At 45.9% G+C, this 72,089-nt stretch overlaps 1 protein-coding gene across 1 annotated transcript; it reads right to left on the reverse strand.

Annotated features, from left to right (window-relative positions):
* Positions 1–30,445: 30,445 nt before the first annotated feature.
* On the reverse strand, positions 30,446–54,812 carry LOC141235837 (uncharacterized). Its single transcript, XM_073668188.1, has 7 exons — positions 54,746–54,812; positions 43,788–43,937; positions 43,479–43,658; positions 43,273–43,396; positions 43,091–43,188; positions 42,807–42,897; positions 30,446–34,891 (listed from the first exon to the last, which is right to left on the reverse strand). The coding sequence occupies exons 2-7, from the start codon at positions 43,863–43,865 to the stop codon at positions 33,534–33,536; spliced, it is 1,929 nt and encodes a 642-aa protein (XP_073524289.1). The 5' UTR covers positions 43,866–43,937; positions 54,746–54,812; the 3' UTR covers positions 30,446–33,533.
* Positions 54,813–72,089: the final 17,277 nt, after the last annotated feature.

Consider the following 72,089-nt stretch of genomic DNA (forward strand, 5'->3'; position numbering starts at 1 on the left):
GTTTTAGACGAAATGTTTATAATCAATGATTCTTCAATACCTGAGACCTGGTGATCATTGAAGGTGTAGTTTCTTCTGTGGTGGCAGCCCCCTCTCCGCGTTTTCTTATGGGATAGCGTCCTCTCCCTGTTCGAAAAAAAGGAATGCGCTGTTGATTCCAGGAGCTGGAAGTGTCACTCCCAGAGTCTGAGGAATAATAGCCAGTCCGAGAAAAAGATTTAGATCCTCTTTCAAAGCCAGACCTCGGGTCACGCCACCTATAAACTCTGTTGGATAAATAATCCTCAGTGTCTCTGGTGAACTTTCGTCGCTTTTTATCTTGCAGTTCCTTACGAAAACTCTCCAGAATAATATTTGTAGAGTCCTTCAAAGCATTCAATTCATCCGGTTTCATACAGGAGATGAGCTGTATTTCAACATTTTGTATTTCACTCTTCAATTCAATAATAGCTTTCTGTAATCTCTCAATAGTTAAAAGAATCAAATCCAAAGAACATTTATTAATAAGATGCTCAAATTCGTCACAAAAGACTGGGTCATTACAAAAAAGTGTGGGGCGTAAATGTGCTCTCAATCCACGTGGGATCCGTTTTTCGCGATAATACTCTGTTAAAGTAGCAGCATGAAGTTCATATGAGATTAATCTCTTAGACTCCTTTTCAAAGTCTCGTTTTCTGAACCCACTTGCAGGTATCTTTAAAAAGTCTGTAGACATTGTAGATTGTGAAATAATCCTTGTAGCTTCCTCATCATTAAAGGCTTTACTCACTGCGGCCATATAGATCCAACGTGTGCACGTACTCCAAGCAATACAAATACAAAGAAATAGTCGGCACTCCGTAGTCCTCGTTAGTAATAGTGGTGCACGTGGAGAGATTACAAGTAAAATGAAGAAATCCCGGCACTCACGTGTATTCGATCAGTTCATTTATTCCACATGTAGGAAAACTACAAGACGTTTCAGCCCCTCACAGGCTTTTTTCAATTGTGGATAACAAAAAAACTTTCACACATATATAGAGGAATTCAAAGGAAATGACATCATAAAAAGTTTTTACAAAAAAATACAAAGAAATATACAAAAACCACAACAGAATATAACACAAAATACAACATGTACAAAATAATAATAAAGTATCATGAAAAACAAGTAATATCTCCATACTGATGCAAAAACAAAAATCCAAATATCCCATTTTAAATAATCCAATCCACCTAATTAAAATGTATGAGTGAACCATCCACAAATTACTACAAATGGTATAATTTTATAGAATATTTTTATACATCACTAATTATAGTTTTTATATATAAAAACTGTCTTTCCATTTTTTTATATTTTTTATTTTGCGATGTTGCAGTTGGGATATCACATTATATATGACATGATTTAAATATTGGTAGTATTTTAACGATTGGAGTCAATATGTTGGGGCTATTACAGTCATATGAAAAAGTTTGGGCACCCCTATTAATCTTAAGCTAAATGTTTTATAAAAATTGGTGTTTTTGCAACAGCTATTTCAGTTTGATATATGTAATAACTGTTGGACACAGTAATGTTTCTGCCTTGAAATGAGGTTTATTGTACTAACAGAAAATGTGCAATCTGCATTCAAACAAAATTTGAAAGGTGCATAAGTATGGGCACCCTTATCATTTTCTTGTTTTAAATACTCCTACCTACTTTTTACTGACTTACTAAAGCACTTTTTTTGGTTTTGTAACCTCATGGAGCTTTGAACTTTATAGCCAGGTGTATGCAATCATGAGAAAAGCTACTTAAAGTGGCCACTTGCAAGTTGATCTCCTGTTTGAATCTCCTCTGAAGAGTGGCATCATGTGCTCCTCAAAACAACTGTCAAATGATCTGAAAACAAAGATTATTCAACATAGTTGTTCAGGGGAAGCATACAAAAAGCTGTCTCAGAGATTTAACCTGTCAGTTTCCACTGTGAGGAACATAGTAAGGAAATGGAAGAACACAGGGACAGTTCTTGTTAAGGCCAGAAGTGGCAGGCCAAGAAAAACATCAGAAAGGCAGAGAAGAAGAATGGTGAGATCAGTCAAGGACAATCCTCAGACCACCTCCAGAGAGCTGCTGCATCAACTTGCTGCAGATGGTGTCACTGTGCATCGGTCAACTATACAAGGCACTTTGCACAAGGAGAAGCTGTATGGGAGAGTGATGCGAAAGAAGCCGTTTCTGCAAGCACGCCACAAACAGAGTTGGCTGAGGTATGCAAAAGCACATTTGGAGAAGCCAATTTATTTTTGGAAGAAGGTCCTGTGGACTGATGAAATCAAGATTGAGTTATTTGGTCATACAAAAAGGCGTTATGCATGGTGGCAAAAAAACACAGCATTCCAAGAAAAACACTTGCTACCCACAGTAAAATTTGTGGAGGTTCCATCATGCTTTGGGGCTGTGTGGTCAATGCTGGCACTGGGAATCTTGTTAAAGTTGAGGGACGCATGGATTCCACTCAGTATCAGCAGATTCTTGACAATAGTGTTCAAGAATCAGTGATAAATATGAAGTTACAAAGTGGATGGATCTTTCAGCAAGACAATGATCCAAAACACCGCTCCAAATCTACTCAGGCATTCATGCAGAGGAACAACTACAATGTTCTGGAATGGCCATCCCAGTCCCCAGACCTGAATATCATTGAACATCTGTGGGATCATTTGAAGAGGGCTGTCCATGCTCGGCGACCATCAAACTTAACTGAACTGGAATTGTTTTGTAAAGAGGAATGGTCAAAAATACCTTCATCCAGGATCCAGGAAATCATTAAAAGCTACAGGAAGCGACTAGAGGCTGTTATTTTTGCAAAAGGAGGATCTACTAACTATTAATGTCACTTTTCTGGTGAGGTGCCCATACTTATGCACCTGTCAAATTTTGTTTGAATGCAGATTGCACATTTTCTGTTAGTACAATGAACCTCATTTCAAGGCAGAAACATTACTGTGTCCAACAGTTATTACATATATCAAACTGAAATAGCTGTTGCAAAAACACCAATTTTTATAGAACATTAAGCTTAAGATTAATAGGGGTGCCCAAACTTTTTCATATGACTGTAATTATATAGAGTGAGTATTATAAAATTAATAATAAAAATTATAAAATTAATAAAAATAATAATAAAAAATATAAAAAAATGGAAAGACAGTTTTTATATATAAAAACTATAATTAGTGATGTATAAAAATATTCTATAAAATTATACCATTTGTAGTAATTTGTGGATGGTTCACTCATACATTTTAATTAGGTGGATTGGATTATTTAAAATGGGATATTTGGATTTTTGTTTTTGCATCAGTATGGAGATATTACTTGTTTTTCATGATACTTTATTATTATTTTGTACATGTTGTATTTTGTGCTATATTCTGTTGTGGTTTTTGTATATTTCTTTGTAAAAAAAAATTTTTATGATGTCATTTCCTTTGAATTCCTCTATATATGTGTGAAAGTTTTTTTATTATCCAAAATTGAAAAAAGCCTGTGAGGGGCTGAAACGTCCTGTTGTAGTTTTCCTACATGTGGAATAAATGAACTGATCGAATACACGTGAGTGCTGGGATTTCTTCATTTTATTTTGGTTGTGGCATTACAGTGATTGGCTGTCCGTACAGCGTCATCAGGTCTATATCAGACCTGGCGCTGCCATCTCCTCGCAATCACTCCGGAATCAGACAGTGTAGGGAGAGCTGCTGCTGAGCTAGGGAGAGATTTGCTTGTTTCTAGTTAGTGTAGGTGTACCAAACTATATTAGAGACACATATCCATCTCAACAAACAGTCCTTCTGAGGACTAATCCATCTGCAGAGATATCAGGCAGGCAGTGTATATAGGCAGGCAGTGTATATAGCAGACTGCAGTGCACATAGCACAATAGGCTCCAGTTCTGTCTGCTGCTGCTGTTAGATATTTCTAGAAATAGGCCCAGGTCTCAGGGGCCAGGAATAATTTTTTTTGGATCTTAATCCTTATTATTTGCTTAAAAAAAGCAATCCAGAGAACACCGTTGTTCTGCGCAATTTGCTTGTTGGCACTGCAGAATACAGCCAGGTCCTTTCCATACTACAGCGCTAAAAATACAGCTATTTAAAACTGTGGTTTGTCCGTCACACGGATCACATAGAAGTTTGCTCCAAATTCAGTCATTTGTAGTGAATGTGGAAGATATTGTCTTCCATTTAAAATGGACGTGATGGTGATGGTGCATGCAGAGGCCGAGGCCAATGGCAAGCTGAAATTGTGCCACAACAAACACCCACATCTTCTCGCTCAACCTTCCTGTCCCAATTAATAGGGGACAGCAGAACACCACTATTGAACACAGAGCAGTGTGAAAAGGTTATTGGTTGGATAGCAGATAATGCTTCCAGTCACTTAGCCACCACCACCACCACATCTTCCACACGGTCAAGTCTCAGTAGCCGTGAGTCTGGACCGCATATTCCTCACCCTAAACGTCCTTTCTCCCACCATGCAGAGTGCCCAGAGACAACTGATCCCACACTTGGACACTCCAAAGAGCTATAACTTTTCCATTTATAGATTTGGGCCTCTCGCCTGGTCCACTTGAAGTGGGACAAGAGGAGATCGCATGTAGCAATGCCCAAATATTTGAGCAGCCACGGTCACACGAAGGCGATGGGGGGAAAGTGTCACAAGAGGTGGACAATGATGAGACACAAATGCCAGAAAGTCAGGAGGAGGACCAGGGTGCGGAAGTGGAAGATGAGATGGTGGATGATATAGTAACTGACCCAACCTGGCAGGAGGACATGCAGAGCGAGGAGAGCAGCACACAGGGGGTGGGAGGCAGAGCACCCCAACAGGCAGGAAGAAGCAGTGTGGTGGCCGCAGACAGAATGTTGGCAACCGTTCCCCGTAACACCAACACAAAGGAAGTTGCCAGTACAGCTGTTAGGTCTTTCCGAGTCTGGTTGTTTTTTAAAGACTCTGCCGATAACCCCAAAAATGCCTTTTGCACCACCTGCCAGGCCAGAATCAGCAGAGGTGGCAAAATGACCAGCCTGATCAGGCACATGGCAGCAAAGCACCCGACTTTGTGTGCCGAACCACAGGGTCCAGGAACAGTGTCTGCGGGTGGTACCACTGCTTCTTCCACTGTTGTGCATGCAAGCCAATCCCCTGTCCATGGTGCATGCGAAGATGCCTCCTGCCCTGCACCTGTCATTGCACACTCAAGTAGCAGCATGAGGAAGCATGTCCATGTCCTTGTCCCAGCGCAGCGTTCAGTTGTCCATACCCCAGTCCTTGGAACGCAAGCGCAAATACGCAGCCAATGCCCTACTGGCCACACTACTAAATTCACACATTTCGCGACTGCTTGTGCTCGAAATGTTGCCTTGTAGGCTCATGGAGACGGAAGTATTCCGCAACCTGATGGCGGTGGCCGGTACTCGGTCCCCAGCCGCCACTATTTCTCCCGGTGTGCCGTCTTCACATTACACAAGCACGTGTCCCAAAACATTAGCTGTGCCCTCAACAATGCAGTTACCAGGAAAGTCCACCTAACCACGGACACGTGGACAAGTGCTTGTGGGCAGGGACGGTACATCTCGCTGACGGCACACTGGGTTAACATAGTGGAAGCCGGGACCCAGTCGGACCTTGGGACTGAACACGTCCTCCTGACGCCAAGGATCGCAGGCCCTAGGTCAATCAGGGTTGCCCCCACAATCTACAGCTCCTGCACCTCATCCTCCTCAGCCTCCTCTTCAGCCTCCATCTTCGAAATGATCACATCTGTCACAAGCTGGAAGCACTGCAGCACTGCCTCGGCCAAGCGGTAACAGGCTGTGTTGAAGCTAATATGCTTAGGTGACAAATCGCACAATGCTGAAGAGTTGTGGACAGCTCTGAAAGAGCAGGCAGATCTGTGGCTCACACCGCTGAACCTACAACCAGGCATGGTCGTGTCTGACAATGGTGGAAACCTGGTGGTGGCTCTGAGGTGAGGCGAGCTCACACACATACCATGCCTGGCCCATGTGTTTAACCTCGTGATTCAGCGATTTCGCAAATCCTACCCATGCTGCCGGATCTGCTTGTTAAAGTACGCCGCCTGTGTGCCCATTTTAGAAAGTCATCTACAGCTTCCGCCGCCCTTGCCGTTTTTCAGCAGCATTTGCAGATTCCGGCTCACAGACTGGTGTGTGATCTCCTCACGTGTTGGAACTCTACACTGCAGATGTTGGGAAGGATTTGTGAGCAGAAGAGGGTAGTTGTTGAGTACCAGCATCAACAAGGCCATCTGTATTCAGTTCAGACTCCACACATAAGACCTCAGGAGTGGACATGGATGTCAGACATATGTGCCATCCATAGGCGGATTATAATGAGGGCAATTTGGGCTACAGCCCGGGGCTCCAGGGGGCCCGGGGCTCCGGGGGGGTCCATGGCCAGATTGCCCTCATTATAATATGTGCGGCACCGCGGCACATACCGGCAGTCAGAGGCGGGGGGCCCCGGACCGCTCCCCCAGCAGCAGCGCACGGCCGCTACTTCTTCTTCGGCCGGGCCAGCACTGCACCTGTTAACTTCCCTGTGTGCTGGCCCGGCTGCGTCACTGCTAGGAGACACGGCCCTGTGTGTGGCCGTGTCTGCTAGTGTGACGTCACGCAGTGCGCGCTGCACTGCTTCACCGGAGAGGAGCTGGAGGACTGGAGCCGAGCCGGGGGATGGTGAGTGCGTGTGTGTGTGTGAGTGAGTGTGTGTGTGTGTGTGTGTGAGTGATTGTGTGTGTGTGAGTGATTGTGTGTGTGTGTGTGTGTGTGTGCAGGCAGATATCATTGTGTGATGTCTGTTTATATGTATTTTTGTGTTTCAAATGTGTTTATGCGTGTATGTATATGTCTGTATATGTTTGTGTGTGTGCGTGCGGCCTCCTGCTGTGTATAGATGGCGCCGTGCGGCCTCCCGCTGTGTATAGATGGAGCCGTGCGGCCTCCTGCTGTGTATAGATGGTGCCGTGCTGCCTCCTGCTGTATATAGATGGCTACGTGTGGCCTCCTCCTGTGTATAGATGGCTACGTGCGGCCTCCTGCTGTGTATAGATGGAGCCGTGTGGCCTCCTGCTGTGTATAGATGGCTATGTGTGGCCTCCTGCTGTGTATAGATGGCTACGTGTGGCCTCCTGCTGTGTATACATGGCTATGTGCGGCCTCCTGCTGTGTATAGATGGCGCCGTGCGGCCTCCTGCTGTGTATAGATGGCTACATGCAGCCTCCTGCTGTATATAGATGGCTACGTGCGGCCTCCTGCTGTGTATAGATGGCACCGTGCGGCCTCCTGCTGTGTATAGATGGCTACTTGTGCTCAATATTAAGCCATACAATTAATGTAAGGCTATGTGCCCACGATGCAGAAATGCTCCGGATTTTTTTTGAGCGTTTCTGCATCTCCCTGGCAGAAAAAACGCATGCGGATTGTACATGCGGATTGTACATGCGGATTGTACATGCGTTTTTCCTGCCAGGGACATGCAGAAGTGAAGCTTTCTTCACATGCATTTCCGCATGCGGGTTGACAAGCGCTTTCCAAGCGATTTTAGCATCACTTGGAAAAGTGCTTGACAACTTGGTCACACTATATAAATACATCCAAACGGCATGGATTTATATAGTGTGACAGTCAAAGAATGGTAAAAATAAAAAATAAATATATACTTACCTTCTGATGGCCTGCCGACGTCAGCAGTCAAGTGACCCGTCACATGACTAAATGACCCGTCACATGACTAAATGACGTCACCACAGGTCCTTTAGTATACCGCGAGCTGCCGGCAAGCCAGGACGCATCGGATAAAGACACCGGGGGCCATTAGAAGGTAAGTATAATATTTATTTTTTATTTTATTCTTTTTTTACAGGTTCTATGGTACCCGGGTCTGGAGGAGAGTCTCCTATCCTCCACACCCGGGTACCATCCGCACATAGAAACGCATGGATTCTGCATGTACAGATGCAGTGATGCGGATTCCATGCGTTCCAATGCAAGTCAATGGCGGCAAAAACGCAGCGCTTCCGCAAAATAATTGGTAATGCTGCGGATTTTTCTGCAATGATAATCCGCAGCCGAAATTTCTGCAGCATGTGCACAGCACATGCGGATTATCTTTGGGGAACATGGCAGACCTTCTACCAAGCGTTTTTTAAGTGTTTCTGCAACGGATTTGCCGCTGCGGAAACACTTAAAAAACGCATAGTGGGCACACAGCCTAAAAAAAAATTATTATAATTAATATTGTGCCAAATTAATTTCACTATCACATGATCTATCACAGGGGATCATGTGACATGTGATACATCAGGTGTGTGGTGGGGGGGGGCCCGCGCCTTCTAAACTGCCCGGGGCCCATGCTACTCTTCATCCACCCCTGCATACAGGTGATTACACACAGCCCATCCTCATCTCATCCCAACATGGATTGGGTGACAATGAGGAAGAGGAGGAGGAGGAGGAAGAACAGGATCTAGTTTCATGCGCTATAGACGGTACTACCTACACAACTGTCATACCATCACGGAAGTCTTGCCTGTTAGCAGTCTGGCACGCTTGGCTGAGTTTATGTTACGCTGCCTTTCCCAAGACCCTCGTGTTCTCAAAATTTTGGGTGACAGTCATTACTGGTTGGTGACACTTGTAGACCCCCGCTACAAGGAGAACATTATATCTCTTATTCCTGAGGCGTACAGGTCTACAAAAATGGGGCAGTACCAGAAGGCCCTTGTTGCGGAAATATTAAAAAAATTCCCATCTGAAAACGCTGGCGGCAGAGGTCACAGTTCGTTGGACAACCAAGGACTACAGGCGAGAGAGACACAACTCCAATCCAGCAGAGGCAGGGGAACACTGTCAAAGTTCTGGGAGAATTTTCTCAGACCCTCCCATCGCACAGGTCCTGAGACGCGGGGTACTCTCACAAGGAGTGCAAAGTTTGAGAAGATGCTGAGGGAGTACCTTGCTGACCATACCAACACCCTCCGTGATTCCTGTGTGCCTTATAATTATTGGGTATCTAAGCTGGATACGTGGAATGAACTGGCTCTCTATGCCTTGGAGGTCCTGGCCTGCCCTGCCGCCAGCGTTTTATCAGAGCGGGTTTTAGTGCCGCTGGGGGAATTATAACTGATAAGCGCATCCGCCTGTCAACTGAAAATGCTGACTGGCTGACTCTTATAAAATGAACAAGGGCTGGATTGGGCCAGACTTCTCAACACCACCGAATGATCGCAACATAACATAAACTCAAATCCAGTGTCTTTTTTTGGGAGGTGTATTCTCATGCACCTTTTCACACCCACACATGGGTATACGCTTCCTGATTTTGGCTATTTGCTCTTCTCCTCCTCCTTCTCCTCATCCTCCACCACCATATCACCAGGGTGACCGTGGTCCGTGATGCAGCACCCACATCATTTTTTTAAAGGGTGTTTATGATGGCCGTAAAAAAAATTTTTTATACAGTATGTTCATATATAACCCCCAGGGGTAAATATTTGTCAGCCCATACACTTAGTCCATGGGCATTACAAGTATAGGAGACTTTTTTTATGAGGCCATCTATGTCTCTTCCAAGGGGCATTGGAGTGCCTCCCAATTTTTTTTTTTAGTCATTGCATTCACTGCATAGGCCAAAACTATGGGAGACCCTCTTCATAATACTGGGAACATTTTTTCATGAGGCCCTCTACGTCTCTTCCAAGGGGCATTGGAGTGCCTCCGAATTTTTGGCAGCCCTTGCATTCAATGCATAGGCCAACACTATGGGAGACCCACTTCCTAATAATGGGAACATTTTTTCATGAGGCCCTCTACGTCTCTTCCAAGGGGCATTGGAGTTCCTCCAAATTTTTGGCAGCCGTTGCTTCACTGCATAGGCAAACAGTATGGGAGACCCTCTCTTTTCTAATGGGAATTTGTCGTTACTGTGGCCCTGTTCTATGGGTCTTTAAAATGTTAGTGGGGTTTTTTCCTAAATTTTGTCAGCCGTTGGACTCACTGCATACCCTATAACTGTATAGCAGACCCTCTCCTTTCTAATGGGAACATGTCGTACTCGTTACTGTGGCCCTGCTCTATGTGTCTTTAAATTGTTAGTGGGGTTTTTCCTAAATTCTGTCAGCCGTTGGACTCACTACATACCCTATAACTGTATAGCAGACCCTCTCCTTTCTAATGGGAACATGTTGTACTCGTTACTGTGGCCCTGCTATGTGTGTATTTAAATTGTTAGTGGAGTTTTTCCCAAATTTTGGCAGCCCTTTCATTCACAGCATGGGCATTACCACTATAGGAGACCCGCTCCTTTATAATGGGAACATTTTTTTTTACTGAGACCCTCCTCTATGTCTCTTCAAAGGGGTATTGGGTTGAGTCCGAATTTTTGGCAGCCCTTGCAGTCACTGCATACGCAATAACAATATAGGAGACTCACTCTTTAGTAATGGGAACAACAAAGCATAGCCGGCTGATGGCTTTCTAACAATAGCGAGGGCCGACTGCTGGCCTTTTAAGAACAGTAAGGGCCGCCTGATGGCCCTATAAAAATAGGCTTTGTGACTTTCAGAGTCCCCCCATCATAAATGAAACAGGATGTGTCTGATGATGTGTCACACACCACATTGCCAGATAAGGTTGTACTGTATAATGTTAAAATGACATTTCCCGTTGAATGTATTTGTCTTAAAAAATAACGTAAAAAAAAAAACAAAACAGTAGGATCTTTCTTTAGTATAAAAAACAGAGTCGGCAATGTAACCTCAATGTAATCACATTGTTCAGCTCCTGCACCTCTTCTTCCATCTCTGAAATGACCACATCAGTCACAAGCTGAAAGCACTGCAGCACTGCCTTGGCCAAGCAGCAACAGGCTGTGCTGAAGATAACATGCTTAATGCTTAGGTGACAAACCGCCCAGCGCTGTAGAGTTGTTGAAAGCTGCATCACAGCCGCCTGATCTGTGGCTTTCACCGCTGAACATACAGCCAAGCATGGTCGTATGTGACAATGGGCGGCACCTGGTGACGGAGAAATGACAGCCGGAGTAGATACGGTTTCCCTCTATGCCAGTCCTTTCACCGAGCTAAAGAATATGGCTGTGGTGAAATACAACTCCCACTGCGAAGCTGTTTCAGATTGAAAAACATTGGGCCCACCAGAGGATTTGATTCTGGGGGCTCACCTTTCTCCCCCGCTCAAGAGCCCCATAGCAGCTGCAAAGTTAGCGCTATCATGAACTCTCCTTATGTAGAAGCCAGGGCACACCAGAGGATTCTCCCTGCCGAGAAGTAGTCCTGGCTAAGAAAAGTGTGTGGGAAGGTTCCCAGACACTCTATGGCTGCTTTTTTACTGAGGTGGAAACCCATGCAAACATGGGGAAAACATACAAAATCCTTGCAGATGTTGCTCTTGATGGAATTTGAATCCAGGATCCCAGCGCGACAAGGCATCAGTGCTAACCACTGATCCAATGTGCTGCCGTTCACCCTCTGATATCCAACAGGCTGGAGAAACTTGCACCTACTGCCACTCTATCTTCAGCTCCTTTGTGAGAAACTAATGTATTTGGGCAGCCACTCAGTCTACCAAATAAAATTCCTGAGAAGGAAATTGGGGATGGCTTCGCTACTAGCACTGGGGACAGTGCTAATACCATGGCGTTGTACCATAGTTTACTGGAAATATTCCAGGCTAGTAGGAGGCAAGCAGATTCCCACAGAAAAGTACCAGCAGTAGTGTTCAGGGTCCCGCGCTTATAGAAGACGGAAACAATACCGGGAGAAATAGTGGCAGCTGGGGACCGAGTATGGACACCCGGCTGCCGCCATGAGGTTGTGGACAACTTACACCTCCACGAGCCTAAAAGGCCACATTTCAAGTGCAAGCAGCTGCCCAGAAATCTGGCAGTTTAGTTTTGCGGCCTGTGGGTGGGTGGCTGGCTGCATACTTGCGCTTGCATTCCAAGTAACAGAAAACTAAGCAGATGGTGGCCTCTATCATCATCATGGCCTCACCTCGGCACTAAGAACTCTCCTGAAGAAGCCAGGGCCCACCGGAGGAGTCTCCGGTTCTCTGGTGGGCCCGTCCAACCCTGCCGAGAAGCAGCCCTGGCTAAGAAAAGTGTGTGGGAAGGTTCCCGGACACTCTATGGCTGATTTTTTAATGTGGATTGGACGTGCTTATGCATTTTATTTCTCAAAACACATTACAGATCAGGCCATTGTCCAACTCTGTATTCAAGAAATTAAATGCGCAAAGAAAGATGTTTGTGTGTCGAAGCACCATCGACAAGTGCGAGCTGATGTTGGACGGATTGCTATTGCTTCTGCAACAAGCTGCATTAGAGGACTTCCTGGGAGAAATGACACCCAGACTAGATACGGTTTCCCTCTATGCCAGTCCTTTCACCAAGCTAAAGAATATGGCTGTGGTGAAATACAACTCTCACTGAGAAGCAGTGTCAGACTGAAAAACATTGGGCCCACCAGAGGATTTGATTCTGAGGGCCCACCTTTCTCCCCCGCTGAAGAGCCTCATAGCAGCTGCAAAGTTTGCGCCTATCATGAACTCTCCTGATGGAGAAGCCTGGGCCCACCCGAGGATTCTCCGGTGGGTCCGTCCAACCCTGCTGAGAAGTGGCCCTGGCTAAGGAAAGTGTGTGGGAAGGTTCCCGGACACTCTATGGCTGCATTTTTAATGTGGACTGGCTCCGTACCATCCCTGGCCACATTCACCTGTCCATGTGTTTGTGGTTAGGCGGTCCTTCCCAGTAAGTGCACTGGGGAGGGCACGGGTAATGTTGTGGGACCCGTGCTTGTGGAAGGCGGAGACGATACCGGGAGAAATCGTGGCGGCTGGGGATCAAGTATGGACACCCGGATGCCGCCGGCATGAGGTTGTGAAAAGCTTCCGCCTCCACGAGTCTAAAAGGCCACATTTCAAGTGAAAGCAGCTTTAGAGGACTTCCTGGGAGAAATGACAGCTGGAGTAGATATGGTTTCCCAAGTCCTTTCACCAAGCTAAAGAATATGGCGGTGGTGAAATACAACTCTCATCAAAAAAAGCTGTGGACTGGCTCCGTACTGTCCCTGGCCACATTTACTTGACCACGTGTTTGTGGTTAGGCGGTCCTTCCCAGTAAGTTCATTGGGGAGGGCACGGGTAATGTTGTAGGACCCGTGCTTGTGGAAGGCGGATACGACACCGGGACAAATAGTGGCAACTGGGGACCATGTATGAATACCCGGTCGCCGCCGCCATAAGATTGTGGACAGCTTCTGCCTCCACGAGTCTAAAAGGCCACATTTCAAGTGCAAGCAGCTGTCAAAAATTTGGCAGTATAGTATTGCAGCCTGTGGGTGGGTGGGTGGCTGGCTGCATATTTGCGCTTGCATTCCAAGGAGTGGGGTAGGGACAACTGAACGCTTCACTGGGACAACGGTGATTGTTGCAAGTCTGCAACGACAGGTGCATGGCGGGAGGCATCTTCGCATGCGTGAAGGATCACTTATGATGGGCACACTTTTAGGCAGTGACCTGGGAGTCAGAGATGCTTCCAGAGGTCTTCCTCATGCTGTTCCCATGTCTTTTCAGCACTGTATACATGTGTCTGATGATGTGTCACACACCACATGGCCAGATAAGGTTGTAAAATGTTAAAATGACATTTCCCGGTGAATGCATTTGTCTTGGTTTGAAGCAGTGCAAAAGTGGAAAAACGCATCAAAAACGCTACGTGTGAACATAGCCCTAGGTGTGGAGGAGTCTTTTTGGTTTTGGCTATTTATTTTGCCTTATATACAAGTCATTACCCTGGAAAGGATGTTCCCTAACATGTTGCCCAGGAAAATCCATTTTGGTTTTGTTTTTGTATGTTTTATTGTGAGTCCGTAAAAGTGGCGTAATACCTCTGACGACGTTGTTGACAGCAGTGACCTGGGAGTCAGAAATGGTTCCAGGGGTCTTCCCCATGCAGTTCTCATGTCATTTGAAAACTGTTCCCATCGATTTGGGCAATTTTTAGGCCCTCTGCAGACTGCCGGGGGTAGCTGCCTGAAAAATGCTTGAGTTTCCCATAAACTTACATTGGGCTCGTTGCTCAGGTCGAGCTCCCGAGTATTCCTATGTGCTCGACCCGAGCAACGAGCACCCGAGCATTTTAGTGCTCACCTATCACTAGTGATGATCATTACTAAATAATCCAGAGACACATGCATTTCCCGTCTTGTCTCTATGTGTCTCCTAGTTGGGTTTTGGATGTTTTTTTATACTCATTCCTATTTTTAAATTGCCTATTGTATATTTGTTTTTCACTTTTTGTATTTGCACTTTTTGTCTATGTGCCACTGTATAATTGTGTTTGCGTTTTCTTCTGGCAGCGATGTCGGTTCATTCTTTGATAATATGAGCTAATTATTTCACCGGTCTGCAATTTCTGAGAGTATTCAGGATGCGCCGACACACCGTCACGAAATCCATGCTGATTATGGTCTGTGGACACGTGTGATTAAATCAGCACACCGGTCTGTAATTATCAATGGAATTTAAGATGCACTAACACACTGTTCCAGAAGCTGTGACAAAGGACGACAGATCATTCGAAACGCGTAGCACTGTCCACCTACCCCCCACCCTTTCCTCATAGATGTCAGTTTCAACATGGACTAATTAAACGCATGTTTTTACTTGGAGCTGGATTACACGATTTCTTTAGCCATTCCTCATGTTTTGCTCAGAATGTTCTCCCGTTCTCCATTCATGAACCACACAGCTGATCGGCTTTACTTTTTTCTTGATTGTACATGTACGTCAGCACTACGTAATGACTTAATATTTGTACAGCCACACGCGCACTTTTCGAGTGTATTTTGTATATTAAAGGTTGTACTTATATTTATGGAGGCTTCATGTGTTCTCCTTATTGGAATGTCAAGATATTGGCTAATAATGGTAAAGGTATCATTTGTGTTCATTTCTGGTTCCTCTTATAACAGTGAATGATATCACCCGACGCTGGCACAGCTGTCAGGAAACGTATACAATGGAGCGTGCTAATAATGGGTCTGCAGCGTCCAGAAAGCATCCCTATATTTATATGGACTAGCTCAATGTCCTGGCCCCCATTATAGACCTATGTCCATACGTTATGGCTTGTCTAATCATTGTTAATGATTAGAAACATATTAAGTTATCTAATTTTACCCAACATCACATCCTTTTTGTCACTTGCAGAACTGAATCCAACTTACAGGACAGGGAGATGGCCTCGGAGTCAGATGACGCCCTGTTGGATCCCGTGGCCGATTCTGCTGAGGTGCAGGACCAGCAGCAGGGCAGTCATCGGATTCCGCAGCAACATCTGCGTCAGCACCATCAACTGCACCAGCCTCAGAGGAAGTGGAAGGACGCCGGAGGAGCAGCCCAACCCTTCGACTTGACAACTCCCCTGTTGCTGCTCCCATCCCACGAAGAGTTAGACGTAGGAGGGAGCTCCCCATTATCACCACTAGGCACGAGGTAGATAGTGGGGTATTAGATTATCTTGCCCGCACGGCGAATTATGATGGGGAGGAGGCGTTTACGTGGAGCCTAGGCATGGTATCTGAGCGATATCGACACATCTGTGCAGCTGCCTGCCAGGAATGCCTTCCACATTATTTTGGATGCTTGCATGTGACCTAATAATCTTCATGAGGTGTTTGACTGTCTGTAAAACTGCCATCGGTCAGACAGAAACCGTCTGCACTCGGCAGATGAGGACTATGAGGGTTCATCACAAAACCCATCACGCCTCAGCTCCCTACTTCCCAACCAACATCCCCTGTGGATCGACAACCACCCATTCAGTCAGAGCACATGAGTGGGCAAAGGAAAGAGGAGTGGGTTGATCCAGGAGCTCCAATGGCTGGATCCTTTGTTAGTGATAGGACACTACAATGGTCCAGGCATGGGCCTACTGGAGGAGAATATTATTATGCTCATGGAGGGCAATACCATCACCCCCAAGAGCCACACACACACAGACGTCCTTTCCCTTCAGGGTCATATAGCCCTCAATTCATGGCCCAAACGATTTCCACAGCACCAGCATCTTTGTCTGGAAACGTTTCTGCCTCCCAACAGAAGGCCTTCACCTATCATAATTTGTAATGTTAGGATTACGATGTTATAATTCTGAATGTTTTATTTCTTTATGCCAGATTGTTTGGATTCTAAAAATAAAAAAGGTGTACATATGACAAAATATGTATGCACTTATTTGTATATATATATTTTATTGAAGTTTTTGTTAACAAAAAAAGCCATGTTTTTCATTTTAAGAAAATAAAAAATACATGTTGCTAGTAAAGGGAGCAAAGAAACCCATATGTTGGATGTTTGACACATTATTGCACAAGGAAAGTTAAAAACAAAAAAACATAAACACATTATTAATTCAAGGAACAATAACTAGGGGATTCTGCCATGACGTCTCATCCTATTTAGTTAAGAAACAGGAGGCAAAAAGACCCCGAACCTTAATGACAGAAGACTGTCGTCATGTAGTCGGCACAAATGGATAAAGGAAGGGATTGGGCACATCCTGGACATCTTCAGGACCTGGACCATAACGACACTCATGCATGCGGGTAAAGTTGTGCAACAGCACACATGCCTTGATCCCGCCATTCACATTCTGTTCGCTAAGTTAGAGGACAGACTGGAGCACACGCCATTCAGCGCACAGGATGACAAAGGCACACTCAACCATTCTGCGAGCACGAGACAGCAAATAATTGACAACTTACCTCTGGTGATTGACAATTCCTGAAATTGTTGACTTGCCCAGGAGGAATTCCAAATGAAGGGCCACAAATGATACATCAGTAGATAGAAACCTATTGGATAGATGTAACAATGCATAATGAGATAGTGGAGGAGAATATTTTAACATAATCAATATCTAATAATAATGCTTAAAATATATCCATAATTAATTAATCGATAAAAAAAAACTCTTATTGATACTATATTAGACATTCTTAACCCCTTTACCCCCGAGGGTGGTTTGCACGTTAATGACCAGGCCAATTTTTACAATTCTGACCACTGTCACTTTATGAGGTAATTACTCTGGAACGCTTCAACGGATCCCCCTGATTCTGAGATTGTTTCTTCGTGACATATTGTACTTCATGATTGTGGTAAAATTTCTTCGATATCACTTGCGTTTATTTGTGAAAAAAAAAGGAAATTTGGCGAAAATGTAGAAAATTTTGCAATTTTCAAAATTTAAATTTTTATGCCCTTAAATCAGAGAGATATGTCACACAAAATAGTTAATAAATAACATTTCCCACATGTCTACTTTACATCAGTACAATTTTGGAACAAAAATTTTTTTTTTGGTAGGGAGCTATAAGGGTTAAAGGTTGACCAGCGATTTCTCATTTTTACAACAAAATTTACAAAACCATTTTTTTTAAGGGACCATATCACACTTGAAGTCACTTTGAGAGGTCTTTATGACAGAAAATGCCCAAAAGTGACACCATTATAAAAACTTCACCCCTCAAGGTGCTCAAAACCACATTCAAGAAGTTTATTAACCCTTCACGTACTTCACACCAGTTAATTGAACATGAAGGGAAAAAATGAGCATTTAACTTTTTTTCACTAAAATTTTATTTTAGACCCCAATTTTTTATTTTCACAAGGGTACTAGAAAAAATTGGACCCCAAAAGTTGTTGTGCAATTTCTCCTGAGTACGCTGATACCTCATATGTGGGGGAAAGCCATTGTTTGGGCGCACGGCAGGGCTCGGAAGGGAAGGAGCGCCATTTGATGTTATCAATGCAAAACTTGCTGGAATTCACAGCGGACCCCATGTCGCGTTTGGAGAGCCCCACCGGCTATCAGCGGTGGATACCGCGCATCCAAGGCATTTACACCACTCCTATCGGCGCCTAAGGATTCCCTGCCAGGGACACTGCGCCTCCCACTCCTTCCTCCTCTCTTCCATTCTTTAGCAAGTGGTACACTGATGAAGGTCCAACTTGTGGACCGAAACGTATGATGTGGACTGCTAAAATAAATCAGAAAAAATTTCTAATTATTGGTGTGCCGAGGTTTTACTGTTAATTCTACAGTTTTGGATCCTGCTCGTGCACCCTGGTCCAGTTGTGCTGCGTTTTTCACTTCAAACACTACACAACTGATGTATGACAACCTGAGGAACACTACGTCAGCTGTGTAGTGTTCGTCAGGTTGTCATACGTCAGAAATTAATTTAATAGTCCATGAAAGTATGGTACCTTTTGAAGCAGTCTTTCATACACAGGCCAGGTTTGTCGGGGCAGGAGTCACATTCGTAAATGGTGTCCTTGCGTATTCCCCTTCGGTAACACACTCGGCACCTCTTTTGTGACTTACCTTTTTTTCCGCTGTGAGGGATCTGCCCTGGGAAACGCTGGCTCGGTACAATTCGAGATCCTTCAGTTCCAGAAGTAGTGGGGCCCGCTCCGTCACCACTGCCAAATATCAGGGCCTTGATAACTGTCTCCTGAAAGTGAAGATACGACGCAGAAGTCTGGCCTGCACATTGTGACCGAAGGAAAGCGTTGTGCATTGCCATCTGTACAAGGTGCACTGCCAGCTTTTTATACCATACCTTGGCCTTTCTCAAAGAACTGTATGGCTGGAGGACTTGATCAGAGAGATCAACTCCCCCCATGTACTTGTTGTACCCCACTACACAGTCTGGTTTGGTGACCTGTGTAGTGGAACCTCGTACAGTGCTGAGGGTGCTGCCATCACCATGTATGGTGGTCAAGAGAAGGACATCCCTCTTGTCCTTGTACTTGACCACCAACAGGTGGTCGCTACATTGGGCTCTGCTCTCACCCCTTCTGAGCAGCTGCCCAATTAGCGTCTTTGGGAGGCCTCTCTGATTTTTGCGGACAGTACCGCAAGCTGCGGTACGTCGCACAGAGAGGGACTTGAAGAGCGGGATACTTGAATAAAAGTTATCCACGTACAGGTGATAACCTTTATCCAGCAGTGGGTGCACCAAGTCCCACACAATTTTCCCACTCACTCCCAGAACAGGGGGGCATTCAGAGGGTTCAATCCGGGAGTCCTTCCCTTCATAAACTCTAAACTTGTGAGTGTACCCTGAGGTACTCTCACAAAGTTTATACAGCTTGATCCCGTACCTGACCCTCTTACTGGGCAGGTAATGCCGGAATACAAGCCCTTAAAATGAACTAGGGACTCATCAACGCAGATGTCCCTTTGGGGCACATACACTTCAGCAAACTTGTTGTTGAAGTGCTCGATGACCGGCCGAACTTTGAAAAGACGATCAAAGTTCGGGTCATCGCGTACAGGACACCTTGCATTATCTTGGTAATGCAAGAATTTGTGGATGGCCTCAAAGCGTCTCTGGGTCATGGCCATTCGGAACACTGGAGTGTTATACAAAACGTCAATACTCCAGTATTGCCGAACCTCTGGTTTCTTCAGGATCCCCATATGAAGGACCAGGCCCCAAAACTTCATCATTTCTTCTGCGTCTACAGACCAGTTAGAAAATGATGAAGAGGGGTTTTGTTCCAAAAATTGATGAGCGTATAAATTAGTGTGGCCCACCATGACGTTTATAAAATCATCAGAGAAAAAGACTTTGAAAAAGTCTATTTCTGTGAGGCCGGTGGTGTCAAACTTGATTCCTGATAGCGCCACAAAATCAGGAATCAGCGGCTCATAATTATCGGGGGGCGAGGTCCACATGGGGTCAGCAGTGGGGGGCGCTGGATCATCTTCTCTCCTGCGACGACTGTGGGGCGGTCCAGCAGCACCTGAGGAGAAAGAGGAGGAGGAGGAAGAAGAGGAGGATGATGAGGCGTCGGAAAAGTAAAGAAGTGTGGGATCCTCGCCCTCGCTGTCAGTCTCAGTGTCGGAGGCAAGAATAGCGTATGCCTCCTCCGCTGAATAGCGAGTTTGGGATGAGCCGGCCATTTTTTTTTCTTGTGTATGTGGTGCGTGTGTGTCAGTACTTTATTTAGAGTGTATGTGTGTCAGTGTGCTTGTTGTGAACTTTTTTTTCTGAAAAAAAAGAGAAAAAAAGGAACTACTGTAGGTGGTGCAAACAGCGAGCACGAGTGCGGATCAGAGATCTGTGGTCACTGATCAGCGCTCGGCCGCTGCAGAAAGCAAAGAAAAAAAAATGGATAAAAGTCAAGCGATCAAGTACTGATCAAGTAATGATCAGCACTTGGTGGGAGAAAGGGGAATGGGAAGGGGGGAAGGAGGAGAGGGGAGAGAGGGGGATTGGGGTGGATGAGGACGGATCAAAAAATCCTACTTACAGTTGTCGTCTTTCAGATGTCTTCTGTAAGATGTCGTCTTTCAAATGTCTTCTGTACGATGTCTTCTGGAGCAGGAGTGTCGATTGTGGTGTCACAGGCTTCTGTGGTACCGCAAGGCCCAGCACGATGCACAATCAGACAACGCGACCGCCCTCTAGAGAAGAAAAAAGGTTAGTTGAAAAAAAAAGGGTAAAGTAGCGAGCACGATTGCTGATCGGTGTTTTGTGTCACCGATCAACTCTCGGCGGCTGCTTGATGCACGCACGGAGGTGGTCCAAAGTGGGGAGGGGGGAGAATTGACAGGGACAAAAAAAAGTCCTGGAAAGCAGCGAGCACGGACGTTGATCAGTGACGTCACTGGTCAGCGCTCGGCCGCTGCAGGACGCACGAAAAAAAACAAACTGGGGGGAGGAGGATTGGGGGTAAAAGGAGGGGGGGGGAGGAGGAGGGGGGAGAGGGGTGGATGAGGGGAGAACAGAGATGGACTTACCAAAGTCTTCTCTGTTCTTCTTTCAGCAGCAGGATCAGCAGCAGGTTCTGGAAGAGGCTCTGGAGCAGGATCCGCAGCAGCAGGATAAGGAGCTGGAGACCCAGGACCCTGGAGACAGCAGCAGGACGCCGGAGCAGGAGATCCAGGACCCTGGAGACCGCAGCAGGACGCCGGAGCAGCAGCAGCGACTGGAGCAGGTAGGAGAAAAGCCTTGTAGTGTCTCAGAAGATTCTGTGGCACTACAAGGCCCAGCACAGAGAGATCAGTAGTGTGACCGCTCTATAGAAATCCTCACCAAGTGTGAGGATCTGCAGGGCGGTCACAGGGGGGTGATAGGGTGGTGACAGGCAGGTCACAGGCCGGTCACCACCCGGTCACCTCCCGGTCACCTCCCGGTCAGGTACTCTGATTGGTGCGATCGATGATGACATCGATCGCACCAATCAAAGATGGCTGGGGCCTGGGCACGCACCACAGGGGGTCACAGGCAGGTGACAGACAGATCACAAGCCGGTCACCGCCCTGTGACCGCCCTGTCACCTGTGTTCAGGTACTCTGATTGGAGCGATCGATGTCATCATCGATCGCTCCAATCAGAGCTGGCTGGGGGCTTCTATGACATCACAGGGGGTCATGGGGCGGTGACAGGCAGGTCACAAGCCGGTCACCGCCCCGTGACCGCCCTGTTACCGCGCGGTCCCGCAATGATCGGTGCGATCGATGTGATCGGCGATCGCACCGATCATAGCAGTTTGGGGAGAGGGCTGGGGTTACTAGGCAACAGCCTAGAATCGGTGCTCTTAGGAGCACCGATCCTAGGCTGCACATCACTGTTTCCAGAAATCTGATTGCCGTAAACAGTGAGAAATGCTGTGATTGGCTGTTCAGAATTGAACAGCCAATCACAGCGATCGTGGGTGCGGGGGGGGGCGGCGACACCCCCCCGAGATGCGTATCAGGCCCATAAGGCCTAGGGCACAGATACGTACTAATACGCCCTGGGTCAGAAAGGAGTTAAACATTGACCATAATAAGGCAAACATTATATTTTTACAAAATAACACAAGCATACAATTAAGCTATAGTCGCTACACTTGGTAACACACACACAGACTTTTCCATCCACTATTGAAAAGCAAGGCCACATAGTGTCACGGGTGTATCAGATGTGACAGACAGTCGTCCTGCAGGTGGTTGCAGGAGATCCCTTCGTTTAGCATTACAGACACCTTCTTAACTGTTTCACTCTAGGACCCAGCTGCTACCTCCTTCCTGCTAATTGACACCCTGGTCTGGGTGTTTAAATAGTTTCACTTTCAGTAGGAAGTTGCCTGTGATATTCACATGACTCCTTGTGAATGCTTGGAGCTCTCAGACTGCTATCGTGTGCTGTGGTGCTAGGAGGACGCTTGGAGTTATTTCTCTGAAGTCAACTAACGCTAAGCTACTTTCCCCCGTGTTTGTCTACCTTGTTGTCTTTAGTCGCTAGTGGGGATTGACTAGTGGCCACCTCCCCCCTTCCCTATACAGGGTCAAGCGCTAGGTAAATACAGGGTTTAGGTTCACGTGTGGCAATTGGTGAGGAAGGAGGTCTCCACTCCCCCTTTCCCTAGTGTCAGGGCTCCCTTTCCCCATCCCTTCATGTTACACTAGTCTTTCCCACACCTTGCTTGACACAGATATTCGGACCTGTAATAATGTTAATTAATAGTGAAACCAACAGACTAATTCATTTTTAAACCTTAAAAAATTGGTAGTGAACATGTTATAGGCCTGGAGATCAAATTCTTATTTAAAAAAAATTACAACAAAAATACCTTAGTGTCATAAGAATAAGTACTTCTCCGCATTGAGGTATTCTGGTATGATATTCCTGACCTCAGCACCTCCAAAAGATGGTCAAATGTGGATACGCTCATCCGACAATAGTCATTAAAACTTTTGAGGATGCAAGCGTAGCTCATAATACAGTCTACTAAACTTACCTTTTGTGGCCCTTTTTGTCAGAAGTGGATGGATCCAGTATGGACGCCGCCTCCTCGGATCAGCTACAGTTGGGTAGGGCTCGCCATAGCGTCAAGATAAGACCCAGTGGAAAAGGATGCGCTCTCTATCAGGTTGAATTATTATTATTATTATTAATTATTATAGCGCCATTTATTCCATGGCGCTTTACATGTGATAGGGATATACATAGCAAAAACATTTACATAATCTTAACAAAACGAGTCAGCGACTGGTACAGGAGGAGCGAGGACCCTGCCCGCGAGGGCTCACAGTCTACAAGGGATGGGTGAGGATACAGTAGGTGGGGGTAGAGGAGGTCATGCAGTAATGTGGTGGAGCGGTGGTTACTGCAGGTTGTATTCTTGTCGGAAGAGGTAGGTCTTCAGGTTTCTTTTGAAGGCTTCCATGGTAGGCGAGAGTCTGATGTGTTGGGGTAGAGAGTTCCAGAGTAGGGGGGAAGAACGGGAGAAATCTTGTATGTGATTGTGGGAGGAGGAGATAAGAGGGGAGTAGAGAAGGAGATCTTATGAGGATCGGAGGTTGCGTGCAGGTAAGTACCGGGAGACTAGATCACAGATGTATGGAGGAGACAGGTTGTGGATGGCTTTGTATGCCTTGGTTAGCGTTTTGAACTGGAGTCTCTGGGCAATGGGGAGCCAGTGAAGGGATTGACAGAGGGGAGAGGCCGGGGAATAGCGGGGGGATGTTGTTGCCAAAAAATACTTCAAAACCAGGCTACAGCGGTATTATGGGGGAATATCCCAACATGATATATGTGCTCACAGTATGGGACATGGAAACGAGGCTTTTTATAGGGTTCTACACAAGGATTTCTTAGGTATCTTAGTGAAAATACATGATGAAAATTACAAGGCAGACGGATGCCATTCGCATCGCATACGCTCATATGTGACAAAGACCGCACAACACACTACACTCACAGAGCAATTGAAAGAAAAATAGCGTGACACTCATCCGACTCCTGCATTAAAATAAGACGCGAGTGTGACTGCGGCCTAAGAAGGGTTATGATAGGAATCGTTGGAGTCAGAGTCCTGGAAAGTATTGTCAGAGGAATCAAATTCAGAGGAGCTGGAACATGGGATTTGGAGGAAGATTTGTGGTATGAATGGGGTATTAATATTGATTTGGGGGGGTGTAGTGTTCCACTCCATCTACCCCATTCATACACCTGGTTAAGTGTATAGTCATTATTATCGTGCTGGAATTTATTTTTCTTCATAGACATAATGCTGTCTTCCAATTTGGTGATCGTTTGTTGTGTTTTACTTATAAATTCTCCATGTTCTGTGTTAGATTTATATGGCTCCAATGTTAGTTTAATATCATTAATTTATGATTGAACAGCAATTAATTTTTACTCCTCATTATTAACAATAAGACACATGAGATTTAGAGAACATGTAGTAAGTAAATGGTTCCATTGCTCCACAAATTGCTGGGAATAAATGGTTGTCAGAAGTTTTTTGATCCGCAGTCCTCTAGGGACCATATCTTGATCAATATACTTCCATAATGTTGTTTTGTCCCACCATGTTTTCATTTCATAAATCATGATTTTTTTTAAGTTTCCTTAAGTTGTCAAACATGGAATTAGGAGTCTGATCCGATTGTCTGCCATTATCGGCCATAACCGCCACACCATACGCCCTTATGAACCATGGCCTACACCATGGCTGTCTCCTCTCTAGTTTTCCCAATGACCTAAATAATCCTCCTATACTATAAGGCCTCCACACTGTCCGCCTTAATGAGCTATACCCACCACATTGTCGGCCATTATCAGCTATAACCGCTACACCATCCGCCCTTATCAACCATGGCCTATACCATGGCTGTCTCCTCTCTAGTTTTCCCTTACACTCTCTATATCTCCAGACTGCCCCCCACCATGCTAACCTCTCTCCATATTGTGCCATTTCACACTGCCCTCTCTCAATATCCATTCTGTGCCTCTTTTCACACTATGCCCTCATACTGCTCTCTCCAAACTGTATCCCACAGCACAGGTATAATGTCCCCCTACAGCTCCCAGTATAATGTCCCCCACAGCTCCCAGTATAATGTCCCCCACAGCTCCCAGTATAATGTCCTCCACAGTCCCTGATATAAAATGATGTCCTCTACAGCCAGCCATCCGTTATTATAGAGGAAAATGAGATCATTGGGTTTGAAACATAGAGCAACAGGTCATCTGAATATAGAGCTGGTTTATAGTGATGTGAGCCTATAGTAACTCCACTAATATCTGGATTTGTATGTAATGCTACCACTAAATGTTCCATCAGAGGAACATAAGGGACAACCTTGCCTCGTCCCATTTTTAATAGAAAATGTGTCCGATAGAAAGATTAAAGGCTGTTTACCCCAACTATCACTTTAGGGTCAGTGTATAAAAATAGAATTTTAGATAACAAGAAATAACCAAACCCAGTTTGTGGTAGGGCGCTCTTCAAGAAAGTCCAATGCACTGTGTCGAATGCTTTAATGGCGTCAACAGAAACATGGCACATTGGGATCCCCTGGCTTTTTGCATGGGAAATTAACAATGTTTTATTTGTATTATCATGAGCTTCTCTAGCCTTAACAAAGCCAACCTGATCGTTGCTAACAATTGAGGGTAGATAGTGGGAGAGCTGTGTTGCAATTATTTTAGAGAATATTTTGACGTGTACATTAATTTACATTAATTAATGATATTGGATAAATATAAGGGCAGGTATTTGGTTCTTTTCCAGGCTTTGATATAACCATTATATGAGCCTCAAGTGATTGGGGGGCAAAGGGGGAGTCTTCTGAGATATTATTGAACACTTTTGCTAAAAATGGTAATAACAGAGGTGCAAACATCTTATAAAATCTATTATTGAATCCACCTGGCCCAGGGCTCTTCCCAATAGGGAATGATTTAATGGCCTCTCATAGCTGTTGCTCAATGAAAGCTTTGTCTAGTACCTCCTGCTCGGGGGGCTGTAAGGAAAGTAGGGCAGTGTCCATAATATATTTGTCAATTTTTGCTTGCATGGTGCACCACCTCCCACCATGCAAGACTGCAATCTTACCCTTCAGTCCAGCCTGCAAGCCGTGTTCCAGTTCATGCTGTGTGCATTCCTCTTGACTGTCTGCTTAGGGCGGCGGCCCAGTTACTTCCTGATTCTTATAGCTGCTGTGGGCACACCCCTAATGCGTCTCCAGCCTATTGCTGTCAGTCACTGGATATTTAAACCCCCTCCACCCAGAAGGAGGTGCCTGTGCAACACCTTCACTCAGTTTGTTCTTGCAACTGTATTGCCAGGCCCTGTCCTCTTACCTGTGTCTTCTAGTCTGTGTCCGCCATCTCTGGGGGCTGCATTCCCAGACCTGTTACCTGTTACTTCTAGTCCATCTCCGCCATCTCTGGGGGCTGTATACCCAGACCCGTTCCTGTATCTCGTTGCAGTAGCAGTTCCTGTCTGAACTGTCTCTTAGCCTGTTACTTGTTTCATCTCTATGTTCGTACCCTCCCTTTTCCTGCAGTGTCTGAACCTGCACCTAACTCCTACTCGTTGTCTCTGTACTTCTGTTTTTGAGTTTAGAGTCCACTCGCTACTTCATTGCAAGTACCTTGTGTGCATCTGGTTTTGCTTGTCCCTTCCAGTCTGTTCAGTGTGAACAGAGCCCTGTCCTTCCTGCTCTGCCTTGCTCACTGCTCCGGTGGTTCCCTCCTGCTCTGCCTTGCTCACTGCTCCGGCGGTTCCTTCCTGCTCTGCCTTGCTCACTGCTCCGGCGGTTCCTTCCTGCTCTGCCTTGCTCACCGCTCCGGCGGTTCCTTCCTGCTCTGCCTTGCTCACCGCTCCGGCGGCTCCTTCCTGCTCTGCCTTGCTCACCGCTCCGGTGGTTCCTCTCTGCTCTGCCTTGCTCACTGCTCTGGCGGTTCCTCTCTGCTCTGCCTTGCTCACCGCTCCGGCGGTTCTTTCCTGCTCTGCCTTGCTCACAACTCCAGCGGTTCCGCTCTGCTCTGCCTAGCTCACCGCTCCGGCGGTTCCTCTCTACTCTACTTGTCTACCACATCTGCAGCTCTGTTCCTGTCTCCCAGTCTGTACTGGACCCTATCCAGCCTGCGCTCCTATCTGCTAGTAACCACCTGTCTGCATACCAGCTGTGCTTGCCAGCACCCACCTGTCTGCATACCAGCTGTGCTTGCCAGCACCCACCTGTCTGCATACCAGCCGTGCCTGCCAATAACGACCTGTCTGTACGCCAGTCTTACCTGCCTGTTCCTGCATTCCGTGGTGTGGGTCAACAGCTGTGACCGGGGTCTGACCTGGAGTAGCCCCTGGTCCCTCTGCTTGGTTCCTCCCTGGTTCATGGAGGCGTTAGCCGCCGTGCGACCTTGGTCGGATCGGGTTGATACTTAGTTACACCCCTCCAGGCACTCCTCGGTTCATGGTACAGTGGGATCACTAATCATGCTCACGCCAGTCTGTCCGGGCGTGAGCGTAACAGTGGCATGTTGTGGTATTGTGCATAAATATTATATAGTGAGCTATAATAGCAGTGAAATGCTTCCTCTATGTCAGTGGGGTTATGAATTTATAGCCGGGTGCCCCTTTTATTCTGGATACGTATGTCCTTTGCATGTCTGGATGTAACCTCCTTGTCAATGAGCGGCCACATTTATCTGTGAATTCATACGAGTATCTTCACATGCGATCTTGGTATTTTATACACGTTTCATCTATTAATGACCTTCGCTCCTTTCTTTTTCCAATCAGACCGTTTTTATTGAACAAAACAAAGAATTACCAACATTTTGTTTTTCTTATTCAAACATTGTGAGAAAAACAATAAAAAGAAAGAAAAACCAGTAACAATACAACAACCGGTTTACAATGATATAAATCCCAATATCGCTCTATAGTACAAGGTTTTGGAATAGTAATTTTACATTGTACATAAATGTCTGAAATATTCCTGACTGCTTATTTTTTTCCCTATTGGGACAACAAAAGAAAAAGAATATATGTAAGAAGGGACAATTATATGGACTGAGACAATTATTATTCGCTGACACCTTGGGTAAAATGATATAAATTCCTGGGTTACTGTAAGGAAATGGACAAACGGTCCAGTATAGTATTTCTGAGAAGGTTTTCTGAAGCCATACCGGGGGTAATTAACCATTGTTCCATATGTGTATGGATTTCTTGACAGCGTTTCTTCATATATAAGCTCCCTTTCCAAGCATAGTGCTATGTATCCTGGATTTTAGTTCTGTTATCGTTGGGGGAGAATTGTCTATCCAATGTAGTGCCAACAACTATCTGGCTTGGAATAATATTCTGGAGCTAGCTATTGCCATATGGGAGTCTGGTCTACGTCCTCTCCCAGGAGTCCTAGGATACAGATTTTAGGTTCCAACTGAAGTTGTATCCCAGATACAGATAGTACAAGAGCGATCACCACATTACAGTAGTCGCCAATATTCCCACATCATATGTATCAGGTGGGCATCATTTTGACCACATCTAGGGCATGTGTCATCCGTTTGTATTAAAATTTTAAATAAAATACTTGGGGATCTATATACCCTATGAATGAGAAGAATTTGGGACAATCTTTGTGACTCTGACAATGAAAGATTCGGTGTCAAATCCAAGTTTCCTCAGATAAAGGACCCACATCCTCTTCCCATTTTGTCTTAACGATCAAAGGATATTTACCCAAATGTAGGGCAAGTAACTGCCTATAAATAAGGGATATTAGACATTTTGTATCCACCGCTTTAGCAATGGTATCTATCGGGTGATGTCTATCAATCAGTATGGCGTTTATTCTAGTTGTGTGTTATATGCATGACGTATTTGCAGATACTGATAAAGCACCCTATGTGAAAGGCTAAAATCTGCCTTTATTTGTTCAAAGCTCTTGAATAATCCATTCCTTAAGAGTTGTGATACCGAACATATACCCCTATCCACACACTCACTAACATTATTTAGTTTCTGTAGCTAAGGTAAGTTATAGTTGTGCCATAAAGGAGTATAGTTTGTGTACCTTTCAATCCCCAGAATATTTTTACCCCTATCCCACACCTTATATATTAACTTTAGCTTAAGACCTTTTAGGTCATTTTCTCCAGGAGGCCCCATATCTAGTATGGAGAATGGAAGCTTCCGCTTGGTTTCTTCCATAAGTAGGTGCCCTGAAATTCCACAATATTTGCGAGTACCCATCCCTGAAACCACCTTAGCTGCTTTCTAGCGTTAAGCAGGTCTACGTATGTCTGGAGGGAAGCAGATCATTTATGTTGTTTGTCAAGGAGATCAATCCGCTCAAGCAAATGGTAGACTTTAGCGGCTTTCTCTTTTAAGCCTGGATCTGTTTTATTAGTATCCCTCTGAGGACGCATTTGAGAGCTTCCCATTGAAATGGTAAGGCAGTTTCATCATGCTCATATTTGTGAAGGAGTCTATAGTCTCGAGAAGGTCTGAGACACAGAGTGAGTCTTTCAGCAGATTAGCATTTAAATTCCCACAGTTGAAGCCTTGGTGGAGTCAGGTATAGTCAGATTACAATATACAGGAGCATGATCTGACCATATAGCAATCCCTATCTAGAGATGTAGGTTGCCATGTAAGCCAGTGATGGCAATTTAATGAAAAGTCTCTAGGGCTATGCATATTGAGTATAGGAGAATAATACGTATAATCCTTTACATCTGGATGTTGCATCTTCCATACATCGACCAGTTGGAAAGACCGGAGCACGTTTAGCAAAGCTTTTGGGTGATTTAGATTGGTGACTCCAGCCCAGGAACGCCTCTAAAGAAGGATCCAAGGCAAAATGAAAGTCACCTTCAATGATGATAACAAGGTCCTACAGAAAATGTTTTAGTTTGTTTAAGTTTTGGTCATCATGTCTTAATTAGGTCACAATTAGGGAGACAGAAGTTTGCCAAAGTCAAAATGTTGGAATAGATGGAGATCTTAAACACATACATCCTCTCCGTGTCAGACAGTGTTTCTACAATAGTATGCGAGAAACCAGACAATGTGAACTGAGGTCTAAGATGGCAGACATACAAGAAACAGAGGCATGTTCACACTAGCAAAAAAGAAGCAAGACAAAAATATATCTCATACCCTACCATAATTATATATAAATGTAAAGCAAAATTGCATAATAAATATAGGGTACTTAGTGAACTATTTTTGATCAAAAAGTTGAAGTAATGCATATAAAAGGGTAGACAAATAGGACCGGTCCTATTTGTCTACCCTTTTATATGCATTACTTCAACTTTGATATACAGTAAGGTTTTTAATATAGGCAGTATAGGTACCGTCCCAATTTAGGGTCACCTTGCCGCTGGTGGGACGGCTTGTATACTTTTTTTGATCAAAAATAGTTCACTAAGTACCCTATATTTATTATGCAATTTTGCTTTACATTTATATATAATTATGGTAGGGTATGAGATATATTTTTGTCTTGCTTCTTTTTTGCTAGTGTGAACATGCCTCTGTTTCTTGTATGTCTGCCATCTTAGACCTCAGTTCACATTGTCTGGTTTTTTGACTTGTTTGCATTCTGTGCAATTTAAGGGTGTGGCATGCCCTTTGTTGAGCTGATTGGTATATATGTAGCTTACCACGGGCCTAGGTGGTCTGGAGTTGGGACCCGGTCCTATTTGTCTACCCTTTTATATGCATTACTTCAACTTTGATATACAGTAAGGTTTTTAATATAGGCAGTATAGGTACCGTCCCAATTTAGGGTCACCTTGCCGCTGGTGGGACGGCTTGTATACTTTTTTTGATCAAAAATAGTTCACTAAGTACCCTATATTTATTATGCAATTTTGCTTTACATTTATATATAATTATGGTAGGGTATGAGATATATTTTTGTCTTGCTTCTTTTTTGCTACAATAGTATGCTGCAGTGATCTGTGTCGGCCTATACTCCGCACCTTAGACTTCAAAATAGCATTTGTACTGTGACGCCAAGATGAATAATATCTGTTAGTAATCTGAGGTACAGTATATGATCGCCTCTAAAGTGGGTCTCCTGAAGAAAGAGAAAATGAACGTGTTGTTTATTCATATGATAAAACACTTGAGCTCCTTTCTCTCGAACATTAAGTCCTCTGACATTCAATGAACGAGTTCTGCGTTGTGTCATATTATATGAAAAAAAAGGAGGAGGGGAGGAGAGAAAGACTAAGAGCAAAGAGGAGGTATAGATGGTAGATAGTAACGTCTACCTCTCAGTGGCCAAGAGGTATAGATTATGAATATATCGAACACTAGGAAATTACGAAACAAGCAGATCCCAATGCAAGTCCCTAACTGAGGGTTGTCTTTACAGGCGTAAGTCAAACCTTTAGTCCTAGGGTTCCTATTAGGGGGAACCATAGAATATATAGCGAGCAAAGTAATACAGCCTGATATTACAGTAATATAATGTGAACAAAAATTAAATCCCGTTCTAAGATATGAACTGAGACATTCTGTATAGTGGAAGAGTGGCACCTAAAACTCTATTTAGATATATCTTATTATAAGCTTAAAAAAATAAGTAAGCATCTGCAAACTGTCTCATCAGGGAAAACAAGATTCATTTCAGGAGCTGATATGATTGGCAGGTTCCTTTCCCGTCTGGATGCATCACCATCAAATTCCTGATCCATTGAAAGCCTTCTGTGAGGTGCCGAAACTCTGTGGCAATGGTGGAGAAGGTGGCCAGTCAGATATATGGATTCTGGGAATGTCCAGGACATCACAGAATGGTCTCATGTCGCTTTGATCTTTCAAAATATACAATATTCATTTTTTTCGGACTTGCAGCTGGAAAGGTACCACAGGAGCACATCAGACCATTTTCCCAGAGAGCATCAAGTACTGGTTTCAATACCCTTCTTTGAGCAAGTGCCATTCAGGATAGATCTGTGAGCAATTGTATGCGTTTTCCATTGAAATCACCAGGACCCAAATCCCCTGCTTTTCTCACAACGGCCTCTTTCACATTGGAAAAATGTATGTGACCAATAATGTCCCTTGGACGCTCAGGATCTGGGCCATGATTGCCTAATGTACGGTGCGCCCTGTCGATCTCCAGCTCTTTATCAATAGGGTCACCAAGGATATAATTGAACAATGTCCACAGTGTTGGCCTGATCGCTTGTGCATTGATGATTTCAGGATATTATTGTGATTTTCTTGGTCATAAGTGATATTAAAGAGACTGTTTATTTGCTGGCTGTGAAGATCCAGTGTTTGTTTCTCAGCATTTTGATGGCCACAACTTGTAGGACATCATCCTCTTATCTCTGTACCTTGTCAGTAAGCTGTGATAGGCTAGAAGTGAGGGGACGTATTTCAGTTTTGTACGTGGTCTTCAGCCTTTGTATATTTTGCTCTCTCTCTTGTTTATTAGGGATAGACGCAATATGAAATACAAGTCAATTATGGCTTTCCTCATATTAAAATCCCTGTGGCTGGGGGAGTATATTTTCCTGTGCAGCAAGCACTGCTCAGTATGTGGGCTTTGGTGAGAATACTGGGAGATTTGTGGAGATGTTTTCTTGTGAGGCCTACATTAAGAGAGAAGTTGGTGCAGGACTTACAGGCTTGAGCTGTCTGGCATCATGAGGGTTAATACTGCTTCTTTTTCCAAGCTGAGATGAGGCAGTAATGGCTCCAGAGCAGGATGATAAGACTTTCGATAAGAAACACTGCATATCAGACATGCTGACCGAGGTGGAGGACCTCAGATTAACCTCCAATCTCGTCTTTCTTTCCCATATCGGCCGTCATGTTTAAGGCCGGAAATTGCTTATAATTCCCCCAGGAACACGGTCTGAAGAGAGTGCTCTCATTGCTATGTCCAGGCCATGTCTTTCCTGTTGATTTTCAATACGTCCGAAGGCGGAGTTGATTGGGAGCAGGATTGTGTGATGTAATAACCTTATGTGAGCCCCAGAAACGCGAGTTGTGACACCAATGGAACGGCGCCACAACGGGAGGTGCGTATGAGTGTTTTTATTTTAACAAGGCCAAACATGAGGAATGAGAAGGAGTTGTTGTTAGAACCCTCCTGTTTGTTTTTGTTTCTATCTTGTGTTTTGCGGTCACGTGACCATCTTCCTATATACTCCAGCTCCGCCCTTCTGGCTTTGCTGGACTTCAGTGTTGTTTTGACTGTCTCTCTAGCCAGGTGCCTTTGTGCCTATCTATCTCTAGTTTGCTTGGTCCTCTGGGACCTCTAGTACTTTTGTCAGTCTATCCTTTGCTCTGCAACAACTTCTGTTAGGAGGTGTCCCATTTTTGTCCCAGTCCTTAGTTCTTTTAGGGACCCCTCCCTTTCTCCATAGGTCTCCGTTCAGACTAGCCGAGGACGAAGGCAGGTTGCCCGCTACAACGTAGGGACTCAGCTTAGTCTTACTGTAGGGATAGCTCTCCCCATCTTTCCCTAGTTTATGTTGCAGATCATAACAGTTGTACCAATAGAAGTGGAAAACCCCTTTAAGAAGATACAATTTTCGGTTAGCATTTAAATAGGCTTCTCCCCTGTGTGACTTCCCTGAAGTTTATTAAGAGTTGATTTCTGTGTAAAACATTTCCCACATTAAGAACATGAAAATGGCTTCTCACCTGTGTGAGTACTTTCGTGACTAAGAAGTGAGGATTTCTTCACAAAACATTTTCCACATTCTGAACAGGAAAAAGGCTTCTCCCCTGTGTGGGTTCTCTGGTGTATAACAACATCTGATTTCTGGTTAAAACATTTCCCACATTCTGAACAGGAAAAAGGCTTCTCCCCTGTGTGAATTCTCTGGTGATTAACCAGATTTGATTTCTGGTTAAAACATTTTCCACATTCTGAACAGGAAAAAGGTTTCTCCCCTGTGTGAGTTCTCTGGTGCTTACCCAAATCTGATTTCTGTTTAAAACATTTTCCACATTCTGAACAGGAAAAAGGCCTCTCCCCTGTGTGATTTCTCTGGTGATAGACCAAATCTGATTTCTGGTTAAAACATTTCCCACACTCTGAACATGAAAAAGGCTTCTCCCCCGTGTGAGTTCTCTGGTGGCTATGAAGAATCGCTTTGCGGTTAAAACATTTCCCACATTCATAACAGGAAAAAGGTTTCTCCCTTGTGTGAGTTCTCTGGTGGCTATCAAGAATCTCTTTACGGTTAAAACATTTCCCACATTCTGAACAGGAAAAGGGTTTCTCCCCTGTGTGAGTTCTCTGGTGCTTAACCAAACCTGATTTCTGGTTAAAACATTCTCCACATTCTAAACAGGAAAAAGGCTTCTCCCCTGTGTGGGTTCTCTGGTGGCTATCAAGAATTGCTTTACGGGTAAAACATTTCCCACATTCTGAACAGGAAAAAGGCTTCTCCCCTGTGTGAGTTCTCTGGTGCTTAAGCAAAGCTGATTTCTGGTTAAAACATTTTCCACATTCTAAACAGGAAAAGGGTTTCTCCCCTGTGTGAGTTCTCTGGTGCTTAACCAAACCTGATTTCTGGTTAAAACATTTTCCACATTCTAAACAGGAAAAAGGTTTCTCCCCTGTGTGGGTTCTCTGGTGGCTATCAAGAATTGATTTACGGTTAAAACATTTCCCACATTCTGAACAAGAAAAAGGCTTCTCCCCTGTGTGAGTTCTCTGGTGCTTAAGCAAAGCTGATTTCTGGTTAAAACATTTTCCACATTCTGAAAGTGAAAATGGCTTCTTTGAATTAGGAGCAATTCGTTTTTTAATGCTTATTTTGTGACTTTGATTTTCCTTAGTAGTCGGTAATGAATCAGAAGACAGAACCTGTTTCAAAGGATCAGGTGAAAGATCTTTCCTGTGAAGGGATGATGGTAGATCTGGAGTAATAGCATTCACTTCAATTGTATCCTCTGGGATCTCAAGATCGTCTGATTTAAAAATTGAAGATGTCAGCTGTCCGTCTGATCTCCTGGTACAGTCATCTGCCAAGAATAAAACCAATAATTATTTTTGAATAAAATATTCTTGAATTATATATTTTTTAACATTTCTACTTAAACTGTAAAATAGCAACTCATGTAAAAAATATTGAATTATTCACCAAGAAAATTACAGTTCACAGTGTAATAGAAAACTTCATAGCAAGACCAAGTAGAGCGTGATGTTCAACTGTTTGTTCATTCAGTCTCCCAAATATGGAATAAAAAGCCAAACAATGTTATATAGGTGTAACACCAGCTGTCTGCGGACTCCTCCCTTCTGGCGCTTTGCCTCTCGGTATAGTAATCCATTTCTTACTACTAGGAACTCTAGCTGCCGAGTCAGCAGGACAGATTCCTCTGTTCTTAATGCATTCTTTTCGGGCCTCCAGCCCCTCTTAACCCACCATTGGACTACCCCCACCGACCAATCCTCCTGCTGCGCCTTTCTGACTTGATTACGAGTCAGTTGAGGGAGAGAGTCTGGGGTTACATTTGTCACTCGGCAGTACAACAACGGCAGCGCTTCACTGGATACTCCTAAGAATTTAGCACAGCACTGCATAGGGAGGGCATTAGTTTGATGTCTATGGCACAGAGTCTTCACCTCAGGGGCAGGGACCTCTATCCATCCTCCTTCTTCTTCCTCATTTAAGGGTTCCCTAGGCAGCCGAGAGTGTGTCTGATCCCTGGTCGATATTTTAAGCTGAAATCGTACAAAGAGAGTGCGGCAAGCCACCAGTACCCCGTGGCATCCAGTTTTGCTGTGGTTCTCACGTAGGTTAATGGATTGTGTCGGTATGAACCATGAAGTGTACCCCATAGAGGTAGTCATGCAGCGTGTGCACTACAGCCCATTTCAAAGCCAGAAACTCCAGTTTGTGAGCTGGGTAGTTGCGTTCACTGGGAGTCAATCCTCGACTAATGTAGTAAACGGGACACAGACAGCCATCATGGTCCTGATAGAGAATCCTTCCTAGTCCGTCGAGAGAAACATCTACATGTAACACATATGGTTTACTGGGGTCTGCATAGGCCAACACTGTAGTTTGGGTCAAACATGACTTCAGTTTCTCGAATGCCTCATCGCATACAGGTGTCCATCTTTTCCCAAAAAGTTCATTAACTCGGAAGTAGACTCTCTTTCCTGACCTTGAGGAGTGGGCTGTCCTCCCAGAAGGGGGATACCCCTGGGTAAGGGCAGTTAACGGCTTCACAATCTGAGAGTACTGGGGTACAAATCTTCGGTAATATCCACAAAATCCTAAAAAGGACCTAAGCTCCCTCAGTTTGGTGGGCTTAGGCCAGTTTACAACAGCCTCCACTTTGGCAGGGTCGGTGGAAATTCCTTCTCTGCTGATTATGTGCCCCACATATTTCACAGTCGTCTGGCAAATCCGGCACTTGTCAAGGGACAACTTCAACCCAGCCTCCTTCAACTGATCCAGCACCTTGAACAACCGCTGGTTGTGTTCTTACAGAGTCTTCCCAAAAACAATAAGATCATCTAGATAAACCAGGACCTCACGTAAGTGCAGGTCCCCCACTACTTTGTCTATACATCTCTGAAAAGTGGCCGGAGCACCTGTCAGTCCTTGAGGCAGTCTCTGAAACTCGAAGAACCCAATGGGCCAGACAAAAAGCGGTCTTCTCTTGATCTTCTTTTGACATGGGTATCTGATAGTAGCCACTCCGAAGATCTAACACAGAAAACCATTGGCTCCCTTGCAGGAAATCCAAAGCTTCATCGATTCGGGGAACAGTGTACTGGTCAGGGACCGTACGTTTGTTCAAGGTACGATAATCCACACACATCCGAATAGCTCCATTTTTTTTTCGAGCTATCACGAAGGGGGAAGCATAGAGGCTACTAGACTCTATGATGACTCCTGTGTCTAACATACCGCGTAGATGCTGCCTGACATCCTCGATATCCAATCTTCGGGATCTTTCTCGGAAAGGATTTTGATCCTTCAACCGAATGCGATGCTCTACTCCTTGGGCGAGGTCCATGTCCCATTCGCCTAAAGAGAAAGCTGCCCCCCGCATCATCATGCCGTCGATGCACAGCCCCCTCTCTTCTCCTTTCAGCTCACTTCCTTCAAAACAAGGGTCAAAGCTTTCAGGCTGTAGTTCCCTCTTCTCCTCCTCCGTTCTCACATAGGCTTCCAGACAGACTGGGTGGATGGATAGGGTCTGCGAGTAATTTTCTCCCCCAACTTCCCAACACCACTGAGCTATCGTACGGAAGATGTTGGCATTTGTTCCCACTATGACAGGTGATGGTCTCTCATCTCATCTGCCTCCGGGCAGATTAGCGCTATGATGGGTATCTCTTTATCCACTTCAACAACAGTCTTTGGAAATTGCAGTGTCACGGACACGTACCCTCTGTAGGGGTAGCTGTGCTCACTCAGTCCCCCCACCACGAGTCCAGACAACGGTTTCAGAGGCACGTTGGATAAATATCTCTTATACCATCCTTCGAAGATGATGGACACTTGAGACCCGCTATCCAGCAATACTGTACAAGGTTGACCATTGATATATGCGGGGACATGTGGGGCAAGTCCCACTAAACCTTCAGGCAGTGTTTTCGATGAGGCACTATTGGATGGGGCGGTAGAGTAGGTCTTAGTTGCTGATGGGGGCTCAGTATGGGGTTCTACTGGCCCCCTTTTCCCGTTTCCAAACTGCCTCTGAGTGTGATGGGGAAAATGTGAAGAGTTCTTTGAGCTCCACGTCTTAGGACACTGACGAGCTATATGGCCTGGACTCCCACAGACAACGCACCCTTCTGGTTTCCTACTCTCTACTCTACAGAGGTCATCATTCTCACTTCCTGAAGCCAGTGTTTGCTTCTCAGCTACCTCCGCAGCACTTTGTAGCCACTGTATTGTCTTGGCCTGGGCACTTAACAATTGTGTAATCTGCTCCCCCTGTTTCTCGATGACTTTCAACAGTTCCATCTCTCGGCAGTCGGCTGCTGGCTTCAGGGCAACAGTAGTCACCCGAGAGGATGTCTTCTCTCTTGCGGCCAAAATAACCTCCTCCTTGCGAACTTCCTTAAGCAACTCATGAAAAGAACCAGGAATCTTCTGTCTATCACAAGACCTCATCTGCTGTGCAATTGGATCATTAGTGAGAGCTCCTCTGAGTACTTGTTCCAGACGACACTGATCATCTTCTTTAGGGCTGACTCCACCTTTAGATACTATTCTATGAACCAGCTTATCTAGTCGGTATAGATAGTCGGACATCTTCTCATCTGGCTGTTGGTAGGTGGTACGGAGTTTATAGAGTAGATCAGTAGCATCTTCAGGGGATCCAAAAGCATCTTCTAAAGCACTCATATAATCTTGATAAGTTGCTAGTGGCTTGCTCCGCCAAGCAGCCTGCACCACTTCCATAGCAATACCTTTCAAACGTTCTACTATTCTCTGCTTCTTTACGGCATCAGTGCCCTGCCACTCTTCTAAGCACAGTAAAGTGACATCCCTCTAAGTATCATATCCTTCTTCTCCAGCAGGGGTGGGGAGGGCACCCGAGAAAGTTCTTAGACAACGGTAGTTCCCTTCTGGCTGCATCTTTGCAAACTGACTAACTAACTTTTACATAGCTGTCATAAGCACATCAGCAGGGGCCGCTGTCTCTTCAGGACTGGCTCTAAGTGGAGTAGAGGGCGGACATATACTAGTCTTTCTAGGTTGAGTGGTTGATTCCTGTTGCTGGGTCTCAACTTTGGACTCAGTAGGCCAAGTGATCTTCCATTGTCGACCATACTCTGGGGACATGGCTACAATGGATGGGAAGTATTTTTTCCTCAAGATCTGCCCGGTTGAGATCAGGGCTCTGAGTAACTGTCCCCCCTTTTCCTTCCTGCGGTCGACCACTTTAGGGTGGGCAAGTTCAGTGAGTCGGTTAACTATTTTCAGTATCTCTTCATCAGACGCATTACAGAGCTCACCACTCACTGCAAAGCTTTGTTTAGCTGTAACATCCATCTCCTCACACCACAAATACACTTCTTGCTCTGTTAAAGTCTCCATAGTAAATACTCCTGTGTTAGTTCTGGATCTCAGCAGTGCCTCCACTGTAACACCCCTTTAGGGCTACCACGGTACACTGGGTGTTATGGGGGGTCTCACCTCTCTAGGGTGCAGTGCCTCCACCCGAATCTTGATTGGAGCTCTCTCTCTGGGACTGCAGAAGGACTGTTATCTTCTGCCAGGGGCTGATTCGGGAAGCCCCTGCCAAGGCTCACTACACACTCACCGGGAACAGGAGTAAAACCGTTTAACAGGTTTATTGCTATGCAGCAGAATTGAGGTGGGTTTAAAGGAATAACATACAATACAAGTAACAGTGCTCTATAAAAGTCATATACACATCACAATCTACTTCTACTCTGACCCTGCAAATATAACGTAGCAGGTTTTCCCTTTTTGTTTTAACTCAGTCCAAACGTTGGGGCCCAGTTGCCGCGGATGTTGGCGCGCAAATGAGAACCGTTGGTGCACTTAGATGAATATTCATGTCAATAGTCTGGGTTGTAGTGTACTCACTGTAAATAGCGCTGGTAGAACCACAAGTCTCAGAAGGGCACTCACTGTGTGTCTCAAACGGTCGGATGGTTCTCTGGACACCAGCTGAAACATGAATGGGGGTTAAGGCATCCTGACTAACACCAAATTTGCATGCACACTAGACCACCCATGATGCTGACCTATGATAGAATGGGACATACCACTGAGGTCCCCAGGCTGATACACCCTAATTCAAATTCTGTTTGGCCTTATTTCCTGGTATTTCCCATGTGTCCAGGTGGTGGTTTGTGTGCATGTAAATTTGGTGTTAGTCAGGATGCCTTAACCCCCATTCATGTTTCAGGTGGTGAGTCCTCATGTCGAGATGGGACACTTTCAATGACTCACCAGGGGAGAATGTAACACCCGCACAGGGAATTGTTAGGGCAGCTACTGGTATACTGGAACTTACAGACACTAAGAAGAGCTTTGCAGATGCTGTTAAACAGGGACCTACAGACATTAACCATTTTTCCCCTGAGCTGCAGTGGACTACAATTCCCAGGGACCCTTGTTTCAGTCAGATGACACAGCCTGGAAGGATAGAAGGAGAGAGAGTGGATTGGATGATGAGGGACTTGGAGGAGGGAGCTGGGAGGAGGTGAAAGTGAAAGTTCAGAGAAAAAAGAGCGTGGCAGCTTGCTGTGAGAGATGGAGCGGTGTGGATCTGCATTCCTCTATGCTGCCGAGTGTGGCGGCCCCCTCTGAGATACCCGCGCTGCTGGAGAGCATGGTCTTGTCACCCTCTGAAGCAAGTTACATCAAGGACTCGGAGAGCCTGCTACGTTATATTTGCAGGGTCGGAGTAGAAGTAGATTGTGATGTGTATATGACTTTTATAGAGCACTGTTACTTGTATTGTATGTTATTCCTTTAAACCCACCTCAATTCTGCTGCATAGTAATAAACCTGTTAAACAGTTTTACTCCTGTTCCCTGTGAGTGTGTACTGAGCTGTGGCAGGGGCTTCCCAAATCAGCCCCTGGCAGAAGATAACAGTCCTTCGGCAGTCCCAGAGAGAGAGCTCCAATCAAGATTCGGGTGGAGGCACTGCGCCCTAGAGAGGTGAGACCCCCCATAACACCCAGTGTACCGTGGTAGCCCTAAAGGGGTGTTACATAGGCAAAAAAAATACGAATAAAAACTTCTACTCATCTCACAAAAAACAAGTCCCCACTCAGGTCCATCATTTGTCAGTGGAAAAACAGAGATTTTTACATTATTAGTGGCTCAAAGGCTCTTGAAAAGCAACATGGCTTCTATAAACCAATCCAGCAATATTCGCTCTCCCAAAGTCAAATCTCCCCCTCGCTTCTGAGCCTTGCAGTGCGCCCAAACCACATTTATCATCCATGTATTTGGCATTACTATAGTGAGAAGAACCCACTTCATTTACAGTGTGTCTCTCCTGGAGCACAATCTGGGCACTATGTGTTGGGTAATAAAATGGCATATTAGTAATTTTCACTTTGAAACATCTACTGTGTGCTAATTTTCGGAAAGTGACTGTGGAGTCAAAGTAGTGACAACTTCTAAAGATTAATTAATTGAGGGTCATCATTTTCAAAATGGAGTCAATATATGGGAATTTCTACTGCTCTGATTTTCTGACATTTTGTATGGTGTGGTGTGTCCCATATCCTCTGGGACCTGCTCCGGCGACGTCTGCTTCTGTCACCAGGTGCTGTCCTATTTATTCTGCAGGCGGCGCTGGTGATTGAGAAGACGTCGGGACCAAAAGTTCTGGGCGGCACAGGCTCTGTCCAGCCACTTAGATTAGTTTGCATGGAGCCAGTAGTACCATCCAGTCTGGTGGTATGGGTGTGTGTGCTGTCCAGCTGCAGTAACCTGCTCCCTGCTTCAGCCATATGGAAATCACCACACCCTACTAAAGCTGGAAGCATATTGCCGGAAGCTTCCAGATCCAGCCTTGTTCTCCTCTGGTTCAGGCCTCTGTGCTCAGCTCCCGGCTTGTGTATTTGTTTTCCATTGTGACCTCGGCCCGTTTACTGACTATTTTTCCGTATTCTGATTTTGTACTTTCTCTGCCCTCCTGGTTCTGGCTACCTGACTATTCTTCTTCCCATCTCACTCCACAGAACAACAAGTAACACTATGGGCCAAGCCTAGGAGCATCTGTGTAAGTCCAGATCCCTAAGGAAGAATAAAGGGTGATGGGCAAAACTGTGACTACAGATAATAACACCGACAAACGATCAAGCTGAACAGTCTTCTTCAGAAAAAAAAACCTTCAGTCTGTAACTGTAACTACTAGGTAGTTAAAGACTCACATAGGTGAGGCAGGCCGATCCAACCCCAAATAAACTATCATACAGAATGAACATGTAAAAAAAATATAACAATAAAAATATATGTTACATCCCCAACACCAACGTATGTATGAAGGGAGATATCCAACACTAAACTGGAGATGCACTCATTTATGGTGGACCATTGGAGGTATGATGAGTCCTGACCAGAAGAGTAGAGAAAGTATTAGTGCCCCCATTTCAGGAGAGATTGTGCAGGAATCTGAATTGTTTAGGATTGAAAACATAATGTAATTTATGATGTGGAGTGAATCCATGAAACCAGGGCTCGAGCCATGCCACCACATCTCCTGCAGGCGTGAATAGATGTATATTACAGCCATCAGCTATGCACAGCTTAGAGATATGTCATGGCACAGGTGTAATGTTATTTATGTAGTTTTATCCCAATCCTGCTTAAGTTAGTCAGTTTTAAAAGAAATTAAAAAGTCAGAATAAAGGGAAACTCCGTTGTTATTGTACAGAAATTCACACTTGGCCCTCACTGCACATTTAATATTGTCGATAATAAAAGTGAAGTTTGGCCAGAAAGACTGGACCTGGTCTTGTAGGGACCATACGAGCACATTCAGCCGCACAGAAAGGAGAGAAGGTAGATTCATCCAATAAGATATCAGGGATCTAGGAAGCCAACACCATCATTACCCTCCACTTTCTGTTACAGGTCCATCAGAATATTTTCCTTCAAGTGATTTTCTCACTTGTCAGCACATTCTACGTAAGCTGTCATTTGGCTTTGTAGTTTACAGATCTGGGCAGGTAACGGTCAGCGTCTACTAATCCCAGGGGGTAGGTGGATCCCCAGGTTGCAAGTTCTCTAGAAAAGGGTTTTCAATGCCCAAATTCATTTGAACAGTTTTGGGTGGAGAAGAATTTTGTGATCTAGAGGCAAAATGGTGATCACACGATTGTGATATGGCCGGACTACACCACCGATAAAGCAGCCACAGCCGGTGACTGAGAAGAATCTGTGACTTCTCTGCATTTAGTGGTCACTACTCACCTGGGTGGTTATCTGTAGGAATCTCCTCCTTACATTGCTCATCACCCCTCACATATGTCTCTGTACTATGATTATGGGTCAGATCTTCACCCTGAAACAAATATTGTAAAAGTGACAGACAGAAGAAGTCACATTTATGATCAGCTCTAATCCTGCCATCTCCACTGTTCTCATTACACAAGTATAAAACATAATAATGGTGAATAAAACAAGACTGAGCACAAGACCTTCACAGCCGTCTACACATCATAGGGGAGATCTCATGACACCTTCTCTCCATCTACCTGATGATCCTGAGGAACACTGGGATCTTCTTGTTTACAGTCCTGTGGAAGAAGAGGACGGGGACATCTCTCTGGTGTTGTCCTCTTACTGGATAAATCTGGAGAAAACAGAATACAGGGTCTGAATTCATTCTTTACATACAGATAATTATAGGCCATGTGTATTTAGTCCTGTCTATTACCTGGTGATGTGAGGGGCTGGGGAACCTCCATCATGACGTCCTTGTACAGATCTTTGTGTCCTTCTAAATACTCCCACTCCTCCATGGAGAAATAGACGGAGACATCCTGACACCTTATAGGAACCTGACACAACAATGATACCGTCATCCCCCCGATCCCTCCATAGTGTTACTGTATAATGTCCCAGCATTCCCAGCAGTGTCACCTCTCCAGTCAGAAACTCAATCATCTTGTAGGTGAGTTCTAGGATCTTCTGGTCAATGATGTCCTCATGTATCAGGGGAAAAGGTGGAGGCCCCCTGATTGGACTCTTGGGTCTTCCCCATCCCTCAGACACAGGGGCCTGACGGCGTTCACTAGAGGTCTTCTTCACTACTGTGTAATCCTGGTTATGGAGAGACACATTAATAAATCTCACTACAGACATTTCCAGAGTCCTCACCTCTCCAGTTCTGTCCATCTGTTATTCCCATAGATAAGAATGATGTAATGTGACGTCATCAGAATCTCTCACCTCTCCAGTAAGCCGGAAGAGGATCTCTAGGGTGAGGTGCATTATCCTCTCCACCATCTTGTCTCTGTCCAGATCCATCTTTTATGGATCAATAAGGAAAATTCTCTTATATAGAAGATCTTCACTGAGAGGATCTGATATTGTAGGGATCTGAATGAGAAGATGATGAGCAGATGTAGCATCATAAAAATCCTGTGTAATAATACAATTACTGGAGATAATAAGGGGAAACATATGAGGAGATTTATTATTTTACAATGTTTAGTTTTCCTCCTTCTTCCTCGGAGTCTGCAGCTGAATACGTTTCTCATAGACTCATCTTCCATGACGCTAATTCTCATCTCATTTACCAACAATCGGCATTAGCAATACTGCAGGAGATATTCATTACATGTGACATGAGAAATAACTACCGTATTTTCCGGAGTATAAGAAGACTGGGTGTATAAGGCGACCCCCAACTTTTCCAGTTAAAATATAGAGTTTGGGATATACTCGATGTATAAGACTACCCCTCTTCTAACGCACATACAATAAAAATTAAAAAAAAAATCATTTGATTTCAATATGGTAATTTTAAAGTGATGAACCTTACTGGCGATTGGCTGGTTGTTGTATACAAAGCCTGCTTGGATTGGTCAGCTCTTCCTGCCTGCCCAGCTCTCCCTGTCTCCAAGACTATCAGAGCGGCAGCACATCCCTCTGGCCCGCCCTTGCATCCCATTACCGGTACCTCCTTCTCTGCCTCTCTGATCTCGCTCCTGAGGACTGCAGTGACGAGGTGAGGGGGCGCTTCACCGGGAAAGAGTAAGTGAAGCAAGCTGCAGGCGTCCGGGACGCCCGGGGTATGGAAAAAAGAGAAAGAGCGGTGCTGTGCCCAGAAAAACACGCCTCTTTCACTCGTCTGGCCCACCCTTGTATTACCTCCTTCTCTGCCTCTCAGGACGCAGAGAAGGAGGTACCAGTAATAGGATACAAGGGCAGGCCAGAGACAGGGAGGACTTATAAATGACCATAAATACCGTATTTTTCGGACTATAAGACGCACCGGACCATAAGACGCACCTAGGTTTTAGAGTAGGAAAATAGAAAAAAAAATGTAAGCATAAAATGTGTTCACGATGCACTTTTAAGGGGGAGGGGGTCTTCTGCTGACACTGGTATAGGGGTAATGTCCCCCAATTCTGACAATATCCCCCATCCTGGTATATATGCCCCCCTTCCTTTTATACGTGGCCCCCATTTCCATCCTGGTATGCCTGTCATCCCTCCATCCTGGTATGCATGGCACCCCTCATCCCTATCCTAGTATGCATGGAACCCCTCCATCCTGGTATGCATGGCACCCCTCATCCCTATCCTGGTATGCATGGCACCCCTAATCCCTATCCTGGTATGCATGGCACCCCTCATCCCTGTCCTGGTATGCATGGCACCCTTCATCCCTGTCCTGGTATGCATGGCACCCCTCATCCCTATCCTGGTATGCATGGCACCCCTCCATCCTGGTATGCATGGCACCCCTCATACCTATCCTGGTATGCATGGCACCCCTAATCCCTATCCTGGTATGAATGGCACAGCAATCCCCATCCTGGTATGCATGGCACCCCTCATCCCTGTGCTGGTATGCATGGCACCCCTCATCCCTGTCCTGGTATGCATGGCACCCCTCATCCCTTCCCTGGTATGCATGGCACACCTCATCCCTATCCTAGTATGCATGGCACCCCTCATCCTTATCCTGGTATGTATGGCCCCTCATCCTTATCCTGGTATGTATGGCCCCCTCATCTTTATCCTGTTATGTATGCCCCCCTCAGCCTTATCCTGGTATATATGCCCCCCTCACCTTTATCCTGTTATGCATGCCCCCTCATCCTTATTTTGGTATGCATGGTCCCCCTAATCCCCATCATGCTGCACATAAAAAAATAAACACTCCTACTCACCTTCCTTCTCTCCTCCAGCGCTGCGTCCTATCTGCCCGCACTGATCTTGCCTTGTGAGCCGCGCATGGCGTCACTACCATGCGAGGCTCTATTTCTGGAGCCTTTCCCACTGCTCCGGTCTTCTCCCCTCACTCTCCTACTGCTGGGCCCCTCTGACTGGGCCCACTCCTCACTCTCCACTGAACTCCTGCTCCAAGCACTGGAGCCAGGAAAATGGACCCTTCTAGATGTTTCTACCCTAGCTTTTATACTCTTCCTGTCTGAGCTCCCCTGAACTATTTCCTTCACCCACCTCCTCCACTTAGTTCCACCCTCCTGACAGGGATCAGGCCTGTGCTCTCCCTTAGGAGCAATCTTGCCCTTCCGTTATGAAGTAGTGTAGTGTTGGATGTGAGTGGTTGGGTCCCGTGTAGTGCTCCCTCCTTACCTGAGAGTGGGGTACCACACCTCTGGCTGAGATGCAGCACTTCTGTGGCAACTGGACCCGCAGGGGCACAACAATTGCACTAATGAGAGTTGTTTAAAAAAATATTTAACATGAAAAAAATATCACAGTTTTAGCAACAAGAAATATCTGTCACTATAGGGAAACCAGACTCACGGCACAATGCTCGTTAAGTCACGTCCATAACAACTTTCTTATACTCTGTTATCCTATACACATTCTATACACAGTGACGTAGACAGAAATCACAGTGACATAGCAATAGCTGAAAATGAGCCCGCCGAAGGGAAAAATATAATATATATATATATATATATATATATATATATATATATATATATATATATATATATATATATATATATATATATATATATATATATATATATATATATATATACATACACACACACACTAGATAGTGGCCCGATTCTAACGCATCGGGTATTCTAGAATATGTATGCGGCCGACCGGGCGCGACTAATCAGCGAAGCAGTGTTTAAATGGGTTGTGCACTACTTTAAATTAACCCCCCAATGTATCCCCCCGGGGCCCCTAATGAATTTTGTAATTATGTCATGTTGTCAATACTGCTTGTGACAACATCGCTGACCACGCACAGCCAGCACATAATTCCCCCGGCCGCAGCCGGCTCTTGCTTCCGCTTACATCACGACTATTTGCGGCTGCAGCCAGGGGTCTCCTGTTCGCGGGCTGCGACCAATCAGCGAACCGTGTTAGTGAGGACCAAGGAGCGCCACTGCCGGTCATCTCCCGGCTGCATCGCCGCTGACCTCCATGCGGCTACCGTCGGGAGATCAGCGGCTAGGGCCGCTGATCTCCCGTCGGCAAGTGTGAAGGGAGGACCGGGGAGCGAGGCCGCCGATCGGGGTACTTCTGCTGCGAGCAGCCGGGAGATGACCGGCTAGCACCGGTCATCTTCCGGCTGTGTCGCCGCCGATCTCTCGACGGTGGCCTGCGTGTATCAAATCTGGCGCCACTTCGCGGCCAGGCTGCGCCAGTCGCTGTTTGGTCGCGGCCGGCTGGACGTGACCAATCAGAGAAGCGGTGTTTTAAATTTCGCGCCAATATCGCTGATTGGTCGCGGCCGGGCAGGTGCGACCAATCAGCGAAGCGTGTTTCAAATCCAGCGCCAATTCGCGGCCGGACTGCGCTCGTTGCTGATTGGTGGCGCGACCAATCAGCGAACCGTGTTAGTGAGGACCAGGGAGCGGCCCTGCCTGTGCGGGTACTTCCGCTGCTAGCGCCGGTCATCTCCCGGCTGCATCGCCGCTGACCTCCATGCGGCTACCGTCGGGAGCTCAGCGGCCAAGTGCGAAGGGAGGACAAGGCTCCATCCATTCTTCCATTGATGTGGTGAAGTAGTCCTGTGCCCTTAGCAGAGAAACACTCCAAAAACATAATGTTTCTACCTCTATGCTTGACAGTGGGGATGGTGTTCTTTGAGCCATTGGCAGCATTTCTCTTCCTCCAAACACGGCGAGTTGAGTTAATGCCAAAGAGCTCAATTTTTGTCTCATCTGACCAATTTGTTTGGATATTCTATCTCTCAATGTTAAAATTAATCTGCACTTAAAATTATAGATTGTTCATATCTTTGTCAATGAGCAAACTTACAAAAACAGCAAGGGATCAAATACTTATTTCTTCACTGTATATTACATATACAGTACAGACCACAAGTTTGGACACACCTCATTTAAAGATTTTTCAGTATTTTCATGACTATGAAAATTGTACATTCACACTGAAGGCATCAAAACTATGAATTAACACATGTGGAATTATATACTTAACAAAAAAGTGTGAAACAACTGAAAATATGTCTTATATTCTAGGTTCTTCAAAGTAGCCACCTTTTGCTTTGATGACTGCTTTGCGCACTCTTAGCATTCTCTTGATGAGGTTGCGGATGGTCTCCTGTGGGATCTTCTCCCAGACCTGGACTAAAGCATCCGCCAACTCCTGGACAGTCTGTGGTGCAACGTGACGTTGGTGGATGGAGCGAGACATGATGTTCCAGATGTGCTCAAACAGATTCAGGTCTGGGGAACGGGCGGGCCAGTCCATAGCTTTAATGCCTTCATCTTGCAGGAACTGCTGACACACTCCAGCTACATGAGGTCTGGCATTGTCCTGCATTAGGAGGAACCCAGGGCCAACCGCACCAGCATATGGTCTCACAAGGGGTCTGAGGATCTCACCTCGGTACCTAATGACAGTCAGGCTACCTCTGACTAGCACATGGAGGGCGGTGCGGCCCTTCAAAGAAATGCCACCCCACACCATTACTGACCCACAAACAAACCGGTCATGCTGAAGGATGTTGCAGGCAGCAGATCGCTCTCCACGGCGTCTCCAGACTTTGTCACGTCTGTCACATGTGCTCAGTGTGAACCTGCTTTCATCTGTGAAGAGCACAGGGCGCCAGTGGCGACTTTGCCAATCCTGGTGTTCTGTGGCAAATGCAAAGCGTCCTGCAGGGTGTTGGGCTGTTAGCACAACCCCCATCTGTGGACGTCGGGCCCTTATACCACCCTCATGGAGTCGGTTTCTAACCGTTTGTGCAGACACATGCACATTTGTGGCCTGCTGGAGGTCATTTTGCAGTGCTCTGGCAGTGCTCCTCCTGTTCCTCCTTGCACAAAGGAGGAGGTAACGGTCCTGCTGCTGGGTTGTTGCCCTCCTATGGCTCCCTCCACATCTCCTGGTATCTGCTCCATGCTCTGGACACTGTGCTGACAGACACAGCTAACCTTCTTGCCACAGGTCGCACTGATGTGCCATCCTGGATGAACTGCATTACCTGAGCCATTTCTGTGAGTTGTACTGTAGACACCGCCTCATGCTACTTTACCTCTAGGGGTGAGAGCAATGGCAAAATGAAAAAGTGACCAAAACAACAGCCAAAAAGGATGAGAACAGAAAAATGGTCTATGGTCACCACCTGTACAACCGCTCCTTTATAGGGGGTATCTTGCTAATTGCCAATCATTTCTACCAATTGTTTGTTCCATTTGCACAACAGCAGGAGAAATTGATTCACAATCAGAGTTGCTTCATAACTTGACAGGTAGATTTCACAGAAGTGTTATTGACTTGGAGTTACATTGTGTTGTTTAAGTGTTCCCTTTATTTTTTTGAGCAGTGTGTATATATATATATATATATATATATATATATATATATATATATATATATATATATATATTATACCGTATTTTTCGGACCATAAGACTCACCTAGGTTTTAGAGGAGGAAAATAGGAAAAAAAATGTAAGCAAAAAATGTGGTCATGATGCCCTGTTATGGGGGAGGGGGTCAGCTGCTGACACTGGTATTGGGGTAATGTCCCACAATTCCGTTAATATCCTACATCCTGGTATATATGGCCCCTCTTTCCTGGTATACGTGGCCCCCATCCCATTCTGGCATACGTGGCCCTCATCCCCATCCTGGTATTCATGGCACCCCTTTGATCCACCATCCTGGTATGCATGGCACCCCCTGATCCCCATCCTAGTATTCATGGCACCCCTTGATCCCCCATCCTGGTATGCATGGTACCCCTTGATCCCTCATCCAAGTATTCATGGCACCCCTTGATCCCCCATCCTGGTATGTGGTGCCCCTTTATCCCCCATCCTGGTATTCATGGCACCCCTTGATCCCCCATCCTGGTATCCCCCATCCTGGTATGCATGGCACCCCATGATCCCCCATCCTGGTATGTATGGCACCCCTTGATCCCCCATCCTGCTATGCATGGCACCCCTTGATCACCCATCCTGGTATGTATGGCACCCCTTGATCCCCCAATTCTGGTAGGCATGGCATCCCTTGAGCCCCTATCCTTGTATGTATGGCACCATTTGAGCCCCCCGTCTTGGTATGCATGGCACCCCTTGATCACCCATCCTGGTATGTATGGCACCCTCTGAGCCCCCATCATGCTGCCCACAAAAAAAAATAAACAGTCATACTCACTTCCTCTCTCCTCCAGCGCTGTCCCGCTCTGCTGTCAAGACTCTCACTGTATGAGCCGCGCATGGCATCCCTGCCATGTGCTGTGCTGGAATAGTCACTGCTCCCCACGCCGGGAGTCTGTGCGTGGGGAGCAGTGACCATTCAGTCTCTTCAATAGTCGGCGAACTGTACCGCAGCGTGGCTCCTGCTGCCGCTCTGCGGTCAATGAGCCCGCTATTAAAGACCATGAATATTCACTACAACCCATGGGAGTGGGTTGTAGGGAATATTCATGAGCTTTAATAGCAGACACAGACTGCAGAGCGGCAGCAGGAGCCGCGCTGCGGTTACAGTGTGTTGGCTATTAAGGAAAATGAATAGGGAGCAGGGAATATTCATTTTCTTTAGTGGCGGGCACAGTGTAGGCTGCAGCAGGCGGCTGCTGGCTCCTGTGCCACGTTGTTCCCCCGCTGCCGCTCCCCCACACCCACCACCATGCATGGCCATACAGTAATATAGTATTCGGACTATAAGACGCACCCCCCACTTTCCTCCAAAAAGAGTTGCACTACCAGTCGAGAACAGAATGCTTTCCAGAACTTGGAAACAAACTGGGTCCCCCAATCTGATACCACATCGGAGGGAACCCCATGAAGCTTCACGATCTCATTTATAAACACCCGACCAAGTGTCTTAGCATTTGGAAGTGCAGGTACTGCGACGAAGTGAACCATTTTACTGAACCTATCTACAACCACCAAGACCACTGTTTTACCTGAAGAAACCGGGAGGTCAGTAATAAAATCCATGGACAAGTGTGCCCATGGGCTACTAGGGATAGGTAGTGGAAGAGGAGTACCAGATTGCAAAACAAGAGGAGGGGGATATACATACCACAATTTTTCGGAAACCAACAGCTACTGTTGCCCCCCTAAGGGTTCGGTCGCCACAGAGGTATTGCATCTCACCCAGAGGTGTGGTATGTCACTCTCAGGTAAGGAAGGAGTATGGCTCAGGACCCTAACACTTGAATTCACTACACCACATTTCCGGGGGACAGGGCGACAATGCTCCTAAGGGAGAGCACAACTGTCCCTGATCCCTGGCTGGAGTGGGTGGAACCACCTAGTTAGGGGGGAACTACAGTACAGTCCAAAAGTTTGGACACACCTACTCATTTTAAGATTTTTCTGCATTTTCATGACTATGAAAATTGTACATTCACACTGAAGGCATCAAAACTATGAATTAACACATGTGGAATTATATACTTAACAAAAAAGTGTGACACAACTGAAAATATGTCTTATATTCTAGGTTCTTCAAAGTAGCCAACTTTTGCTTTGATGACTGCTTTGCTGAGAAGGAATTGTTCGACTGATGGTGAATTTATACAGCAGGCTAAGGAAATGAGAGAGAGTTCGAAACGAAGGGGATACCCTGATTGGGTTTTGAGAAGGGCGTACCAGTTTGCTTTTAAACAAAATAGAGAAAATCTGCTCTCTCCAAGAACAAAAGACGATAATGAAAAAGGAAAAGAACTTATTAGGTTGATTGCGACATACGATAATGGTGCCCCACAAGCAAGGGTCATTATAGAAAAATATTCGGGAATTCTACCATAGACGAGGATTTGAAAAAAGTTGTTGGTACAAAACCACAAATCACGTTTCACAGAAACAAAACGATTGGAGACAGGGTTGTCAAAAGTCATTTTGTGCAATCTAAAAAGGACAAGTCTTGGTTACCAGGGAGACCGAATGGCTGCTACAATTGCAGCGGATGTGTGGCCTGTCCGAATGTTAAGACCACAAAAACCTTTATGAGTAACGTTACTGGATTGTCCTTTGATATTAGAAGTTTTATTAATTGCAGAACAACATTTGTGATATATAAAGCAACATGTATTTGCAAAAAGGAGTAAATAGGGAAGACCATACGAGAAATGAGAAGAATAGGAGAGCATCTAAATGATATTGCAAACAATAATGACACGCCCATTGCTAAACATGTAAATTTAGTGCACGGGGGGATCCGAAAGTAATATCATTGACGGGAATTGGTTGCATGAAAATGAATAGTGGGGGGGGGGGACATGGACAGAATCCTACAGCTAAAAGAAGCAAGATGGATTTTCCGGTTGAACACCATGACCCCTAAGTGGCTCAATGAGCAACTTGGCTATAGTTGTTTTATCTGAAAGGAGTATCTCCTGATCCCCACCTTACAAAATCCTCCCCCTCCCTTCCCCCCGTTTGATCATGCTTACGTGAAGCGTCCCATTACATGAGCCTGTCAAAATCAGATTTTTGAGCCTTTAAAATCTTGAGTGCCTTCAAAAGAAGGTGATATTTATATCCTTAAGGATTATATACCCTTAGGAAGAAGGGAAATTTATGGATAGATATATAATATATGACATTGTGGGCAACAGGTTGCTTAAAGAGTGCCTTCAGAATGAAATATGTATATTCAAATTATGTCTGATGAAGTTTGTATTTAAAGCTGCCAACCTACCCCAAGTAGGAAGGAGCATCATGTGCGATTTGGATTGATGGTCACTATGGCAGTGGTAATCATTCAGAAATAATACGGTATATATGGGGACATGTGACCATATGTGGTCGGTCGTGTGACTGAGGCGTTTCGGGTGCCACGTGACCGGAAGCGTTGTGGAGTCCACGGCCACATGTTGTAACATATGGCTGAGTGTAGGCGGCTGTAAAAATGGGGCTGCACTGCGTGATCGCGGCATGCCGGGTGGCCAGAAATTATGTGATTGGGTATGTCACATGACTGTGACCTGCTGGGCGTCCGGAAATGTTGCGGTCGGCGGTGTCACGTGGTCACGGCTTGTCGGGCGGTGGAAATGATGCGATCGGGTGAGACCCAGCCGTGTCATGTGATTGTGAGACTCCGCGCTCAAAATGTCGTCAAAATGGAATGAGTCTGATGAGAGCACTATTATAGGATAATGTATTTGAAAAAGCAATGGGTTTGATAGAGATAAACCCTGGAATTATAGCAACAAAAATATAAGAGAGATATAAGACCCACCCGGGAAGTGACATAGGACTCCCTGGAAAGGAGGGAAAGTAAACCTGTTTACATACAGGAAGTGAGTGTGTGGGATTATCTCCCCATACATTTTTTGGAAAAATAGTGGGGGCAGCACTCTGTACGACTGTAATGAACACTCACTATTGTGAGCCTCATTGAATTTTTTGTTTTACTCACTTTGACACTTTATTGGCACAGAGTCACCTTCTCTCTTTGCATTATTTGTGCCTTCCCCAAAATGCTAAACATACTCCCCTGATGAATTCTCCATAAGGAGAAAGAAACGAGTCGGGAGGGTTTTTGTGGGATACGTTAGAAGGTACACTTGGGTACTGCCCATGTCGGGGCGGGAGCTAAACCCAGGGGCATGACAGGGTAGCATCAGAAAATCCCGGATGGTGCCTAGATGCAAAATGGGTGAGAACCACACATTTTCTTTCTATATTGCACAATAGGACTTTAGATTATGATTAATGTTAACAGTCAGGACTGGATATATTCATCCGGGGACCGTATCCTGTAAATATCTGCAATGAGTCTTTTTGTGTCCTTAGGTTAATAGGAGTTATGTTGATTCAGTAATGGATATATAGGATATAAAGTTTTATAAGTATAAGTGAAGGTTATGTTATAAGAGAATCCTCTCTGCTGTGAGTTGTCCTTTTGTTTAGGAATTGAAGGACAGGTCCTAATAAAATGTCCCTTTTTCCCAGAAAAAAAATACTCCTTTTTTCTTGCGAATCTCAGGGGAGATGTATGATGTAAAGGCACCCCCTAACCGCATGGGTTCTGCGGTTAAGGGGTGCTGGTTTGTGCTGGTTTACAATTTTGTCCCTGGTGTCCTTACACAGCTCTTTGGACTTGCCCATGGTGGAGAGGTTAGAATGTGATTGATTGTGTGGACAGGTGTCTTTTATACATCTAACAAGGTGCAATTAATACAGGTAATGAGTGCAGAGTAGGGGGGGCTTCTTAAAGAAAGACTAACAGGACTGTGGGAGCCAGAATTCTTGCGGGTTGGTCGGTGATCAAATACTTATTTCATTCAATAAAATGTCACTTAATTGACGCTGAGAAGGCGTCTGACCCAGTCAATTGGTCGCTCGTCTTCTCGCTGTTAAATAGGTTTGGGTTTGTGGGTCCTATTATTCACTCCATTAGAGCCCGAAGGCATCTGTTAATGGCACCATGTCTGATGAACAGCCTGTTTGTTAGGCAAATCACTGCATGTGTCACAGCAGCCCAACCGCCATGACACATGAGCCGCGGCGGCACCAACATAGATGCCGAGCACCAGAGCACACTCACCGAAGGGTTAACAATCCACGCGCCCTCATCACTAATGAGAACAAGACGTTTCCTCCCTTCCTGTCTCCATAGTTGGGTCGTATGTATCTATCACAGGAAACAGAAACCTTATGATTCTTATAAAGGGGCAACACAAGACCCCAAAAGAGCCTCCGTGCTGAAGGGGTTAATGCCCCCTGCGCCCAGTAATGGGGATCTCCACATACCTCCACCTGCAGAGCCGCCACCACATATATGGCTGTTGTGTGCGCACAGGAGCTGTGATGAGGTCACAGGAGGGGAGGAGTCAGGGGTCACATGATCAGGGGCCTCAGTGGATGCAGGACTCTGCTGTGCTGGTTGTCATGGTGCTGGATGAGCTGAAGTTTATGTGTGGGGTCAGGAGGGGTTTACAGTGTGGATGTAGCAGAGCCGCGTGTGTACGAGGTGTACGGAGCATAGCCGCGCGTGTACGAGGTGTACGGAGCGGAGCCGCGTGTGTACGAGGTGTACGGAGCAGAGCCGCGCGTGTACGAGGCGTACGGAGCAGAGCCGTGTGTGTACGAGGTGTACGGAGCGGAGCCGCGTGTGTACGAGGTGTATGGAGCAGAGCCGTGCGTGTACGAGGTGTACGGAGCAGAGCCGGGTGTGTACGAGGTGTACGGAGCGGAGCCGCGTGTACGAGGCGTACGGAGCGGAGCCGCGTGTACGGAGCGGAGCCGCGTGTATACGAGGCATATGGAGCAGAGCCGCGCGTGTACGAGGCGTACGGAGCAGAGTTGTGTGTGTAAGAGGTGTGCGGAGCAAAGCCCATGTGTACGAGGTGTACGGAGCGGAGCCGCGCGTGTATGAGGTGTACGGAGCGGAGTTGTATGTGTACAAGGTGTGCGGAGCGGAGCCGTGCGTGTACGGAGCGGAGTTGTGTGTGTACGAGGTGTACGGAGCGGAGCCGCGCGTGTACGAAGCAGAGTTGTGTGTGTATGAGGTGTACAGAGCAGAGCCCATGTGTAATAATAATAATAATAATAATAGTTTATTTTTATAGCGCCAACATATTCCGCAGCACTTTACAAATTTTAGGGGGGACTTATACAGACAATACAGAATAAGCATATCTCATATCGAACGGAGTGAGGGCCCTGCTCGCGAGCTTACAGTCTATGAGGAAGTGGGGGAGACACAAAAGGTAAAAAGTACATATATTGTATAATGCAGCCTTGATATACTGAATAGGATAAATAATAATACATGGACTGGTCGCCAGCCAGTATGTGTGCAGTCCTGACAGAGGCTTTTATGTGCATGGTTGGTTTGAACCCGAAGTTGAAGAAGATTTTAATATGGGGGAAAGCTGGGATGGACAGAGTGTGTTTAGGTGATACGCCAGTCTAAAGAAATGTGTTTTTAGGGTTCGCTTGAAACTGTGGGTATTGGGAATTAATCGAACTGTCCTGGGTAGTGCATTCCAGAGAATTGGCGCAGCACGCGAGAAATCTTGGAGACGGGAGTGGGAAGTTCGGATTATGGAGGATTTTAGTTTCAAGTCATTTGCAGAACGGAGGGCACGTGTAGGGTGGTAGACTGAGACAAGGGAGGAGATGTAGGGGGTTACTGAAGCATGGAGCGCTTTGTGGGTAAGCGTGATAAGTTTAAAACGAACTCTATATTGGATGGGCAACCAATGCAATGACTGGCACAGGGAAGAGGCATCTGAGTAGCAGTTGGCGAGGAATATGATCCTGGCTGCTGCGTTCAGGACGGATTGGAGAGGGGAGAGTTTAGTAAGAGGGAGACCGATTAGTAGAGCGTTGCAATGGTCAAGACGAGAATGAATAAGAGCGACAGTAAGAGTTTTTGCCGAGTCAAAGGTGAGAAAAGTCCTGATTCTTGAGATGTTTTTGAGGTGTAGATGACATGAACGAGCGAGTGATTTGATGTGAGGAGTGAAAGAAAGATCTGAATCAAAAATGACCCCAAGACAGCGGGCTTGTAGCTGGGGAGTAATGGTTGAGCCACAAACGGAGATGGCAATATCGGGCACAGGTAGATTAATGGAGGGAGGAAAGACGAGTAGTTCAGTTTTTGACAGATTCAGTTTTAGGTAGAGGGAGGACATAATGTTAGACACAGCAGAAAGACAATCACTGGTCTTTTGTAGTAATGCAGGGGTGATGTCCGGAGCAGAGGTGTATAATTGGGTGTCATCAGCATAGAGATGGTACTGAAAACCGAATCTACTGATTGTTTGTCCAATAGGAGCGGTGTATAAGGAGAAAAGAAGGGGGCCTAGGACTGATCCTTGAGGAACCCCGACAGTAAGAGGAAGTAGGGAGGAGGAGGAGCCGGCAAAAGACACAGAGAAGGAGCGGTCAGAGAGATAAGAGGAGAACCAGGAGAGAACCGTGTCCTTGAGGCCAATAGTGCGGAGCATAGTGAGGAGGAGCTGGTGATCCACAGTGTCAAATGCTGCAGAGAGATCCAGGAGAATCAGCAGGGAGTAGTGACCATTAGATTTAGCTGTTAGTAGATCATTAGAGACTTTAGTGAGGGCAGTTTCAGTAGAATGTAAAGAGCGGAAACCAGATTGTAAAGGGTCAAGAAGAGAGTTGTCTGAGAGATAGCGGATTAGACGGGAGTGGACCAGGCGTTCCAGGAGTTTAGAGATAAAGGGAAGATTGGAAACAGGTCTGTAGTTGGCCGTGCAGTTCTGGTCGAGGGATGGTTTTTTAAGTAATGGTTGTATGCTGGCGTGTTTAAAAGAAGAGGGAAAGATACCAGATGAGAGGGAAAGGTTGAAAATTTTAGTTAGGTGAGAGGTGACAGCTGGAGCAAGGGACTGAAGGAGATGTGAGGGAATAGGGTCGCTGGTGCAGGTGGTAGGGCGAGAAGATGCAAGGAGCCTGATCACTTCATCTTCCGTGACTGGTTCGAAGTCAGAAAATGAGCAAGATACAATGTGGCGGGGGGGAGCATGCATAACATTTGGGGATTGGGAGAAAATTTCCTGTCGGATATGGTCAATTTTTTCTTTGAATCAGTGTATGAGGTGTATGTAGCGGAGCCATGTGGTTACGAGGTGTACGGAACAGAGCCCTGTGTACAAGGTGTACGGAGTGGAGCCGTGTGTCTACGAGATGTACGGAGCGGAGCCCATGTGTACGAGGTGTACGGAGCGGAGCCGTGTGTACGAAGCGGAGCCGTGTGTACGAGGTGTACGGAGCGGAGCCCACGTGTACGAGGTGTACAAAGCGGAGCCGTGTGTACGAGGTGTACGGAGCGGAGCCCACGTGTACAAGGTGTACGGAGCGGAGCCACGTGTACGAGGTGTACGGAGCGGAGTTGTGTGTACGAGGTGGCCATGGAGTAAACGAATGCAGTATAAAGGACCACATAACATGTTCCAGTAAAGCTGTAGTGTATGGTCTCAAATGTCCATGCAACAAGTTATACACAGGACGAACTATTCGCCAGATGAGATCGAGGATAGGCGAACATTTAAGGAATATTAAGAATAAATTTGATGGCCATCCGCTATCAAAGCACTTTATGGAAAAATATGGAGACTCCACCGAGAATATCCAAGTTATGGGTATTCAAGTGGTACAGAAATACTGGCGAAAGGGTGACGTCATTAAACAGATGTCCGGAGCAGAAGCCACTGGATATTTACACTGGACACTGAGACCAAAGGGCCTCAATAGTGAAATCAAACTATTTGCCTGCAACTAAGTCTAACAAGGAAAGGGGATTATCATGCGACTGATTGATACATGACATTTGTATCCAATTTACGGATATAAAAAGTCCACAAACCCTGAAGGCCCATCCCTGACGAGGGAAACCACTAGATTTCCGAAACGGGTAGAAACTGGTCCTCTGTGGCCTCCGTATGGATCCTAACCATGTGACCACGTGTCTCGCAGGTTCTGAAGCGTCGAGCGCGCCAACCTCCAGAGGCGACCCTCCCACTTAGTCACCGGCCGGGATTAAGTGTATCCAGTGTGCCGCCCGCCGTGCCTACTCCTAACCTCTGGAGAGATCCATCGCCCTCCACCTATCAGCGGTATAAAGGTCCTACCACCAAACAGTCCACCAATGCCGGCATCTACGGGACACAAGCACCCACCTGCGCTGCCATCGCAGAACTCCTGGTCTTCACATACTTCCTATTCTAGATGGTTCAACCACATTGGCAAGACTTTTACTAGCTATCACATACAGTACAGACCAAAAGTTTGGACACACCTTCTCATTTAAAGATTTTTCTGTATTTTCATGACTATGAAAATTGTACATTCACACACTGAAGGCATCAAAACTATGAATTAACACATGTGGAATTATACACTTAACAAAAAAGTGTGAAACAACTGAAAATATGTCTTATATTCTAGGTTCTTCAAAGTAGCCACCTTTTGCTTTGATGACTGCTTTGCACACTCTCGGCATTCTCTTGATGAGTTTCAAGAGGTAGTCACCGGAAATGGTCTTCCAACAATCTTGAAGGAGTTCCCAGAGATGCTTAGCACTTGTTGGCCCTTTTGCCTTCACTCTGCGGTCCAGCTCACCCCAAACCATCTCCATTGGGTTCAGGTCTGGTGACTGTGGAGGCCCAGTCAACAACACCCATACTAATTCTCTACCTCATCTCTAATCTATCTTCTTTGGATTCCCCCACCGGAACCTCCTGCCTACTTATACATTCTTGCAGACAAAGCCTCGCGGAAGTGAACAAGAAGCACCTACATGATCTCTTTTTTAAACGGATTTTAATTCTCTACCTTTGTTTAAATAAACCATATATTTTTAATATCCACTTGGCATCTTAGTCCATTTTCTATTTTATCTTACTCCTGTACTCATTCAATCCAGCGCAGAGATATATATCTTTTATTTATAATTAATTACCCTTCCCAGCTTGTGGGAACATATTCCGCAGCACTTTACAATTTTAGGGTTAAGGGTATTATTCGGCCATCCACCTCCATCTACCTCTCCAGTCACAGTGGGGGGGGGGTTGTTAAAAAATATATATATATGGAGAGTTATGTCCGTACTTGGATTTTAGAGAGATTAATAAAATCACGGTTCACAATACCTGTCCTTTAACCTGAGATGTTTAAACAATTATCTAGAGATGAATGATTTTCCAAGCTTCACTTGAAAGGGGCATATAACCTTATACGTACGTCAGGGTGATGAAGGGAAGACAGCGTTCAATTCGCCTTAGGGTCATTTTGAAAATTTGATGATGCCATTTGGGTTAACCAATGCTCCAGCAGTCTTTAAAAAATTTCATAAATTACATTTTTGAATCTGCTTTTTTTAGTAGAGGTAGACGCTTCTCCTTTTGGGATGAGAGCTGTTCTTTCATGAAAAAAAAGTGGGTATCTACATCCTTGATGTAGAGTCTTTGAGAAATGGAGACATTGGTTGGAGGGGGCAAGATATAAGGTCTTTACCGATCATAAGAACCTGTTGTATATTGATGCTACTAAGTGCTTAAACACCAGATACGCTCGGTGGACCCTGTATTTTTTGCCTGTTTGGTTTTGTCGCCGACGGAAGGGTTACCTATTAACAAACTTTAGGTATCGCTCTCTTTATGCGTACATTTTATTAATAAAGTACATCATTCCGTTTTAGCTGGACATGCGGGTTCGTTTGCCATTCGGAGATCTCCATCTAGGTCATTTTGTTGGCAGAATGCTCTTAAGGATATTAAAGAGTATGTCTGTAAGGGCTCATACTCACTTGGGAGAAAAACGGACGGGAGCAATCCGATAAAAAAATCGGATTGCACTCGGACCAATGTTAATCTATGAGGTACATCTCATATGCAATTTTTTTCTCAGCTAAAATAGGACTGAGAAAAAAAACGTCAGCATGCTGCGATTTGCTGCGTATATCGGACGAGTCTCGCCAATGCAAGTCAATGGGTCCTAGAAAAAAAATGGACGTCATACGGACCATGCGAGTGCCATCCGATTTTCACGCACCCTTCTCTTAAAAAAAGCCGTTAATTCATCAGCCCCGTACAGTTGCAATACATTGATACCCGACAATTTAGAATAGAAAGAATAGAATAACACACATAGAATAGATACACATGTGGTCAAAATTGTTGGTACCCCTCGTTTAATGAAAGAAAAACCCACAATGGTCACAGAAATAACTCTTGAATCTGACAAAAGTAATAATAAATTAAAAATCTATGAAAATGAACAAATGAAAGTCAGACATTGCTTGATGGTTCTTCTTAACTTAATATTGTGTTGAACCTTTTGAAGCAATCACTGCAATCAAACGATTGCTGTAACTGTCAATGAGACTTCTGCGCCTCTCGACAGGTATTTTGGCCGACTCCTCATGAGCAAACTGCTCCAGTTGTCTCGTGGTTGAAGGTTGCCTTTTCCAGATGGCATGTTTCAGCTCTTTCCAAAACTGCTCAATAGGATTTAGGTCAGGGCTCGTAGAAGCCACTTCAGAAAAGTCCAATGTTTTCCTCTTAGCCTTTCTTGGGTCATTATCCTGTTGCAAGACCCATGACCTGCGACTGAGACCAAGCTTTCTGACACTGGGCAGCACATTTCTCTCTAGAATCCCTTGATAGTCTTGAGATTTCATTGTACCCTGCACAGATTCAAGACACCCTGTGCCAGATGCAGCAAAGCAGCCCCAGAACATAACAGAGCCTCCTCCATGTTTCACAGTAGGGGCAGTGTTTTTTTCTTGATATGCTTAATTTTTCCATCTGTGAACATAGAGCTGATGTGCCTTGCCAAAAACTTCCATTTTTGACTCATCTGTTCATAGGACATTCTCCCAGAAGCTTTATGACTTGTCAACATGTAGTTTGGCAAATTCCAGTCTAGCTTTTTTTATGATTTTTTTTCAACAATGGTGTTCTCCTTGGTCGTCTCCCATGAAATCCACTTTGGATCAAACAACGATGGATGGTTGGATCTGACATTGATGTTCCTTGAGCTTGAAGCTCACCTTTAATTTCTTTAAAAGTTTTCCTGGGCTCTTTTGTTACCATTTGTATTATCCGTCTCTTTGATTTGTCATCAATTTTCCTCCTGCGGCCACGTACAGGGAGGTTGGCTACTGTCCCATGGATCTTAAATTTCTGAATAATATGTGCAACTGTAGTCACAGGAACATCAAGCTGCTTGGAGATGGTTTTATAACCTTTACCTTTAACATGCTTGTCTATAATTTTCTTTCTAATCTCCTGAGACAACTCTTTCCTTTGCTTCCTCTGGCCCATGTTGAGTGTGGTACACACCATGTCACCAAACAGCACTGTGAGTATCTGTAGCCCTATATGCAGGCCCACTGACTAACTACAAGATTGTAGACACCTGTGATGCTAATTAGTGGACACAACGTGATTTAGCATGTCCCTTTTGTCACATTATTTTCAGGGGTGTCATCATTTCTGTCCAGGCCTATTTCATGAGTTTATTTTTCTTTTAAATTCTGTGGAAGCAGAAAAGCAATGTCTGACTTTCATTTGTTAATTTTCATAGATTTTTAATTTATTATTACTTTTGTCAGATTCAAGTTATTTCTGTGACCATTGTGGGTTTTTCTTTCATTAAATGAGGGGTACCAACAATTTTGACCACGTGTGTAGATAGAAAAATGTCAGTCACATACAAAGTAGTACAGTGACCCTGCTGGTTACTGTACTTGTCATTTGTTAAAATAAAGAATTTATAAAAAAAAATAAAAAATGGCGTGGAGTCCCCCGTAATTTTATACTTTAGCAGAAGTTAAGCAGACAGCTGGGGCAGATGTTTGAAGCCTGGGAAGGGGGTAATACCCACGGTGCTTCACAGGCTACTAATATCAGCCCCCAGCTGAATACTTTGCCTTTACTGGCTATTAAAATGGGGGACCCCTTTTTTAACAGCTAGCAAAGACTATGCAGACAGCTGGGGGCTGATATTAATAGCCTAGGAAGGGGCCATGAATATTGGCCCCCTCCGAGCTTAGAAACAGGAGCCCTCAGCTGCCAGAGAAATGGCGCATCCATAGAATGCGCCAAATCTGGCACTTAGCCTCGATCTACCCACTGTTCTGTAGCAGTGGCAATGGGGTTATACGGTTGGGGTTGATGTCAGCTTATGATGCCAGGATAGTAATGGAGAGGCGTCTATAAGACACCCCCATTACTAATCCCACAGTGATAATGATATGTGAAAAAAAGACAACCACACCATGAAGAAAATAATTTATTTGAAATAAAGACAGACTACTTTAATAATCTAAATTAAACTCTACTTACCATCACGCCCATTCCACCTGAAGCCAATGTCAGACTCTGTCACATGTGCTCAGTGTGAACCTGCTTTAATCTGTGAAGAGCACAGGGCGCCAGTGGCGACTTTGCCAATCCTGGTGTTCTGTGGCAAATGCCAAGCGTCCGCACGGTGTTGGACTGTGAGCACAACCCCCATCTGTGGACGTCGGGCCCTCATATCACCCTCATGGAGTCGGTTTCTAACCGTTTGTGCAGACACATGCACAATTGTGGCCTGCTGGAGGTCACTTGGCAGGGTTCTGGCAGTACTCCTCCTGTTCCTCCTTGCACAAAGGCAGAGGTAGCGGCCCTGCTGCTGGGTTGTTGCCCTCCTACGGCTCCCTCCACGTCTCCTGGTGTACTGGCCTGTCTCTTGGTAGTGCTTCCAGCCTCTGGACTCTACGCTGACAGACACAGCAAACCTTCTTCCCACAGCTCGTATTGATGTGCCATCCTGGATGAGCTGCACTACCTGAGCAACTTCTGTGGGTTGTAGAGTCCGTCTCATGCTACCACGAGTGTGAAAGCATAACCAACATTCAAAAGTGACCAAAACATCAGCCAGAAAGCATTGGTACTGAGATGTGGTCTGTGGTCCCCACCTGCAGAACCACTCCTTTATTGAGGGTGTCTTGATAATTGCCAATAATTTCCATCTATTGTCTATTCCATTTGCACAACTGCATGTGAAATTGATTGTCAATCAGTGTTGCTTCCTCAGTGGATAGTTTGATTTCACAGAAGTTTGATTTACTTGGAATTATATTCTGCTGTTTAAGTGTTCTCTTTATTTTTTGAGCAGTGTGTATATATACAGTACAGACCAAAAGTTTGGACACACCTCATTTAAAGATTTTTCTGTATTTTCATGACTATGAAAATTGTACATTCACACTTAAGGCATCAAAACTATGAATTAACACATGTAGAATTATATACTTAACAAAAAAGTGTGAAACAACTGAAAATATGTCTTATATTCTAGGTTCTTCAAAGTAGCCACCTTTTGCTTTGATGACTGCTTTGCACACTCTGGCATTCTCTTGATGAGCTTCAAGAGGTAGTCACCGGAAATGGTTTTCACTTCACAGGTGTGCCCTGTCAGGTTTAATAAGTGGGATTTCTTGCCTTATAAATGGGGTTGGGACCATCAGTTGTGTTGTGCAGAAGTCAAGTGGATACACAGCTGATAGTCCTACTGAATAGACTGTTAGAATTTGTATTATGGCAAGAAAAAAGCAGCTAAGTAAAGAAAAACGAGTGGCCATCATTACTTTAAGAAATGAAGGTCAGTCAATCCGAAAAATTGGGAAAACTTTGAATGTGTCCCCAAGTGCAGTTGCAAAAACCATCAAGCGCTACAAAGAAACTGGCTCACATGACGACCGCCCCAGGAAAGGAAGACCAAGAGTCACCTCTGCTTCTGAGGAGAAGTTTATCCGAGTCACCAGCCTCAGAAATCGCAGGTTAACAGCAGCTCAGATTAGAGACCAGGTCAATGCCACACAGAGTTCTAGCAGCAGACACATCTCTACAACAACTGTTAAGAGGAGACTTTGTGCAGCAGGCCTTCATGGTAAAATAGCTGCTAGGAAACCACTGCTAAGAACTGGCAACAAGCAGAAGAGACTTGTTTGGGCTAAAGAACACAAGGAATGGACATTAGACCAGTGGAAATCTGTGCTTTGGTCTGATGAGTCCAAATTTGAGATCTTTGGTTCCAACCACCGTGTCTTTGTGCGACGCAGAAAAGGTGAACGGATGGACTCTACATGCCTGGTTCCCACCGTGAAGCATGGAGGAGGAGGTGTGATGGTGTGGGGGGGCTTTACTGGTGACACTGTTGGGGATTTATTCAAAATTGAAGGCATACTGAACCAGCATGGCTACCACAGCATCTTGCAGCGGCATGCTATTCCATCTGGTTTGCGTTTAGTTGGACCATCATTTATTTTTCAACAGGAAAATAACCTCAAACACACCTCCAGGCTGTGTAAGGGCTATTTGACCAAGAAGGGGAGTGATGGGGGCTACACCAGATGACCTGGCCTCCACAGTCACCAGACCTGAACCCAATCGAGATGGTTTGGGGTGAGCTGGACCGCAGAGTGAAGGCAAAAGGGCCAACAAGTGCTAAGCATCTCTGGGAACTCCTTCAAGATTGTTGGAAGACCATTTCCGGTGACTACCTCTTGAAGCTCATCAAGAGAATGCCAAGAGTGTGCAAAGCAGACATCAAAGCAAAAGGTGGCTACTTTGAAGAACCTAGAATATAAGACATATTTTCAGTTGTTTCACACTTTTTTGTTAAGCATTAGTGTTGAGCGATACCTTCCGATATCGGGAAATATCGGATCGGATTGGATCGGACCGATACCGAAAAAGTATCGGATATCGCCGATTCCGATACCGGAAACCAATGCAAGTCAATGGGACATAAATATCGGAATTAAAATAAACCCTTTCTTTCCTTGTAGGTTATTTCTACATGAAGGAAAACAACTAAGAATAATGTAGAATGTATTGGGGGAGGTGGGGGAGACAATAAAGGCATAGAGGTTTAGCCCAGTCAAATGGAATAGCAGGAATTACTATTTTTTTATTATGTTCTGAGTTACGGAAATATTAACTATGTTAAGTATTTTTATATTTTGTCAGATATTTATGTTTCACTACTTCCATGCTCTTCACCTTCTTTTTTACTTCTCCCACACTTTCTCCTTCATCATCCTCAGCATCTTTTTCATCCACTTCTTCACCTTCTTCTTCTTCACCTTCTTCGTATTATTCTTTTTTTTACATTCTTCATATTCTACTTCTTCATCTTCTTCATATTCTTCTTCTTCATCATATTCTTATTTGTGACAGGCATTCCTGTAGTTGTTATCTATAAAAGGTTGGACATTACACCTTTCGTTCTGCCCGTCACAAAAGATTTACAACAGGATTTGTCCGCGTTCAGTTTGGCCTGCAGCAGCAGGTCTTTTCCAGGGGCACCACGAGGAGGAACGGACTCACCCCCATACACTGCTTAGTCATCTTCTGCTTATAATTTAGATATTATCTTTTGCTCTGATTTTTAGTCTTATGCTTAATGTTCTTCCGCTTTTTGTTCTGCAGCTTCTTGTATTTCTGCTTCTTGGTTTTCTGTCTCTTGTTCTTCTGTATCTTGGTGCTTGTCTTCTCTTCTTTGTCTTCTTGGTCAACTTCTTCAGGGTCATCTTCTTGGTCTTCTTCGGGGTGGTCTTCAGGGTCGTCGTCTTCGGGGGTCCTCGTCTTCGGGGTCCTCGTCTTCTTCGGGTTGGTCTTCTGGGTCCTCGTCTTCGGGGTCCTCGTCTTCTTCGGGGTGGTCTTCAGGGTCCTCGTCTTCTTCGGGGTGGTCTTCAGGGTCCTCGTCTTCTTCGGGGTGGTCTTCAGGGTCCTCGTCTTCAGGGTCATTGTCTTCGGGGTCCTCGTCTTCTTAGGGTTGGTCTTCAGGGTCCTCGTCTTCAGGGTCCTCGTCAGGGAGATCCAGAGTGATTACCAAGAACCATTTCAAAAAGCTTGAACTTGGAAATGTAGCAGAAGGTGCAAGAAAGCTGAGGAACTACCGAGGACCAGCTGACGGTACTGGAACCCGGATGGGTAGCAGAAGGTACAAGAGCCAATGGAACTACCGAGGACCAGCTGATGTTACTGGAACTCGGTTACTAAGCAGGAGGTACCTGTGCCAGAAAGCACTACCAAGGACCAGCAGACGTTGGTGGAACTTGGATACCGAGAAGGAGGCACCTAATCCAAAGGCACTGCCGAGAACCAGCTGACGGTACTGGAACCCGGATGGGTAGCAGAAGGTACCCATGTAAAAGAAAGTTCAAGGCCGCGAGCCGGCCACAGTTACCAAAACCCACAGTCCTACAGGGGGTGCTTGTCCTATTGGCACTATGGAACCAGCCTTCATTGCCAGATCCCGCAGCCCACATAGGAGTCACCTAAACTGCAGGCACCATAGAGTCGGCTAACCCGACCGCAACACGACAGGACAACGCATTGGAGGCAAAGTGACGTTGACACTACCCGGAAACAGCTGGCGTGCTGGAACCAGGCTGGGCAGGAGGGAGTACCCGTGCCAAAGACACTGCCGAGAACCAGCTGACGGTACTGGAACCCGGATGGGTAGCAGAAGATACAAGAGCAAATGGAACTACCGAGGACCAGCTGACGGTACTGGAACCCGGATGGGTAGCAGAAGGTACAAGAGCCAATGGAACTACCGAGGACCAGCTGATGTTACTGGAACTCGGTTACTAAGCAGGAGGTACCTGTGCCAGAAAGCACTACCAAGGACCAGCAGACGTTGGTGGAACTTGGATACTGAGAAGGAGGCACCTAATCCAAAGGCACTGCCGAGAACCAGCTGACGGTACTGGAACCCGGATGGGTAGGAGAAGGTACCCATGTAAAAAAAAGTTCAAGGCCGCGAGCCGGCCGCAGTTACCAAAACCCACAGTCCTACAGGGGGTGCTTGTCCTATTGGCACTATGGAACCAGCCTTCATTGCCAGATCCCGCAGCCCACATAGGAGTCACCTAAACTGCAGGCACCATAGAGTCGGCTAACCCGACCGCAACACGACAGGACAACGCATTGGAGGCAAAGTGACGTTGACACTACCCGGAAACAGCTGGCGTGCTGGAACCAGGCTGGGCAGGAGGGAGTACCCGTGCCAAAGACACTGCCGAGAACCAGCTGACGGTACTGGAACCCGGATGGGTAGCAGAAGATACAAGAGCAAATGGAACTACCGAGGACCAGCTGACGGTACTGGAACCCGGATGGGTAGCAGAAGGTACAAGAGCCAATGGAACTACCGAGGACCAGCTGATGTTACTGGAACTCGGTTACTAAGCAGGAGGTACCTGTGCCAGAAAGCACTACCAAGGACCAGCAGACGTTGGTGGAACTTGGATACCGAGAAGGAGGCACCTAATCCAAAGGCACTGCCGAGAACCAGCTGACGGTACTGGAACCCGGATGGGTAGCAGAAGGTACCCATGTAAAAAAAAGTTCAAGGCCGCGAGCCGGCCACAGTTACCAAAACCCACAGTCCTACAGGGGGTGCTTGTCCTATTGGCACTATGGAACCAGCCTTCATTGCCAGATCCCGCAGCCCACATAGGAGTCACCTAAACTGCAGGCACCATAGAGTCGGCTAACCCGACCGCAACACGACAGGACAACGCATTGGAGGCAAAGTGACGTTGACACTACCCGGAAACAGCTGGCGTGCTGGAACCAGGCTGGGCAGGAGGGAGTACCCGTGCCAAAGATACTGCCGAGAACCAGCTGACGGTACTGGAACCCGGATGGGTAGCAGAAGATACAAGAGCAAATGGAACTACCGAGGACCAGCTGACGGTACTGGAACCCGGATGGGTAGCAGAAGGTACAAGAGCCAATGGAACTGCCGAGAACCAGCTGGCGGTGCTGGAGCCCAGGGTAAATACTAAAAACAGAGGAGCCAGAGGTGTATTTGGAGGAGGTTTTAAATCCGTAGTACAGTGGATGTGGACAAAGCAGGAGAATTTGCCGGACACACAGCTGGGGATCAGCTGACGTTACTGAACCCCAATAACACTGGAGCAAGCGTTGACTGTGCAGACGGCACTTCTGAGCAGCAACTAGCGGTATTGGAGCCCAGGGTAAATACTAAAAACGGAGGAGCCAGAGGTGTAATTGGAGCAAGTTTTAAATAAGTAGCACAGTGAATATGGACAGAGCAGGAGAAATTGCCGTGAACACAGCAGGGGAACAGCTGACGTTACCGAACCCCAATAACACCGCAGCAAGTGTTGACTGTGCAGACGGCACTTCCGAGCGCCAACTGGCGGTTCTGGAGCCCAGGGATAAGAATGAAAACAGAGGAGCCAGAGGTGTAATTGGAGCAACTTTAAAATGTGTAGTACAGTGGATGTGGACAAAGCAGGAGAAATTGCCGTCCGTACAGCAGGGGAACAGCTGACGTTACCGAACCCCAATAACACGGCAGCAAGTGTTGACTGTGCAGACAGCACTTCCAAGCGCCAACTGGCGGTGCTGGAGCCCAGGGATAAGAATAAAAATAGAGAGGAGCCAGAGGTGTAATTGGAGCAAGTTTTAAATAAGTAGCACAGTGAATATGGACAGAGCAGGAGAAATTGCCGTGAACACAGCAGGGGAACAGCTGACGTTACCGAACCCCAATAACACGGCAGCAAGTGTTGACTGTGCAGACAGCACTTCCGAGCGCCAACTGGCGGTGCTGGAGCCCAGGGATAAGAATAAAAATAGAGAGGAGCCAGAGGTGTAATTGGAGCAAGTTTTAAATAAGTAGCACAGTGAATATGGACAGAGCAGGAGAAATTGCCGTGAACACAGCAGGGGAACAGCTGACGTTACCGAACCCCAATAACACCGCAGCAAGTGTTGACTGTGCAGACGGCACTTCCGAGCGCCAACTGGCGGTGTTGGAGCCCAGGGATAAGAATGAAAACAGAGGAGCCAGAGGTGTAATTGGAGCAACTTTAAAATGTGTAGTACAGTGGATGTGGACAAAGCAGGAGAAATTGCCGTCCGCACAGCAGGGGAACAGCTGACGTTACTGAACCCCAATAACACGGCAGCAAGTGTTGACTGTGCAGATGGCACTTCCGTGCGCCAACTGGCGGTGTTGGAGCTCAGGGATAATACTGAAAACAGAGGAGCCAGAGGTGTAATTGGAGCAACTTTAAAATCTGTAGTAGTGAGAATGTGGACAGAGCAGGAGAAATTGCCATCCGCACAGCAGGGGAACAGCTGACGTTACTGAACCCCAATAACATGGTAGCAAGTGTTGACTGTGCAGACGGCACTTCCGAGCGCCAACTGGCGGTGTTGGAGCTCAGGGATAATACTGAAAACAGAGGAGCCAGAGGTGTATTTGGAGGAGGTTTTAAATCAGTAGTACAGTGGATGTGGACAGAGCAGGAGAAATTGCCGTCCGCACAGCAGGGGAACAGCTGACGTTACTGAACCCCAATAACACGGCAGCAAGTGTTGACTGTGCAGACGGCACTTCCGAGCGCCAACTGGCGGTGTTGGAGCTCAGGGATAATACTGAAAACAGAGGAGCCAGAGGTGTAATTGGAGCAACTTTAAAATCTGTAGTAGTGAGAATGTGGACAGAGCAGGAGAAATTGCCATCCGCACAGCAGGGGAACAGCTGACGTTACTGAACCCCAATAACATGGTAGCAAGTGTTGACTGTGCAGACGGCACTTCCGAGCGCCAACTGGCGGTGTTGGAGCTCAGGGATAATACTGAAAACAGAGGAGCCAGAGGTGTATTTGGAGGAGGTTTTAAATCAGTAGTACAGTGGATGTGGACAGAGCAGGAGAAATTGCCGTCCGCACAGCAGGGGAACAGCTGACGTTACTGAACCCCAATAACACGGCAGCAAGTGTTGACTGTGCAGACGGCACTTCCGAGCGCCAACTGGCGGTGTTGGAGCTCAGGGATTACAGTTCAGGTGGTAGAAGCATGAACAGAACAGGAGACCTGGATACTGTTGCCAACCAATTATTTATTCTGGAAGAGGACTGGCAAATTCATGAGAGATCCAGGCCTTGTTCATTTTGAGAAAAGTAAGCCGGTCAACGTTATCGGAGGATAGTCGCATGCGACGGTCTGTTAGTACACCACCTGCGGCACTAAAGACGCGTTCCGATAATACACTAGCAGCAGGGCAAGCTAGCACCTCCAGTGCATACTGACTAAGCTCTGGCCATGTATCCAGCTTACAGACCCAAAACTTGAAGGGAGAAGAGCCGTCTGGGAGTACACTAAGAGGGCAAGACATGTAGTCTGTCACCATCTGACGGAAACGTTGCCTCCTGCTGACTGGAGCCGTCTGTGATGGTGTAGACATTTGTGGCGGCGGGGACACAAAACTTTGCCACATTTCGGCCATACTGGTCTTGCCTTGTGCTGAGGCGCTGCTTCTGCTCCCTCTTTGTGCAGAGCTTCCTCCACTGCCTCGACGCACTGAGCTGCTTTGTAAAGCACTAGCAGCACTGCTCTCGGTTGGAATGGAGAACATGATGGAATGCACCAGTGCGTCTTGGTACTCCCGCATTTTACGCTCCCGGTTCAACGGTGTTATGAGGCTTTGTAAGTTGTCCCGGTAGCGAGTATCTAGGAGGGTGGACACCCAATAATCAGCCGTGTTGAGAATGTGGGCGATGCGGCGGTCGTTTCTCAGGCACTGCAGCATGAAATCAACCATGTGCTGCAGACTGCCAACTGGCCAAGAAACGCTGTCCCCTGCTTGAGGCGTGATCTCTGCCTGCTCTGCATCACCCCACCCTCGCTCTAGATACTGACTACTAGAGCATTGTGTACCTCCCTCCTCTGGACAGATGTCTTCCTCATCCATTGACTCCTCCTCATCCTCCTCACAAAGTGTCCCCTGCCTAGGCCTTTGTGAGGAACCACGTTGCGCAGACTGTAGAGAAGCAGATGGCATTTGTGACTCCTCATCCTCCACCTCTTCCAAAACCTCGTCCCTTAGTGCTTGCAGTGTTTTTTCAAGCAGGCAGATAAGGGGGATAGTCATGCTGACTAGTGCATCATCTGCACTCGCCATCCGCGTGGAATAATCGAAGGCACGCAAAACGTGGCAAATGTCCTTCATAGAGGCCCACTCAGTGGTGGTGAAGTGTGAACGGCGCGCACTGCGACTTGTTTGCGCCTGCTGCAGCTGGTACTCCATTACTGCTGCCTGCTGCTCACACAACCTCTCCAACATATGTAACGTTGAATTCCACCTGGTGGGTAGGTCACATATGATGCGATGTTCCGGAAGACATAATCGGCGCTGCAGAGCTGCAATGCGTGATCTTGCATTGCTGGAACGCCGCAAGTGAGCGCACTCTATGCGGACCTTGTGAAGCAGTGCATCAAGATCCGGATAGTCCCTCAAAAAACTCTGCACGACCAAGTTGAGCACATGTGCCAGACATGGGATGTGAGTGAGGTTGCCTAGGCCCAGAGCTGCCACCAGATTTCGGCCATTGTCACACACTACCATGCCTGGCTGGAGATTCGCTGGCACAAACCACACGTCACTCTGCTGCTTGATGGCATTCCAGAGCTCCTGCGCTGTGTGGCTTCGATTCCCCAAAGAAATTAATTTTAATACGGCCTGTTGACGTTTGGCCACGGCTGTGCTCATATCGGTCATCATAACAGGTAACCGTTCACGG

Source organism: Phyllobates terribilis, unplaced genomic scaffold (assembly GCF_046119375.1).
Source record: "Phyllobates terribilis strain yellow unplaced genomic scaffold, ASM4611937v1 Scaffold_691__1_contigs__length_813055, whole genome shotgun sequence".
Classification (NCBI taxonomy): Eukaryota; Metazoa; Chordata; class Amphibia; order Anura; family Dendrobatidae; genus Phyllobates; species Phyllobates terribilis.

Coding starts and splice junctions, on each gene's coding strand:
- LOC141235837 (XM_073668188.1), bottom strand. CDS start 43,865: ATGGATCTGGACAGAGACAAGATGGTGGAGAGGATAATGCACCTCACC. Junction 43,189..43,272: donor CCAGCCCCTCACATCACCAG/GTAATAGACAGG, acceptor TGTTTTCTCCAG/ATTTATCCAGTAAGAGGACA. Junction 42,898..43,090: donor GTGTTCCTCAGGATCATCAG/GTAGATGGAGAG, acceptor TATTTGTTTCAG/GGTGAAGATCTGACCCATAA.